Source organism: Dermochelys coriacea, chromosome 6 (genome assembly GCF_009764565.3).
Source record: "Dermochelys coriacea isolate rDerCor1 chromosome 6, rDerCor1.pri.v4, whole genome shotgun sequence".
NCBI classification, from domain to species: domain Eukaryota; kingdom Metazoa; phylum Chordata; order Testudines; family Dermochelyidae; genus Dermochelys; species Dermochelys coriacea.
Window position 1 is genome coordinate 2,602,037 of NC_050073.1, and position 72,089 is coordinate 2,674,125.

At 44.1% G+C, this 72,089-nt stretch overlaps 4 protein-coding genes, 1 long non-coding RNA gene and 2 pseudogenes across 5 annotated transcripts; 5 read left to right on the forward strand and 2 right to left on the reverse strand.

Annotated features, from left to right (window-relative positions):
- Nucleotides 1-7,117: 7,117 nt before the first annotated feature.
- On the forward strand, nt 7,118-8,036 carry LOC119856844 (olfactory receptor-like protein OLF1). Its single transcript, XM_038404878.2, has 2 exons — nt 7,118-7,169; nt 7,288-8,036. The coding sequence occupies exons 1-2, from the start codon at nt 7,118-7,120 to the stop codon at nt 8,034-8,036; spliced, it is 801 nt and encodes a 266-aa protein (XP_038260806.2).
- A 14,502-nt stretch (nt 8,037-22,538) lies between these two features.
- On the reverse strand, nt 22,539-40,045 carry LOC122460766. The gene is made up of 2 exons (XR_006282258.1): nt 39,716-40,045; nt 22,539-22,593 (listed from the first exon to the last, which is right to left on the reverse strand). It is a non-coding gene; the product is annotated as an uncharacterized LOC122460766 (long non-coding RNA).
- LOC119857175 (olfactory receptor 5W2-like) lies at nt 23,682-25,194 on the forward strand. The gene has a single exon (XM_038405717.2). It carries the CDS (start codon nt 23,870-23,872, stop codon nt 24,806-24,808), a length of 939 nt encoding a protein of 312 aa, XP_038261645.1. The 5' UTR covers nt 23,682-23,869; the 3' UTR covers nt 24,809-25,194.
- Nucleotides 40,046-40,352: 307 nt separating the features above from the next.
- Nucleotides 40,353-42,192, forward strand: LOC119856845 (annotated as a pseudogene).
- Nucleotides 42,193-54,659: 12,467 nt separating this feature from the next.
- LOC119857101 (olfactory receptor 5W2-like) lies at nt 54,660-55,622 on the reverse strand. The gene has a single exon (XM_038405515.1). The coding sequence runs from the start codon at nt 55,596-55,598 to the stop codon at nt 54,660-54,662; it is 939 nt and encodes a 312-aa protein (XP_038261443.1). The 5' UTR covers nt 55,599-55,622.
- Nucleotides 55,623-64,135: 8,513 nt separating this feature from the next.
- On the forward strand, nt 64,136-65,270 carry LOC119857134 (olfactory receptor 1009-like). Its single transcript, XM_043517185.1, is given in 3 exon segments — nt 64,136-64,244; nt 64,247-64,724; nt 64,955-65,270. Coding segments are annotated over 3 exon segments (903 nt in total).
- Nucleotides 65,271-70,683: 5,413 nt separating this feature from the next.
- LOC119856846 lies at nt 70,684-71,592 on the forward strand (annotated as a pseudogene).
- The last annotated feature ends 497 nt before the right edge of the window (nt 71,593-72,089 follow it).

The window sequence follows — 72,089 nt, forward strand, 5'->3', positions numbered from 1 at the left end:
GGTCCTTCTCCTCTTCTGTTACTTCTAATTGATGCGTCCCCAGTTTATAACTAAATATCTTGTTATTAATCCCTAAATGCATAACCTTATATTTCTCACTATAAAATTTCATCCTATTACTATTATTCCAGTTTACAAAGTCATCCAAATCTTCCTGTATGATATTCCAGTCTCTCTCTTAATTAGCAATACCTCCCAGCTTTGTATCATCCACAAACTGTATTAGCACACTCCCACCTTTTTGCCGAGATCAGTAATAAAAAGATTAAATAAGATTTGTCCCAAATCTGAGCCCTGAGGAACTCCACTGGTATCCTCCGTCCAGCCTGACAGTTCACCTTTCAGTAGAACCATTTCCTTTTCCACCTTTCAATTTTCATATTGATCCCCATCTTTTCCAATTTAACTAATAATTCCCCTGTGTTGCACCGTATCAAACGCCTTACTGAAATCTAGGTAAATTTGATCCACTGTGTTTCCTTTGCCTAAAAAATCTGTTACTTTCTCAAAGAAGGAGATCAGGTTGGTTTGGCACGATCTACCTTTTGTAAAACCATGTTGTATTTTGTCCAATTTACCATTGACCTCAATGTCCTTAACTACTTTCTCCTTCAAAATTTTTTCCAAGACCTTGCATACTACAGATGTCAAACTAACAGGCCTGTAGTTACCCGGCTCACTTTTTTTTCCTTTCTTAAAAATAGGAACTATGTTAGCAATTCTCCAATCATAGGGTACAAACCCTGAGTTTACAGATTCATTAAAAATTCTTGCTAATGGGCTTGCAATTTCATGTGCCAATTCCGTTAATATTCTTGGATGAAGATTATCTGGGCCCCCTGATTCAGTCCCATTAAACTGTTCAAGTTTCAGCCGGTTGCAACGCAGCCACTGCAGGAGGCAGTGATGGTCCTTCCCTTTGTAATTTTTAGCCCAAGAGTTGAGGTATTCACCCGTGAAGTGGGAGATCTGGGTTCAATTCCCCATTCTGTCCAGTGCTGGGCAAACCTCTGTGTGACATTGCACTCCATATGCTTTATGAAAATATGCTTCTGAATAAGAAATAACTGGAATATGCTTTAGGCTAAGTGCCTCATGTAACATGTCATTATAAAGCTTATAATCCACTAAATGTGTTCATCCTATTTGTTTACATGGATTATTTTTATGTCTGGAATTAGGAGAATAAGATATTAACTTGTATTTCTGATATAGACATATTAAGTGGAGTCCATTAAAGGTGCTTCAGAATCAATGAATTGTGAATGGCTTTGTTTAGCTGCAAGCCTTCCTGTGTACAAGTGGGGCAAACCAGAAAGAATGGAGATTGGAGTTTTATAGTGACATGTGACCATGTCACCAGATACTGAGCTCTATTTTGAAGCTGGTACTTTTCCTAAGGGAGGTGGAATTCCAAACAAAGGTTTACTACCTTGGGGAAGTTCTATATAAAGTGGGATAGCAAACAATGAGGAAATTCAGCTGGCTTAAGAGATGGCCTCCCCACCCCTCAGAGATACCTGCAAGCACCTAGAAACATAAGGACTGTAACCACAGGGGTGGGTGAGAACAGGCTGGACCCAGGTCAGAAGAGGCATCTGGTCTGAAAAGGATTTTATCTGAAATAACAACTGGGTTGAGAAGTTAACTGATTTCTGAGTGTATTAAGCTTCACCTTGCACGTTTTACTTTGTGATTTACTTTGTTCTATCTGTTATGACTTAAAATCACTTAAATCCTACTTTTTATACTTAATAAAATCACTTCTGTTTATTTATAAACTCAGTATGAGTAATTGTTACCTTGGGGCGAAACAGCTGTGCATATATTTTTTGCAGAGATCCAGGGAGTGAACATGTCTTATTTTACCCTTTATACGCTTTATAGAGAGTAAAATGGATTTATTTGGGGTTTAGATCCCTTTCGGAGCTGGGTGTCTGCATGCTGGAGACAGGTATCCTCCTGAGATGGTTTCAGTCTAGATCTGCAGTTTTGGGGGTGTGATCCAGACCCTTGGTCTGTGTTGCAGCAGACTGGCGTGTCTGACTCAACAAGGCAGGGTTCTGGAGGCCCAGGCTGGCAGAGAAAAAAGCACATCAGATGACAGGAGGGAGGGAGGGGGTGGCATGATTGGAGATACTTTGTTGCAACATTTGCAGAGCTGCTGCAGAGATCTTCATTGTTAACCACCAGTGACAAACACATGAAGAGGAACACAGTCATCTTCCTCTCCAAATGCAAACAGTTGGACATCATACCGAAAGGACTGAAGGTAAAAAATCCATTACAATCTACATACCACACAGACTATGCTGACAGCTTGTGCCACACACTCTCAAAGAAACTGCGGAACCACCTGATCAACATCCTCTACAGCAAACAGGGAAAGATTAAGAATGAGCTCTCAAAACTGGATACTCTCATAAAGAACCAACCTTCCACACAAACTTCCTCGTGGCTGGACTTTACAAAAACTAGACAAGCCATTTACAAAACACACTTTGCTTCTCTACAAAAGAAAAAGGACACTAAGCTATCTAAACTACTATATGCCACAAGGGGCCACAACAATGGTTCCCGTAACCCACCCAGCAATATTGTTAATCTATCCAACTATACTCTTAGCCCAGCAGAAGAATCTGTCCTATCTCGGGGCCTCTCCTTTTGCCCCTCCACCCCCACGAACATGATACAGTTCTGTGGTGACCTAGAATCCTATTTTCGACGTCTCAGACTCAAGGAATATTTCCAACACACCTCTGACCAACATATTAACCCACAGAGACCTTCCTGCCAACACTACAAAAAGAAGGATTCTGGGTGGACTCCTCCTGAAGGTCGAAACAGCAGCCTGGATTTCTACATAGAGTGCTTCCGCCGACGTGCACGAGCTGAAATTGTGGAAAAGCAGCATCGCTTACCCCATAACCTCAGCCATGCAGAACATAGTGCCATCCACAGCCTCAGAAACAACTCTGACATCATAATCAAAAAGGCTGACAAAGGAGGTGCTGTCGTCATCATGAATAGGTCGGAGTATGAACAAGAGGCTACTAGGCAGCTCTCCAACACCACTTTCTACAAGCCATTACCCTCTGATCCCACTGAGAGTTACCAAAAGAAACTACAGCATTTGCTCAAGAAACTCCCTGAAAAAGCACAAGAACAAATCCGCACAGACACACCCCTGGAGCCCCGACTTGGGATATTCTATCTGCTATCCAAGATCCATAAACCTGGAAATCCTGGACGCCCCATCATCTCAGGCATTGGCACCCTGACAGCAGGATTGTCTGGCTATGTAGACTCCCTCCTCAGGCCCTTCGTTACCAGCACTCCCAGCTATCTTCGAGACACCACTGACTTCCTGAGGAAACTACAATCCATCGGTGATCTTCCTAAAAACACCATCCTAGCCACTATGGATGTAGAAGCCCTCTACACCAACACTCCACACAAAGATGGACTACAAGCCGTCAGGAACAGTATCCCCGATACTGTCACGGCAAACCTGATGGCTGAACTTTGTGACTTTGTCCTGACCCATAACTATTTCACATTTGGTGACAATGTATACCTTCAAATCAGCGGCACTGCGACGGGTACCCGCATGGCCCCACAGTATGCCAACATTTTTATGGCTGACTTAGAACAACGCTTCCTCAGCTCTCGTCCCCTAATGCCCCTACTCTACTTGCGCTACATTGATGACATCTTCATCATCTGGACCCATGGAAAAGAAGCTCTTGAGGAATTCCACCATGATTTCAACAATTTCCATCCCACCATCAACCTCAGCCTGGACCAGTCCACACAAGAGATCCACTTCCTGGACACTATGGTGCTAATAAGCGATGGTCACATAAACACCACCCTATATCGGAAACCTACTGACCGCTATTCCTACCTACATGCCTCTAGCTTTCATCCAGATCATACCACTCGATCCATTGTCTACAGCCAAGCACTACGATATAACCGCATTTGCTCCAACCCCTCAGACAGAGACAAACACCTACAAGATCTCTATCATGCATTCCTACAACTACAATACCCACCTGCTGAAGTGAAGAAACAGATTGACAGAGCCAGAAGAGTACCCAGAAGTCACCTACTACAGAACAGGCCCAACAAAGAAAATAACAGAACGCCACTAGCCATCACCTTCAGCCCCCAACTAAAACCTCTCCAACGCATCATCAAGGATCTACAACCTATCCTGAAGGACGACCCATCACTCTCACAGATCTTGGGAGACAGGTCAGTCCTTGCTTACAGACAGCCCCCAAATCTGAAGCAAATACTCACCAGCAACCACACACCACACAACAGAACCACTAACCCAGGAACCTATCCTTGCAACAAAGCCCGTTGCCAACTCTGTCCACATATCTATTCAGGGGATACCATCATAGGGCCTAATCACATCAGCCACACTATCAGAGGCTCGTTCACCTGCGCATCTACCAATGTGATATATGCCATCATGTGCCAGCAATGCCCCTCTGCCATGTACATTGGCCAAACTGGACAGTCTCTACGTAAAAGAATGAATGGACACAAATCAGACGTCAAGAATTATAACATTCAAAAACCAGTTGGAGAACACTTCAATCTCTCTGGTCACTCGATCACAGACCTAAGAGTGGCTATACATCAACAAAAAAGCTTCAAAAACAGACTCCAACGAGCGACTGCTGAATTGGAATTAATTTGCAAACTGGATACAATTAACTTAGGCTTGAATAGAGACTGGGAATGGATGAGTCATTACACAAAGTAAAACTATTTCCCCATGGTATTTCTCCCTCCCACCCCACCCCCCACTGTTCCTCTGATATTCTTCTTAACTGCTGGAATTAGCCTACCTGCTTGTCACCATGAAAGGTTTTCCTCCTTCCCCCCCCCTGCTGCTGGTGATGGCTTATCTTAAGTGATCCCTCTTACAGTGTGTATGATAAACCCATTGTTTCATGTTCTCTGTGTGTGTGTATATAAATCTCTCCTCTGTTTTTTCCACCAAATGCATCCGATGAAGTGAGCTGTAGCTCACGAAAGCTTATGCTCTAATAAATTTGTTAGTCTCTAAGGTGCCACAAGTACTCCTTTTCTTTTTGTGAATACAGACTAACACGGCTGCTACTCTGAAAACAGTCACCTCAGTTTTGTATTATATTCAAAAGGCCTCACAGGAGAGACAGCGATTGAGACCAGCTGATTCTCTGGCCCTCTGTGTTCTATTTCCACAGGAATGACACGACAACAACATTAATTGCATGTGCTGTGCACATCTGTTGTCCTGGGAGCAAAGGTAATCCAGGGAGCAAATCTCAAAGTCATCCCAGGAAGCAGCTCCAGAGGTATTAAGGGTAACGTCGATGTGGTTAGCAAACAGGGAAAGATTCAACTCTGATTCTACGGTTCTGATTTTACGGTTCTGAGCAGGTACTGCTTCCGTCCTCAACTGATTGTAAGTGAAGGGAGGAAAAACAAAGAGATACCATGAAATCATGGACAAACAAGTCAGTTTCAGTCAGCAGAGAAAGAGAGAGAGAGAGAGAGAGAGAGAGAGAGAGAGAGTGCGAGCGGTGTCTTGGGATATCTGCCCCTTCTTTTTATAGTCCTATCCCCACTTTGAGAAACATTTCCACCTGTTTACCAGAAGAGAAAATCTCTGTGTAGAAGGATGTTCCCTGCTGCTTTTTCCTCACCTTTTGGGGCTACCTTTGTTTCTCTTCCTGCTTAATGACTCTGGTTACTGCTTAGGTACTAAATTAAGCAGAGCACACATTTCTTCATTTAAGAGAGACTAGTTTGCCAGCCTCAGTTTGGAACATGTATGAATAACATGATGCAGTGTAATCTTATATATTAACATACATTATAAAAATGTATTAATATTTGTGATGAGAGCATGACTATTTCTAGTTGACTCATAGATTTATTTATCATCTTGAACTGAGCTCCGTGTGCAGATAATATGCATGCAAGAGGGATAGTTTTGTGAACTGCAGAGGTCCATAGCATGCTGTGGCTTCCCCTGAGCTCCTCTGGTCCTCATGTCGTCTCCATCAAGCAAAATGAGTGAACCTATCTTTCCTACTTTGGGGAGTAATCTACCAAGGGAAGGACATAGGACACCATGGTGATTGGCATGCTATAAATATCTAGATAATCTGGAGTACTCTTACAGCTTTCACATTCCACTTATTGCCTGGTATTATCAGTGCTCCAGCGCATATTGGTGCCCCCTTCTCCTAAGTGGTGCCAACCTGTGAGGCATTGCAGCATTGATTGTATTAGGAGGACAAATTGATGATCCTAGTCAGCTATATTTTTTGTTATAATCCTTGGAGGAGGGGTTACAAAGAATGGACGCAAAATCCTTCTTCCCTGAACACCAGTAGAAACAACCAACAACCAGCAATCTCTGTATTCAGAAACTCCAAAGTCTGTCATTCCAGGTATGTGCCCAGAAAACACTATGCCCCGACTTCCTCTAAGAGTCATGTTCATAATTCCTCCTCCTGGCTTTCCGCCTTTTGTGACCCAGAGGTGCCTGGAGCAGTCCTCACTGAAAATGCCAAGGTAAAGGCAGGCTGCAAAAAGAGGATACTCCCCAAACTGATGGTTAACACTGAAGATCTCTGCAGCATCTCTGCAGAAGATGCTGCAAAATATCTCCGAGCATGCCAGCTCTGTCCCGATTATTCTGTTCTTAATTTTATTTATTTCCTATAATTTAGAGTTAGTGAAACAGAGTTTAGGAACAAAACTGCAAAGCAACATGTCTGTGGGGGACAGGATATGACAAGAACGGATGGACTTCAATTACAGAAAGGGCGGTTTAAGTTGGACATTAGGAAAAAAGTTCCAACAGTGAGAGTGGCTATGCACTAGAATAACTTGCCTAGGAAGATCATGGAATCTCCATCATTGGAGATTTTTAAGAGCAGGTCAGACAAACCCCTGTCAGGGATGGTCTAGATAATACTTAGCACTGCCATGAGTGCAAAGGAGTGGACTAGATGACCTCTGGTGGTTCCTTCCAGTCCTATGATTCTATGATCTTACAAGGAGCCCTGCACTGGGAGGAGGGGGGACACCAGCCTGAGCCATGGGCAGGGCAAGGGATACGCACCTGCCTCCACTTGACATTCAGCTCCACTGTAACCATCAACATACTCACACACATACTTCCCACTGCACGCCAAGCACACATACACACATAATGTCCACTAAACACACACACACACACACACACAGTGCCAACTGCACACCAAACAGTCCCCCTGTTTGGGCTGTTCCTACTGCTTTATGGTATCACCCTGGTGGGGAATGGGGGGATGATCTTGTTAATCACAATTGACCCCCGACTCCACACGCCCTTGTACTTTTTCCTCAGGAATTTGTCTTTCTCTGACCTCTGCCTTTCCTCGACAATTTCCCCTCAGACGCTGCTCAATTTCTTAGCCGAGAGGAAAAACATTTCTTTCACTGCCTGTGCTGTTCAAATGTCTCTCTCTAACGCTTTTGCAGATTCTCAGGGCTTCTTGCTGACTGTGGTGGCGTATGACTGTTATGTGGCCATCTGTAACCTGCTGCTCTGTACGGTCACCATGTCCAGGCAGCTTTGTAAACAACTGGTGGCTGGGGTGTACGTTCTGGGTGTTTTGGATTCAATGATATTTACGTGTTTTACATTTTGGCTGTCATTCTGCAGCTCCGACCTCATCAATCATTTCTCCTGTGAATTCCCCCCACTGCTAGCGCTCTCCTGTTCTGACACCTGCTTCATTAAGATTATGATGTTTGTTTTCACGTTGTGCGTTACAGTCAGCATCTTGTGGCCATCCTCCTCTCCTATGTCTATATCACTCTCCACCATTCTGCAGATCTGCTACACTGAGTGCCGGCGCAAAGCCTTCTCCACCTGCATTTTCCACTTGACAACTGTGGCCCTGTATTTTGTTACCCTCCTCTTCATGTATTTACGTCCAACCTCCAGCAATTCCATGGACAGAGACATAGGTTAATTCAATTCTTAGCCAATTGAAATATAATTTTGCAGAGCGCGTGGTAGTATTGTTGTCAAGGTTCCTTCCCCACTCTGAACTCTAGGGTACAGATGTGGGGACTTGCATGAAAACCTCCTAAGCTTACTTTTACCAGCTTAGGTTAAAACGTCCCCAAAGTACAAACTATTTTACCCTTTGCCCTTGGACTTGGACTTCCACTGTCACCACCAAACGTTTGACCGGATTTACTGGGAAAGCGTTGTTTGGAAACGTCTTTCCCCCAAAATCCTCACCAAAACCTTGTACCCCCCTGCCTGGGGAAGGCTTGATAAAAATCCTCACCAATTTGCATAGGTCACCACAGACCCAAACCCTTGGATCTTAAGAACAACGAAAAAAGCATTCAGTTTCTTACAAGAAGAATTTTAATATAAGAAAAGGTAAAAAGAATCACCTCTGTAAAATCAGGATGGTAAATACCTTACAGGGTAGTTAGATTCAAAATATAGAGACTCCCTCTAGGCAAAACCTTAAGTTACAAGAAAGTCACAAAGACAGGAATATCCATTCTATTCAGCACAGCCTATTTCCTCAGCCATTTACAGAAATCATAATCTAACACATCTCTAGCTAGATTACTTATGAAGTTCTAAGACCCCATTCCTGTTCTGTCCCCGGCAAAAGCATCACACAGACCAACAAACCCTTTGTTTTTCCCTCCCTCCAGCTTTGAAAGTATTTTGTCTCCTCATTGGGCATTGTGGTCAGGTGCCAGCGAGGTTATCCTAGCTTCTTAACCCTTTACAGGTGAAAGGATTTTTCCTCTGGCCAGGAGGGATTTTAAAGGTGTTTACCCTTCCCTTTATATTTATGACATGCCCCCCAAATCACAGCTAGGGTGAAACCCTGGCTGGGATTTCTTCCTGGAGCTCTAGGAAAAAACAGAATTAAAAAGACACATACATCTCTAAATATACTACCAAGTATATAAAGACTAATAATATTTTCCAGATCTCAAGGATGATTTTAACCAGTTGATTCTGGGAAACTTTCACAGGAGAGTGCATCAGCCACTTTCTTAGAAGCTCCTGAGATGTGTTGGATGTCAAAATCAAAATCTTGGAGAGCGAAACTCCACCAAATAAGTTTTTTGTTATTTCCTGTGGCGGTATGAAGCCACTGTAGCGCAGCATGGTTGGTTTGCAGGTGGAAATGCTGTCCCCAAACATATGCATGTAGCTTTTCCAGAGCGTAGACAATGGCATAACATTCTTTTTCACTGACTGACCAGTTGCTTTCCTTCTCAGACAGTTTTTTGCTCAGAAACACACTACCAGGTGGAATTCTTGATCTGGTCCTTCCTGCATTAAAACTGCTCCCACACCATGCTCGGATGCATCTGTGGTTACTAGGAACGGTTTGTCAAAGTCTGGGGCCCTTAGTACAGGGTCAGACATGAGTGTCACTTTAAGTTGGTTGAAGGCCTTCTGACACTCTTCGGCCCACTGAATGACATTTGGCTGTTTCTTTTTGGTTAGGTCTGTCAGTGGGGCAGTGATTTGGCTGTATTGCGGTACAAATCGTCTGTAATAACCGGCCAAGTCTAAGAAGGACTGGACCTGTTTCTTTGACTTTGGGACAGGCCACTTTTGGATAGCATCCACTTTGGCCTGTAGGGGGTTGATAATTCCTTGACCCACCTGGTGTCCAAGGCAAGTCACTCTGTTTAGGCCTGTTTGACACTTCTTAGCCTTAACAGTTAGTCCTGCCTCCCTTATGCGCTCAAAGACTTTTTGTAGATGTTCCAGGTGTTCTGCCCAGGAATCTGAAAGTATGGCCACATCATCATGGTAGGCGACTGCATCTTCTCCTAATCATGCTAGGAGACCATCTACAAGTCTTTGGAAGGTGGCGGGTGCATTCCGTAGCCTGAAAGGGAGTACATTAAATTCATACAGCCCGAGATGTGTGGTGAAGGCTGACCTTTCCTTGGCAGATTCATTTAGTGGTACCTGCCAGTACCCCTTGGTTAAGTCCAAGATAGAGATGAACTGGGCCCATCCTAGTTTCTCTAATAGTTCATCTGTGTGTGGCACTGGATAGTTGTCTGGGTGAGTGACAGCGTTTAGCTTACGGTAGTCCACGCAGAAACGTATCTCCCCATCTGGTTTGGGAATTAGAACTACTGGAGATGCCCATGCACTGCCAGAGGGCGGATTACCCCCATCTGTAGCATATCCTGGATCTCTCGTTCTATAGCAGTTTTAGCTTGAGGAGACACCCAGTAAGGTTGGACTTTAATTGGGTTACCATTACCTTTGTCAATGGAGTGATATACCCGTTCAGTCAGACCTGGGGTGGCTGAGAACGTAGGCGCGTAGCTAGTGCACAGCTCCTTAATCTGCGGTCACTGCATATACCCAAGGGTCATGGAGAGGTTCACCTCTTCCACGCTACCAGTACTTTTCCCTTCGTAGTAGACACCTTGAGGCCACTCAGCGTCATCTCCTCCCTGGGCTGTAAACTGACAAATCTTTAATTCTCTGGAATAAAAGGGCTTTAGAGAATTAATATGGTACACCTTAGGCTTTCGGTTGGAGGTGGGGAATGCTAGGAGATAATTAACAGCTCCCAGGTGCTCCTGGACTGTGAATGGCCCTTTCCATGATGCTTCCATTTTATGGGCCTGGAGCGCCCTTAAGACCATGACCTGGTCCCCTACTTTGAAGGAACGCTCTCTGGCATGTTTATCATACCAGGCTTTTTGCTCTTTTTCAGCATCCTGTAGGTTTTCTTTAGCAAGGGCTAGAGAGGTTCGGAGGGTGTTTTGTAGGTTGGTTACAAAGTCCAGAATGTTAGTTCCTGGAGAAGGTGTAAATCCCTCCCATTGCTGCTTCACCAACTGTAATGGCCCCTTAACCTCATGGCCATATACAAGTTCAAATGGTGAAAACCGTAAACTGGGATATGGTACAGCTCTGTAGGCAAAGAGCAACTTCTGCAACACTAGGTCCCAATCATTGGAGTGCTCATTTAAGAATTTATATAGCATGGCCCCCAAAGTCCCATTAAATTTCTCCATCAGGACATTTGTTTGATGATGGTAAGGGGTGGCAACCAAGTGATTCACCCCATGAGCTTCCCAAAGGCTTTCTATAGTTCCTGCCAGGAAATTAGTTCCTGCATTTGTGAGGATGTCGGAGGGCCAACCTACCATTGAAAAAATGTCTGCTAGTGCCTGGCACACACTTTTAGCCCTGGTGTTGCTTAGAGCTACTGCTTCCAGCCATCGAGTGGCAAAATCCATGAAAGTCAGTATGTACTGCTTTCCTCTGGGTGGAGGAAAAGGATCCAGAATATCCACAGCTACTCGCTGAAATTGAACTTCAATAATGGGGAGTGGCTGGAGAGGGGTTTTGACCTGGTCTTGGGGTTTTCCCACTTTTTGGCATACCTCACAAGACCGGACATAGGTAGAAACTTCCTTGCCCATTCCCTCCCATTGGAATGACCTCCCCAACCAGTCTTTGGTCCAGTTCTCTCCAGCATGGCCACTAGGATGATCATGGGCTAAGCTCAAGAGCTTGACCCAGTATTTAGTTGGAACTACCAACTGTTTCTGAAGATGCCAGTCTTCCTGGTGTCCACCAGAAAGAGTTTCCTTGTATAAAAATACTCTTTCTACAACAAACCTGGATCGATTCAAAGAGCTGAGAGGCGGTGGGTTGCTCCGTGCCGCCGTCCAAGCTCTCTGGAGGCATTCATCTGCTTCCTGTTTGGTCTGGAACTGTTCCCTTGATGCTGGAGACATCAGTTCCTCATTAGATTGTGGACCTAGGCTTGGTCCCTCTGGAAGCAATGTAGGGGATGGGGCTGTTTCCGTTGACTGTGAACCGCTCTGTGCTGGTGCACTATGTTGTGTTTCAGGTTCTGGCTGTAGGGTTATCGGTTATCTGGCCTCTTATGTAGGGTTATCGGCTGCTGCTGGTTCCGGTTCTGGGACGGGCTCTGTCTGGGTCTTTCAGACTGGATCCATTACTGCTGTTGCAGACATTGGCCTGGTGTCCAGGTCCATCACCTCTGACCGGGTCCTGGTAGAAGTTTCTGGAACAGAGCTAGGTGTGACGGCTTGTTTAGCCTGGCTGCGGGTGACCATTCCCACCCTCTTGGCTAGCTTCACATGATTGGCCAAGTCTTTCTCCAACAGCATGGGGATGGGATAATCATCATAGACTGCAAAAGTCCATGTTCCTGACCAGCCCTTTTACTGGACAGGTAACTTGGCTGTAGGCAAATTGAAAGAGTTGGACTTGAAGGGTTGAATCGTCACTTGGATCTCTGGGTCGATTAAATTGGGGTCTACTAAGGAAGCATGGATAGCCGACTCTTGTGCTCCGGTGTCCCTCCACGCAATAACCTTCTTCCTGTCCACTCTCACAATTTCCCTTCACTTGGAGGGTATCTGGGAGGTATCTGGGCCTGAGGACCTCTGGTGTGATTCCGGTGCAATGAACTGTAATCTGTTGGGGTTCTTGGGGCAGTTGGTCTTTACATGCCCCGGCTCATTACGTTTAAAACATTGTCCAGCTGACGGGTCACTGGGGCGAGGTGGGTTGCTGGAGAACAGTGTGGCAGGATGATAAGGTGTCTGGAGTATTCCTTGGTGTGTAGTTGGGGCCTTGGGTTGCCCCCAGGTGTAGGGTATGGTCTGAGCGTGTCCCTTCTCGTATCCGCTCCAACTGTGACCAGGGTTGTTCCTCTCTCCTTCCTCCACCCATTTTGTTCTGGCTAGCCCCGCCTCTCTGGCGTCTGGGACTGCTTGTATCGATCAGCATAAGAAGCAAGACTTTCTGCTGAGTCCATTTCCTTATCCCATAAACACTGTTTTATTTCCTCCTTGGACATATTCAGAAATTGCTCCTGAGCTATCAAATCACACATTCCATCAAAGCTAGTGACACTCCTTCCTTGGACCCATTTACCTAACAGATCCTTCATCTGGTTTAGATAAGCCACATTACTTAGTCCAGGCCCTCTCTTAAGTGTTCCAAATTTTACTCTGTACATTTTAGATGTAATTTGAAATTGCTTTAAAACCAAATCCTTGAACTTATTATAGTCAGAAGCCTCATCAATAGGCATCTTATTGAATATGTCCAGAGTTGTTCCAATTAATTTTGCGACCAATGTGGTCAACTTGTGAGCTTCAGGAAGTTTATGGAGAGTGCACAGTCTCTCAAAGGTGCGAAAATATTCAGCAATATCACTGGATTCATCATACTGTGGACATAGTCGCTCCCATGTGTGGATTGTGGGGGAAGGATGGTTAGGGTTATCCAGTAGATTCCGCTCAGCCCTTACCTTCTCCGTCTCATGCTTTCTCTCTTTTTCCTTCTCCTCCCCAGCATACTTCCTCTCTTTTTCCTTTTCCTCTATTTCTTTTTCCTTTGCCTCCATAGCTCTCCTGTGGGCAGCCCCTTTGGCTGTTTCTGCCTTGGACTCTGTCATGTTTGCCTCTCTGTTTTTAACTAACTTTACACCCGAGAGTTAGAAATAAAACAAACAAACAAACAAACAATCAAAACTTGGCTTGTCAAAAAAAAAAGTTGTGCTGTAACTGGATACCTATGTTCTCTGATCATGATTGTCAGCCTACAGAAAAATACTTTAAAAAAAAAAACTAACACCTTTGTCTCCAGACAAATAGACAGAAAAAACCTCTAGTTGCTCTTAGCTAAAAAAAACCTCTTCAGGTCTGTGAATACTTGTGAATTTCCCTGCAGGAGGTTAACTACCCTGCCTTTAGGTAGAGAAAACTCCAGCTCACAAAATACAATTCCCTTTTGTCTCTGCTCTGGCTTCCAAGCAGAGACAAAAAAACCCCAAACCTCTAACTGCTTTCAACTGAAAACCTGCTTTCCAGCAGCCCAAAGGAAAAAAAATATTTCCTTTTAAAATCTGTGCTTCTGGTTCAAAAAATCTCAAAATGATTTCAAGTTAATCCCACCGCTCTGCCACCATGTCAAGGTTCCTTCCCCACTCTGAACTCTAGGGTACGGATGTGGGGACCTGTATGAAACCCCCCCAAGCTTATTTCTACCAGCTTAGGTTAAAACTTCCCCAAGGTACAAACTATTTTACCTTTTGTCCCTGGACTTTATTGCTGCCACCACCAAGCATCTAACAAATATAACAGGGAAAGAGCCCGCTTGGAAACGTCTTTCTCCCCCAAAATCCTCCCAAACCTTACACCCTCTTTCCTAGGGAAGGCTCGATAAAAATCCTCACCAATTTGCATAGGTGAACACAGACCCAAACCCTTGGATCTTAAGAACAATGAAAAAGCAATCAACTTCTTAACAGAAGAATTTTAATAGAAGAAAAAGTAAAAGAATCACCTCTGTAAAATCAGGATGGTAAATACCTTACAGCGTAATCAGATTCAAAACATAGAGAATCGCTCTAGGCTAAACCTTAAGTTACAAAAAGACACAAAAATAGAAATATACATTCCATTCAGCACAGTTTATTTTATCAGCCATATAAACAAAACAGAATCTAACACATATCTAACTAGATTGCTTATTACCCTTTACAGGAGTTCTGACCTGCGTTCCTGCTCTGGTCCCGGCAAAAGCAATACACAGACAGAGAGAACCCTTTGTTCCCTGCCCTCTCCAGCTTTGAAAGTATCTTGTCTTCTCAGTGGTCATTTTGGTCAGGTGCCAGCGAGGTAGTCTAAGCTTCTTAACCCTTTACAGGTAAAAGGATTTTTCCTCTGTCCAGAGGGATTGAACGGTGGTTACCCTTCCATTTATATTTATGACAGCATATCTAGCATAACCCACATTCCAGTTTTGTCATATTTACACTCATAAGCATATTTCTAGAAAGCATTATGGGGTGCATCATCATACCCTCCTCCTGAATTTACTGCCAGAGACTTTGACACTGTCCATGGTGGAGGCAGGACATGTAAAATCCCTGTTTGTTTCTGGTCACACCCTCTTGCAGAACCTTTAAACCATATGATGTCATTCATAGGTGTTCTAGCAAGGTTTGGGGTTCTTGGTCCACAGATGTCTCAAAAGAGGTTGGGGTGTAGTCTTGCTAATTGAAGGCAGACAGCAATATCTGTTAAAGTGTAGGTGTCTTGGCATTTAGCCACCAATGCCATGAGGTGGTGTGCCTCAGTTTCCCCTTCCACACAGCAGCGTAGGCCTGTTATGCTTTTGCTGGTATGCCACGCTTCCAGCCTGTTTACAGGTATAAGCCAAAAAGCAACATGCTTTTGGGACTGTCTTGTCATCATTCCTAGCATGAACAAAAGTTGTTTCCACAAAGCAGGTGTGTCCCACATCTTTGAAGGGTTTACCATGAGTATTAACACCTTTGTCTTGACCCATAGATGAAGTAGCAAAAGACACAAGATTAACAGCAAATCTTCTGTGGACAGGCTTTGTACACACAATTTAGCTTGTTTAGTGTCTATTGAATTTCCCATTTCCTTTGTGTACCCTAGTAGGGGCTCTGATGCAGATTCGTCTGCCTCTTTGGAGAAGACTTTTAATTCAGGCCTGTGGTTGAGGCTTTGGCAAGGAAAGGGGGAACTGCAACCATGCCTGCCCTCAGCAGCTCCCTCTTGTGAAACTTCCCAAGTGCAGAGATTTTCTCCCACCAGCCTTGAAGAGAGAGTGATATTTATAATGGTATCAGGAATAGCATTCTTGAATGGATTGCTTTGGATCAGTAAGATCCCCTCGGTTACCAACAGGTTAGCTACGTAGACTCTCCCCTCCAGGAGATCTGACCCCCAGTCTTCCCTTAAAACCTGATTCACAGGAGAGGAGTCTGGCATTTTAAATGCAGATTTTTCATCCTCTTCCTGGGAAAAAGCCTCCCTAGTAAAGGTGGGAAGCCTCTCCGATCCCCCCCTCAACTTCTGTCAGGACTTCCCTCTCTGGGCTCCCCTCTGGGTCAGACACTCCTGTGTCCCCCAAAAGGGAAGGTGATTCTGGTCCGGCTGTGGACTCACAGCTATCAGCTAGGACAGATCATTACCTGACCAGCAAAATCCCCCTCTTTCCCTCAGGTTGGGGTTGCTTCTAGCTACAGAGTCCCTGGGGTCTGTTCCCACTACAGCGGTTACCAGGAGCCCAACCTTCCACCTTTGGGGTACATGTTTCTGTGCACCACAGAGCGGGGCCTGTCCCCTGCCGACCTGGAACTTCCTGGCAGTCAGCAGCTGGGACGGCCTCCCTGTTACAAGGTGGAAATTTCCCCTGCCCCAGGCAGATGATCACAGGACAGGAGCTGGCTTTGTCTTGCCTTGAGCCCTGGAGCTACAGGAACTGGTTACAGTCATTCCTGCCCCAAAGCTGCATGCTTCAGTGCTACAGAGGCATTTAAGAGACTCTCTCCTATTCCCCCACTAGCCCATGTGATTTCACACACACACCCCACCCTGGTGCTTTGAGCACAAGATTCCTTCTCACTGTTAACCAAGCCTGGGTCAGATTCTGCCACATCGAAGAAATCATTCCCCAGTCGAAATGCTGCAGAATTGTTTGCCACTGTGGCAACAGTCAGCTCAGCCTGAAAATCACCAGTTTCCATGTGTACCTTCGCTAAAGGGAAAAGGACTTTCTAACCTCCCATCAGTTCTAATTCTGCCATTTCCCTGGCAACAAATCCTTCTCCTGGACCAGGTCCCTCCTGACCACATTAATCTCTGCACCCATGTCCCTCAATCCCAGGAGAACTTTCCCATTCAGTTTAACAGCATGCATGTGCTCACTTGATTTGTTGGTAGAAACCCCCTTTACAAATCCTGTATGGAAAGAGGCAGCAGCCTGGCTCTGAGAAGCAGCAGCTTCATGTGTTACCTGCTGCCTGTTCCCACTCAGCAAAGGACATTTGTTCCTCAGGTGCTCAGTGGACTCACAATCCGAGCACCTCTTGGGCTCCTCTGTGTGTACAGGAGATTTGGGACGAGTCACAGGGGAATGGGGAGGTGGACGCCCAGTCTCCTTTTTCCCTGGGCTGAAACGGTGATTCTGCTTTCCCCCAACCCTGTACCCCTCTGCCACTGTTTTTTGTTTAATTGCCGCTTGGGACGGCTCAAAAGAGTCTGTAAACTCAGCCAATCCACCCACTGCATCCACCTTTTTGTCCCACAAATACTGTTTTACATCATCACTGCACATATTCAAGAATTGTTTCTGAGTAACCCAATCACACATTTCTTCCAAGCTTGCAATGCCTTTTCCCCTCATTCACTTATCTAACAAATCTTTCATTTCATTTACATAAGCCACATTACTAAATCCAGATCCCTGCTTAAGACTCCTGAATTTAACCCTGTAGGTTTCAGGTGTAATATGAAAGTGTTTTAAAACCAGTTTCTTAAATTTACTATAGTTTGAAGCATCATCAATACGCATCTGATTGAATACGTCCAGAGCTCTTCCAGAAAATGTTGTGACCAATGTGGTCATTTTTTGATTGTCAGGAATTGTATGGAGGGTGCACAAACATGATGAAATATTCAGCAATATGAGTAGACTCATCATACCGGGGACATTGTTGCTCCCATTTGTGTATTTTTGGGAAGTGGGGCCAGATGCTGGTAGGTTTTGTCTTTTCCACTCCGTAACAGCCATTTCATGCTTCGGGGCCTCAATCTGGGCCTGTATTTCTCGGTCTCTTAACTCCAGGGCTCATTTGTCCCTGGTTGCCTCTGCTTCCATAGCCCTTTTGTGGACAGCTTCTTCCCTGGCTGCCTCTGCCTCTTTGAGCTTCAATTGAAACTCCAGGTCCTTTGCCTTCTCTTCTGCTTCCACTCTGGCCAGCTCTACCTTAGAAGCTGCCTCACTGGTAGTCATTTTCCTGCTTTCTTGTGTGGGGCCACACCCCCTCGGCAGTTCACTGAAACTGAGATGCACTCAGCTCAGGGGCTACTTAGTTAACAGAGACTTTCCCAGTACCCAGTGTTCAGCCTTTCTGGGCAGTCTACAACTTTGGCAGTTCTAGCTTCTTATGATCTTCACTCTTACTTATTTTGCTTATTTTTCTGTCCCTATTTCCCTTACCCAAAATAAGCATTTAACAAATAACAAATCAGTAACCACTTGGCCTGTTTTCCACCCACCAGACCCAAAACTCACTTAAAATGACTACCAGTGTCTCAAAGCAATCAGCTGTGCACAGACCTGCTCGACTATGGCACTGTGAAATGTTGGGTCACAAAAACCCAATGTGCTGAGTCTCCCTCTGAGCCTGTTCTCCCTGCCAGCTTGGGACTTCAGTACCTTACCTTGTTTGAGCTAGACTCACTTGCCTGCTGCAAACCCAGATCCAAGTCTCAACCATGTCCCCCACAAGCTGCAGGCTTCACTGAAAATAGCTTAAGAAGTGCTCCTGTCTCTAACACTCAGATATCCAGCTCCCAAATGGGTTCCAAACCCCAAATAAATTAGTTTTACTCTTTATAAAGCTTATACAGGGTAAACTCATAAACTGTTTGCTCTTTATAACACTGATAGAGAGATATTCACAGCTGTTTGCCTGCTCCTACCCCCCGGTATTAATACATTCTCTTGATTAATTAATAAGTAAAACATAATTTTCTTAAATACAAAAAGTTGGATTTAAGTGGTTCCAAGTAATAACAGACAGAAAAATGAATCACCAAACAAAATAAAATAAAAAACGTGAGTCTCAACCCAATAAAGTAAAAAACTAAATGCAGGTAAATCTCACCCTCAAAGATGTTGCAATAAGCCTCTTTTACAGATGAGACTTCCTCCTAGTGTGGGTCCAGCAATCACTCACACCCCTGTAGTTACTGTCCTTTGTTCCACTTTCTTTCCGTCATCTCCTTGGGGTAGAAAGACTACCTTTTGTGAAAGCTGAAGACAAAATGGAGGAGTTTCCCCAAGGGGCTGATATAGTCTCTCTCGTGGGTGGAAACCCCTTCCCCTCTCCTGTGCAGAATCCAGCTCCAAGATGGAGTTTTGGAGTCACATAGGCAAGTCACATGTCCATGCCTGACTCAGTTCCTTACAGGACAACGCCACATTCCCAGGAAAGCTCAGATGTGGATTGGCGTCTCTCAAAGTTCATTTTTAGCTTAAGTGTTTCTTGATTGGGCACTTACAGAAAATAGTCTTTTCTCAAGAAGCTGACCAACTGCTTCACTGAGGCTACTTAAAACAAACAAGTACACAGCCAATATTCATAAGTTCGAATACAAAAATGTTACATGCATGCAAACAGGATGAATATATCCAGTAGATCATAACCTTTGCAGAGATATGTTACATGGCCTATCTACCATAAAACATATTCCAGTTATGTCATATTTACAGCCATGAGCATATTTCTATAAAGAATTATGGGGTGCAATGCCACACTCTGTTTCACGGACTATAAGTTATAGGAAATAAATGAAATTAACAAAAGAATCAGAAGGGAGCTGGCATGCTCAGAGATATTTTGTGGCAGCATCTTCAGAGATGCTGCAGAGATCTTGAGTGTTAACCACCAGTTTGGGGAATATCCTCCTTTTTGCAGCCTGCCCTGACTTTGGCATTTTCAGTGAGGACTGCCCCAGGCACCTCGGGGTCACAGGAGACACAGAAACCAGGAGGAGGAGTTATGAGCATGACTCTTAGAGGAAGTAGGGGCATAGTGTTTCCTGGGCACAGACCTGGGGTGACAGACTTTGGATACAGAGATTGCTGGTTGTTTGTTGTTTCTAGTGGTGTTCAGAAAAGCTGGCCTTTGTGTACATTCTTTGTAACCCCTCGCTCACAGATTATATTAAAGAATATAGCTGACTTGGATCATCAAGTTTTCCTCCTAATACAATCGATCCTGCAAAGCCTCACAGGTTGGCACCACTTTGGAGAATGGGGCACCAACAATCCATGGAGCACTGATAATACCAGGAAAGCCTGAACACCCATGGGGGATAATTTCTGCTACAATAGTGAAGAAGGGAAAAGTCATCACTGGAAATGTCAGGGATCTCCTTGGTGGGAGGTGATGACCACAATGTCCTTGTGCATCTGCAGCCATGGATCAGTGCATGGGCCCAACCCTGCGGTGACCTCACCCTTTCATGTCCATCAAACACTGCTGTCAGTCAGCACCACATCTTTGGTGTTACTGGGATATTTTCTAGGTTGGTGGCTGTGACATACCAGGGTCCAACCCAGACTAATCAGCAGCTATGGCACACCTTCAGGTAATGCCTTGCTGAAGTCGCTTCCACCTGGGCCACTCACAAACAACCGTCAAGCATGCAAATCACACCCTGAGCATGTGTGTGTAACTGCAGCCTAGCCAGGAATAGTTGGGTTACACTCAGGCTCTCACCACTCTTGGTTATACTAAAGGTGACCCCAACACACTCCCCAGTCTTCGATTTCCCTCTTGAAATATACGTCCTGTGCTGTCCAGTCCGCTTCTGGACAATACAAGCTACAAGCTAATACGCATGCAACTCTCAGGCACTTCTATTTAAACTGGATTAGATAAAACAATAAAATAAAGTTTATTGAATACAAAGATAGATTTTCAGTGAGTGCAAATGAGAAGGCATAGAAGTCAGACATGGTTACAAGAAAAATAAAGCTAGAATGCAACTTTTGCCTAAGTTAATAAATGATGTGAAATTCAAAGCAAAAGTTTCCTCACCACATGCTTTCTGAAGACTTACTTACCAATTTTCTTAGGTCAGGACCCCTCTCCCTGTCAAATGGCTGCTTCGTTTCTCCCTTCAGATGCAGTGAATCAATGGACAGAGAGAGAGGGTGGAGGGAGGGAGAGAGAGACCGGTGCCTTGGGATGTCTGCCCCTTCTTTTTATAGTCCTATCCCCCTTTGAGAAACGTTTCCACCTGGTTACTGGAAGAGAAAAACTTTTGTAGAAAGATGTTCCCTGCTGCTTTTTCCTCACCTTTTTGGGCTATCTTTGTTTCCCTTCCTGCTTAATGACTCTGGTTGCTGTTTAGATACAAAATTAACCAGCGCACACATTTCTTTGTTGAAGTGAGACAAGTTTGCCAGCCTCAGTTTGGAACATGTATGAATAACATGATACAGTGTAATCTTATAACTTCACATACATTATCAAAATGTATTAATATTTGCAATGAGAGCATGACTATATCTATTTGACTCATAGATCTATTTCGCATCTTAAACTGAGCTCTGTGTGCAGATAATATGCATACAAGAGGGATAGTTTTGTGAACTGCAGAAGTCCGTAGCATGCTGTGGTCTCCTCCTGAGCTCCTCTAGTCATCATGTGATCTCCATCAAGCAAAATGAGTGAACCTATCTTTTCAATTCTGAAGCACTTAGAGGAGAGGAAAGTGATCAGGAACAGTTAGCATGGATTCACCAAGGGCAAGTCATGCCTGACTAATCTAATTGCCTTCTACGACGAGATAACTGGCTCTGTGGATGAGGGGAAAGCAGTGGACATGTTGTTCCTTGACTTTGGCAGGGCTTTTGACACGGTCTCCCATAGTATTCTTGCCAGCAAGTTAAGGAAGTATGGGCTGGATGAATGGACTACATGGTGGATAGAAAGTTGGCTAGATCGTCGGGCTCAACGGGTAGTGATCAATGGCTCCATGTCTAGCTGGCAGCCAGTATCAAGTGGCGTGCCCCAAGGGTCAGTCCTCGGGCCGGTTTTGTTATGTATCTTCATAAATGATCTGGAGGATGGTGTGGATTGCACCCTCTGCAAGTTTGCGGATGACACTAAACTGGGAGGAGAGGTAGAGACGCTGGAGGGTAGGGATAGGATACAGAGGGACCTAGACAAATTAGAGGATTGGGCCAAAAGAAATCTGATGAGGTTCAACAAGGACAAGTGCAGAGTCCTGCACTTAGGACGGAAGAATCCCATGCACCGCTACAGACTAGTGACCGAATGGCTAGGCAGCAGTTCTGCAGAAAAGGACCTAGGGGTTACAGTGGACAAGAAGCTGGATATGAGTCAATAGTGTGCCTTTGTTGCCAAGAAGGCCAGTGGCATTTTGGGATGTATAAGTAGGGGCACTCCTTCCTTAGAAGTTTTTAAGGTCAGGCTTGAGAAAGCCCTGGCTGGGATGATTTAGTTGGGGATTGGTCCTGCTTTGAGCAGGGGGTTGGACTAGATGACCTCCTGAGGTCCCTTCCAACCATGATATTTTATGATTCTATGATTCTACTTTGGGGAGTAACCTAACAATTGAAGGACATAAGATACCATGGTGATTGTCATGCCATAAATAGCTAGATAATCTGGAGTACTCTTACATGTTTTACAGATTTTACATTCCACCTACTGGGGCCAGGACAATGAGGTTAGTCTGAAACCAGGAATAACTGAGAAGATATGAGCTACAGTGGCAAACAATTAGTAAATTTTACCTGTATCTAACTTTCTGATCCTTTGATTCCAAATTTCTTGCTAAGGCTGGTTGAAAATTTTTCTTGAGAAGTTTTTTTAAAAGGAAATTGGATTTTCCATTTAACTATTTTTTCCAAGAAATTATCTTTTCCCTGGAAATTATAAGCTTTCCATCAAAATACCAAACTCCCCTCCTCCCTTAACCATGGCTGTGAGACTCTGGTGGTGTTCCAGGGCAGTTCAGCAAGAGGAGAGACCATCATGCATCATGGGGCATGCAGTCTAGCCTGGGAGCCTGGCCCATGGAAGAGATTGGTGGTGCATAGTATCTGAGACACTCCCATGGTATTTCTGAGCTGAAATGTTAAGTTTTTATCCAAAAGCTTTTGGTCTCGACAAAAAAAAAAACCCATTATGTGTGGATCAGCTGTACACAGTAACCAGCTTGCACTGAAAAAAGCAGGATGAAATATACCCCTAACCTCATACTCTGTACCTCTGGTAGAAATTGCATCATTTAATAACACAGTAAAAAAGAGTAGGTCAAATTAATCCCCAGGGCACCAATTAAATGAGGGTAGATTTGGTTCACTGAATGCATTAATTAGGTGTTATATCTCTCTGACCTCAGGTATTTCCAGTTCCTTCAGGAATCATGTGCCATAGATCACACATCTTAGTATAAAACTTCCCAAATGTCCCAAAGAGGCAGTTTCTGTTGATGAGGAAACATGAAACATCTCTCTCTCTCTTCTCAGCAGGTACGTGCTATTGTCCTGAATTACAGTCACACACACAGACACAGACACCATGGGGATCAGCAGGTATTGAAATCCAGACCTCTAGCACTAAAAGCCTCAACCCCAACTCCTACTCCTTCAGCTAAAGGAGCGACCTGCTGGGTAGGAAAAAAGTAGGCAATTACCTAGTCAGTGAAGCCAGGGCTTCCCAAGATGTCTCTGGGTTTTCATACAGGCTCTAGGAAATGCCAAAAAGCTAAATTAGCACAGTGAGCAACTTTACTCCAAACGGACATGCCAAGCCACAGAGCTCCCCTGCCCAAAGAGGGTGGAAAGATTGACACTCCTTTACTCTCACCCCTTCTTTAGCTAAAGAATAATCCTTTCATACTGATTCTCTCCCAGCAGAGTCACAAGTCACTGTTTTCTGTTTGGAGTAGTGAACAGGAGTGTTTGTGTGGGGGGCATGAAAACCAGCCTGTCATTGTATTTGCACAGCGTGTACATTTTATCGAACACCTGGAATGACCAGCTGTGAACATCTAGCTCTGTGGACTAAGCCCTTCCCTGAATGGGTACTGATGTCCATTGAGAAACTGATCTCCATTTATCTTCACTTACTTCATTACAGAGAAGGGGCAGGTTTTCTGCACCATCCACCTACCCACATCTCTGTAGCTGCCTGATCACTGTTCAGAGGAGATGGAAGAGGGAAATCACTCGGAGGTGACTGAGTTCATTCTCTCAGGACTGACAGATCATCCGGAGCTGCAGGTCCCCCTGTTTGGGGTGTTCCTACTGATTTATGGTGTTACTCTGGTGGGTAATGGGGGGATGATCTTGTTAATCACAATTGATCCCCGACTCCAAACCCCCATGTACTTTTTCCTCAGGAATTTGTCTTTCTGTGACCTCTGCATTTCCTTGATAATTTCCCCTCCGATGCTGCTGAATTTCTACGCTGAGAGGAAAAGCATTTCTTTCACTGCCTGCGCTGTGCAAATGCATCTCTCTTTCTTTTTCGAAGATGTTGAGTGCCTCTTGCTGGTTGTGATGGCGTATGACCGTTATGTGGCCATCTGTAACCCGCTGCTCTATACGGTCACCATGTCCAGGCAGCTTTGTAAACAGCTGGTGGCTGGTGTGTACGCTCTAGGGGTGGTGGATTCAATCATATACATGTGTTGTACATTTCGGCTGTCATTCTGCAGCTCCAACATCATCAATCATTTCTTCTGTGACTTCCTCCCACTGTTGGCAATCTCCTGTTCTGACACCCACATGAATGAGATTGTGATGTTTGCTTTCATGAGCTGCATTAGAGTGAGCAGCTTTGTGACTATCCTCCTCTCCTATGTCTATATTATCTTCACCATCCTGCAGATCCACTCTGCCGAGGGCTGGTACAAAGCCTTCTCCACCTGCAGTTTCCACTTGACCTCAGTCGTCCTGTATTTTGGCATCCTCTTCTTCATGTATTTATGTCCCACCTCCAGCTATTCCATGGACAGGTTCAAAGTGGCCTCAGTGTTTTACACGCTGGTGATCCCCATGTTGAACCCCCTCACCTACAGCCTGAGGAACACGGAGGTGAAGGATGCCCTGAGGAAAGCAATGAATAAACTTCTAACCAGTTCTTGAATCTATTTAACTCTTTATCGGTTGAGTGGTGGGGAGTGGAAACAGGTGAATTCAATTCCCAGCCCATTACAAAGTAATTTTTCAGAGCCCGTGGGAGTATTGTTCTTTACTGTATTGTTATTATGATTAAGTTTTTTTGTATTCCTACAAGATCTTCAGGCCCCAGCTGAGATCAGTGGACAAAACATGGGAAGCATCACAGGGCCAGAGAGAGAGAATGATTTTATAAGCTGGTGGCTAGGGGCATCCACCTTGAGGGTGAAATGTTCAATTTCATGTCTCAGGACATCGGGTGGCAGTTCCAAAGTGGTTTCTGTGACCCAAGCTGTTACACAGAATTTAGGAATAAAATTAGGAATAAAACTGCAAAAGAGTGTGTGTGTGTGTGTGTGTGTGTGTGTGTGTGTGTGGGCAGAGGGCGGGGGGGGGGGAGGATAGCACAAGAACCCATGGAAGGATGGTTTAGGTTGGACATTAGGAAAAGCATCCCAACAGTGAGGGTGGCTATGCACTGGAATAATTTGCATAGGAAGTTTGTGGATCTCCACTATTGGAGATTTTTAAGAGCAGGCCCGAGAAACACCTGTCAGGGATGGTCTAGATAATATTCAGTTGTGCTGTGAGTGCAGGGGAGTGAATAGATGACCTCTCGAGGTCCCTTCCAGTCCTATGATTCTATGAAACCACTAGAAGCCCTGTATTTGGAGAAGGGGGGACGCCAGCCAGAGTACTGCGCAGGGCAAGGGACACACATCTGCCAACACTTGATATTCAGCTTTACTGTAACCCCCGCTACACACAACACACACAGTGCCAACTGCATACCAAACACACACACACACACACACACACACACACACAGCCTGACATTGGGCTCAATCAGCTGGGAGAGCTGGAATATTTTCAACTTGCCTGAACAAAAAGTACAGAAGGTGATTCTGCTGCCCTCGCAGGGAGATAGGACTAGATTTCCCAACTGGTCTTTTCCATCAGCTGCTTTTTGAAGGCCTGGTTAGGCCTAAAAAAATAGATCGACAGAGCTCTGTCGCACAGGGCGTGGAAATTTTTCATACCCTGTGCAAGGCAGTTAGTTTGTGCTGACCCTAAGTGTCATTTTTCCATTGACCTAGCTATTGCTTCTCAGAGACATGGATTAACTACATCGAAGGAAAAACCCTTCCATCAACGTGGAAAGCATCTACACTATGCCGTATCTGCACATGGTAGCTGAGTCAATGTAATGGCTTTAGTATAGACATTCCCTGACTTGATGGGGGGTTTTTCCCTCTTCCCATTAAAGCGATTTTCTCTCTTTTCCATCATTCTTCTCCCTCCCTTGTAAAGCTCTTTCCTTCTTTTGATGGGTAAATATATTCAAAATTTTCTCTCAATCTCTCCTTTCAAAGTTGTTCTACTGTGGATAACTAAATAAATAACCATTAAACAGCTTTATACAGAGTAACATGGATTTATTTGGGGTTTAGATCCCTTTGGGAGCTGGGTGTCTGCGTGCTGGAGACAGGTATTCTGCTAAGCTGGTTTCAGCCTAGATCTGCAGTTTTGGGGTTTAACCCGGACCCATGGTCTGTCTTGCAGCTGGCTAGCATGTCTGTCTCATCAAGGCAGGGTTCTGGAGGCCCAGGCTGGCAGGGAAAACAGCACATCTGATTACAGGAGGGAGGGAGCGGGTGGCATACTTGGAGATCCGATGTTGCAGCAGCTGCAGAGCTGCTGCAGAGATCTTCAGTGGTAACCACCAGTGACCAACACATGACGTCAAATACAGTCACCTCAGTTTCGTATTATATTCAAAAGGCCTCACTGGAGAGTCAGCTTCAGAGACCAGGTGATTCTCTGGCCCTCTGTGTTCCATTTGCACAAGGAAAGACACAACAACAATATGAATTGCATGTGCTGTGCACACCTCTTTTCCTGGGAGCAAAGATGCTCCAGGGAGCAAACCTCAAAGTCATCCCAGGAAGCAGCTCCAGAGTATTAAGGGTTAAAGTTGGTGTGTTTAGCAAACAGGGAAAGATTCAACCTCTTGATATTACGTTCTGATTTTAGGGTTCTGAGCAGGTACTGCTTCCATCCTCACTCATTGTAAGTGAAGGGAGGGAAAACAAAGAGGCACCACCACATGATGGGCAAACAAGTCAGTTTCAGAGCATTTTGGCCTTTAATTGAAATGACATTCATGGGAGGGGAAGGAAGGAGACTATCCTGAGAGGAGTAATTTCAACTTTTCTGAACATATTTACCTTTCAAAAGAAGGAAAGAGCTTTACCAAGGGAGGAAAAAGAATGATGGAAAAGGAGAGAAAAATCGCTTGAATAGGAAGGGGGAAACTCCCTCATCAATTCAGGGAATGTCTATACTAAGACCAATACATTGACTCAGCTATAGTGTGCAGCATCGCCATAGTGCAGATGCTTTCCACATTGTTGGAAGGGTTTTTCCATCATTGTAGTTAATCCATGTGTCCGAGAGGCAGTAGCTCAGTCAATGGAAGAATGACACTGAGGATCAGTACAAGCTAACTGCCTCGCACAGGGTGTGAAAAATTTCCCCGCCCTGTGCGACGGGTCTCGGTTAATCTAATTTTTAAGCATAAACCAGGCCTCAGAGAAGCTGCCGATCAAAGAGAACAGTTGGGAAATCTAGTCCTATCTCCCTGACAGGTGGTCTTAGAAAATCTCCAATGGTTTAGATTCCACAATCTTCCCTGGCAAGTTATTCCAGTGCTTAGCCACCCTCACTGTTGGGATGTTTTTCCTAATGTCCAAACTAAACCGTCCTTGCTGCAATTGAAGTCCATCGGTTCTTGTCCTATCCTTCCCCTACTCCCACTACATTGTTTTGCAATTTTATTCTTAAACTCTGTGTGGCAGGTTGCACCTTTGGGACTGCCACCTGATGTGTCTAGACTACCTCTGAGCCTGTTTCCCCTGCCAGCTTGGGACTTCAGTACTTTAACTTGTTTGAGCCAGGCACAATTGCCTGCTGCAAACACAGATCCAAGTCTCAACCACGTCCCACACAAGCTGCAGGCTTAACTGAAAGCAGCTTAAGAAGTGCTCCTGTGTCCAGCACTCAGATGTCCAGCTCCAATGGGGTCCAAACACCAATAAATCCATTTCACTCTCTATAACGTTTATACAGGGTAAACTCATAAATTGTTCACCCTCTATAACACTGATACAGAGATATGTACAGCTGTTTGTCCTCTCCCCTCCCCCATGGGTATTAATACATACTCTGGTTTACTTAATTAGTAAAAAGTGATTTTATTAAATACAAAAGTAGGATTTAGTGGTTCCAAGTAATAACAGATAGAACAAAGTAAATTACCATGCAAAATAAAACAAAATACACAAGTCTAAGCCTAATACAGTAAAAACTAAATGCAGGTAAATCTCACCCTCTGAGATGTTCCAATAAGTCTATTTTACAGACTAGACTTCCTCCTAGTCTGGGTCCAGCAATCACTCACACCCTTGTAGTTACTGTCCTTTGTTCCAGTTTCTTTCAGACATCTCCTCGGGGTGGAGGGCCTATCTTTGTGCCAGCTGAAGACAAAGGAGGGGTTTCCTCAGGGGCTTATATAGTTTCTCTCTTGTGGGTGGAAAACCCCTTCCCCTCTCCTATGGAGAATCCAGCTCCAAAATGGAGTTTTGGAGTAACATAGGCAATCACATGTCCATGCGTGACTCAGTTTCTTACAGGACAATGCCACATTCCAGGATAGCTCAGATGTGGATTGGCATCTCTCAAAGTTCATTGTTAGCTTAAGTATTTCTTGACTGGGCACTTATGGAGAATAGTCTTTTCTCAAGAAGCTGACCAACCGCTTCATTGAGGCTACCTAAAATCAAACAAGTATTAATATTCATAACTTCGAATAGAAAACTGATACATGCATACAAATACTATGAATATATCCAGTAGATCATAACCTTTGCAGAGATATGTTACATGGCATATCTGCATAAAACATATTCCAGTTATGTCATATTTACAACTCATAAACTAGAAAGCATATGGGGTGTGTCATAAATATAAAGGGAAGGGTAAACACCTTTAAAATCCCTCCTGGCCAGAGAAGAAATCCTTTCACCTGTAAGGGTTAAGAAGCTAGGATAACCTCGCTGACACCTGACCACAATGACCAATGAGGAGACAAGATACTTTCAAAGCTGGAGGGAGGGAGAAACAAAGGGTCTGTCTGTCTGTGTGATGCTTTTGCCGGGGACAGAACAGGAATGGAGTCTTAGAACTTAGTAAGTATCTAGCTAGAGATGCGTTAGATTATGATTTCTTTAATGGCTGAGAAATTAGACTTTGCTGAATAGAATGAATATTCTTGTCTTGTGTCTTTCTTGTAACTTAAGGTTTTGCCTAGAGGGATTCTCTAGTTTTGAATTTAATTACCCTATAAGGTATTTACCATCCTGATTTTACAGAGGTGATTCTTTTTACCTTTTCTTATATTAAAATTCTTCTTGTAAGAAATTGAATGTTTTTTTCATTGTTCTTAGATCCAAGGGTTTGGGTCTGTGGTGACCTATGCAAATTGGTGAGGATTTTTATTAAGCCTTCCCCAGGCAGGGGATGCAAGGTTTTGATGAGGATTTTGGGGGAAAGAGCGTTTCCAAATAACTCTTCTCAAAAATAAACCCAGATGTTTGGTGGTGGCAGTGGAAGTGCAAGGTCAAAAGGTATAATAGTTTGTACCCTGGGAAGTTTTAACCCTAAGCTGGTAAAAGTAAGCTTAGGAGGTTTTCATGCAGGTCCCCACATCTGTACCCTAGAGTTCAGAGTGGGGAAGGAACCTTGACAGGGTGCAACATCACACTCTGTTGCATGGACTATAACTTACAGGAAATATTAAACTAACAACAGAATTGGGAAGAAGCTGGCCTGCTCGGAGATATTTTGTAGTACCATCTGTAGAGATGCTGCAGAGATCTTGAGTGTTAACCACCAGTTTGGGGAATGTTCTCCTTTTTGCAGCCTGCCCTGACCTTTGCATTTTCAGTGAGGACTTCCCCAGGCACCTCCAGGTCACAGGAGGCACAGGAAGGTAGGAGGAGTAGTTGTAGTTCCTAGAGGAGTAGGGACATAGTGTTTCCTCGGCACAGCCCTGGAGTGACATACTTGGGAGTTTCTGAATACAGAGATTGCTGGCTGATGGATGTTTCTACTGGTGTTCAGGGAACCAGGATTTCGCGTCCATTCTTTTTAACCCCTCTCCCACAGATTATACAAAAGAATGTAGCTGACTTGGATCATCAATTTTTCCTCCTAATACAATCAACCCTGCAATGCCTCACAGGTTGGCACCACTTTGGAGAAGCAGGCGCCAACATGCCCTGGAGCACTGATAATACCAGCCAAGCCTGCACACCCATGCAGGATAATTTCTGCTACCATAGTGAAGAAGGGAAGAGTCATCACTGCACCTGCTATGTGTCTCTTTGGGGGTAGGTGATGACCACAATGGCCTTGTACATCTGCAGCCATGGATCAGTGTATGGGCCCATCCCTGTGGTGACCTCACCCTTTCATGTCAATCAAACTACTGTCAGTCAGCACCACATCTTTGGTGTTACTGGAATTTCCAAGGTTGTGACATACCAGGGTCAAACCCAGACTAATCAGCAGCTGTGGCACACCTGCCTGCAACCTTGCAATGCCTTGCTGAAGTGGCTTTCACCGGGGCCACTCACAAACAATCGTCTAGCATGCAAATCGCACCCTGAGCATGTGTGTGCAACTGCAGCCTGGGCAGGAATAGTTGGATGACACTCAGGCTCTCACCTCCATTGGTTATACTGCAGATTGACCCCAACACACCCCCCCTCTTCTATTTCCCTCCAGAAATGTATGTCCTGTGCTGCCCAATCCTCTCCTGGAAAATACAAGTTATATTGTCAATTATTTCTTTAATATCACAAACATGCATGCAACTTAACTTCTCAGACACTTCTATTTAAACACACTGGATTAGATAAAACAATAAAATAAATTATGTTGACTACAAAAATAAATTTAAGTGAGTGCAAAGAAGGTGGCATAGAAGTCAGACATCGTTACAAGAAAAATAAAGCTAGAATGCAACTTCTGCCTATGTTAACAAATGATGTGAAATTCAATGCTAAACTTTCCTCACCACATGCTTTCAGCAGTCTTATTGACCTAACATCTTCAGTCATGATCCATCCCCCAGTCCAGTGGCTGCTTCCTTTAGCCCTTCAGATGCAGTGAATCAATGGGCAGAGACACAGAGAGAGAGAGTGCACAGCACCTTGGGATGTCTCCACCTTCTTTTTAGAATCCTATTCCTCCTTTGAGAAAGATTTCCACCTGGTTACCAGAAGACAAAATGTGTATGTAGAAGGATGTTCCCTGCTGCTTTTTCCTCACCTTTTTTGGGCTTCCTTTGTTTCCCTTCCTGCTTGGTGACTCTGGTTACTGTTGTGAAGGACAATCTAGGAGTCCTAAACTAAGAGGCCTAAACCTTTGGTCAAATTAACTGTGTATATGAAGCATAAAAAGAGAGTGAGGAAAATTCCAAAATTGCAACAGAACAGCTTAAGAAATGTAACCATAACCACTAAAAGTTAAAAAAAATAAGTTAACCGCAAAGAAAACACATGTCAATAACAGGAAAAGCTTGTTTCGCTAAACTCCAAGTAAGGCAAAGCTACAGTTAAAGCTTGCATTATATGCCAAATAAGGAAAATTCTGTTGAAGTAAGTGGGTTTGACAAATTGTGGTTTTCAGCAATATAAGCTCCTGTATTTCTGTTTATGCCAGAGCAGCTCTGGCTGACTCTCCCTCTATGTGCATGCTTGAATAAAGGAGCCTCAGATTTGTTCTGGTCCAAACACTGTGCATGGTTAATTTTCCACCACGATCTTGGTGCCGTGACTCGGATAGACAGCTGACCCCCAAAACCAGAGGGCCGCGAGCAGTTCCACGCCAGATCCAGGGCCTATCTGAAAGGTAAGAGACCTTTTGAAATCTCTATTGTGGGTTTCTGGTGGAGGACTGCCCGTAGGCTCTCGGTTGGGGTGAGTTGCATGCTCTATTTGGATTTTTGCTGCCAGACATGCCTGACGCCCTTGGGATGGGTTAGAGTCCCATCTAGGTTTGATTTCCCCGGGAAGAGCCACTGAGTTTGGCTGGGCTGGTCATGGATAGACTTGGGCAGGTCATGAAGAGACTTGGTTTCATGTGCCAATGTGAAAGTGAAGATCAGTAGACAGGTGTGAGTGTGAGTCACAGGAAGACGCCCAGAGCACTCTACGAAGCCATGGGCTCATGACTGGCAAGGGGCCTATCTGGGTCTAGGAGTGTGTGATCCCATCCCTTCCATCCTCTGATGGTCTGTTTCCGTAGCTTCTTTCCTCCCCTGTCTCTGGTTCCCGCCTGAAGGCGGTTTGAAAAGCCACTGACTGGTCTGATCACCTCGCCCAAAGAGACAGAGTATGCGGCACTGGCCGACGCTCTTTGCTGAAGGGGGGCTGTAAGACAGTCGTGGAGGCCCGAAACAAACCTTCCCTGTGTGAGTGGGATGAGTGAAGGATCTGTAGGGATTCTGGGAGCCAGGGAGTCCAAGAGGGATTCCTGCACTCATCAGCTAAAATGGGGGCCAGTGAGTCAAAATGGATCAACATCCTGCCAAAAGGAACACACTAGTTCACTTGCAAGTTTCTGGAAAAATTGGAATTGGTATACCAGCATAGGGATAATTTAAAGTTAGAGGGAGTGTTTTGACCTTGACAAGGTTGTGCACCTCAGAAGTGCACTTCTGGCCAATGTCAGTGTGAGGCATATTTCTATTGGCATGAAGAAACAGAAGAAAAAAAACCAAACAAAAACTCCGCCGTGAATCACAAATGAGGAGTCACAAGGACTCCCAGGAATAATTTACAACACAATTAAAAGAGATAAAAAGAAAATTGGCAAGGAATTTAAATCCAACTAAGCCCACAAGAAATATTAAGTAACACAAGCTCCTTATTTTCACCCCTCAGACAGTGTCTCCCTGTACCAAGGAAATGTTCTCCTTGCACCAATTCCCGGGCTTTGGTGTTTCAGGTCATGAGATCTCGGTGTCTGCACATGCACCTTGGTCTCCTATGGAACTGTATAATTTACTTAAAAAATTTCCAAAAATAAGAGAGGACCCTGTTCAATTCAAAGAGGAATTGCAAATTGTTATAAACTGTTATAACCCTACATGGGCAAATTTAAAGCAGCTACGAGGCATCATGCCTAGGGAAACACTGAGTCACCTTTGTGAAGAAGCTCATTGGCCCAAGCAAAATCCAGGCCATGACCAGGAAAAGTTAATAAAATCCAGTAGAAGCTGTTAGATAAAATTCTCACAGTCTGCCCAAAGAAAGCCGACTGGAGAAAAAAATAGCATCTGTAAACTAAGTAAAAGTAAGAATTTGAATAAAACCCAACTACTCTCACCGCCACATTAAAACTATGTTAATGACCTTCCCTCTCCAGAACATACAGGGACCCCATAATAGCTGCCCATTGCGGGGGGAGAAGAGGAAGGCCAAACCAAGTCCCCACCATCCACCTCCCCTAGGGACCCAGTGATGGCGCATGTTACTGTTGCAAGCAAATGGGCCACTGGATACAGTAAATGTTCCTACTGCCCTGGTTGATCCAGAAGTGGTAGGGGTGGACAATACTCTTATTCCCCACTCCTTCTCTTCACCTCTGTCCGTTTCTATCGGTCCTTTGTTTGACTGTCATGCTTTCCTCCTAAGCCCTTGTTCACCTGCTAACCTTTTGGGAAAAGACTTGCTGTGTAAATTAAATTGTATAATCTGCTGTACCCCAAATGGTGTGTATCTGGACGTGCCTGATCCCGCTCACAATGAGGTCCTGGCAGTTTACAGGAGAAGACCGATCCCAACCCTTCCTCGTTGCAACAGAAACTGCTGGCTAAGGTCTCTCCCTCCTTGTAAGCCTTGTGAGCCAATCATGCCAATCAGGTTGGGTGCACTTGGTCTGCCCAACTCGTTAAGATTTGCCTAAACCCAGCAAGACCCTTTCCCAAGGTGCAGCAGTACCCTCTATCAAAACAGTCCAAGGAAAAATCCAACCTGTTCTTACCTCCTGCATTCAGCAAGGAGTCATTATTCCTATGGTCAGTGAGTGTAACTCCCCCATTTTACCATGCTGTTAATACTGCTGTACTCCCTAACTTTCCCGTTGACCTTAGCCCTCCTACTATCCTTTCCTACAAAGCACCGGTGCTGAGGGGTTGTTACCACCTCAAATGAGGGGAAGGTTGTATTAAGTCCGGACATAAAGAATTAAGGTTATTGTTAAATAAGATGCATATAGATATGAGAAATAAATGTGTGTATAAATAAATAAAAGGGGGGTTAGTCAAAAAGCCCACCATCCTTGCTAAATTGGTAGTGAAACAATGCCTGTGTCCATGGAAAGAAATAATGCAACAAGAAAAAAAAGAAAAAGGATCAGGCCCAGACAAGCAGGCAACCACAGTAGAGGAAGTTAAAAGAAAGAAAGTGAGAGCTTAACCTATAGTTACAGGAGGAAATTAAGTAGTGAAACTTTGTACGAATGTTAAAAGAAGGTGTTATAAAAAGAAAATTCCTGGTTTCTTTGCAGCCATTCCTTTGAACAAAGGGCACATTTCTCTTGAAGAACTTCTGTAAATAATCCAAGCAAAAGGTTATTTAAGTGAAATCATTTAACTATGAACAAGTTAGGCAAATTAGCTAAAAACCACTCCTGGTGTGTACAATCTTTGTTTTATAAGTTTAAGATATCTTGGTGTTGTTTTAAAATTGTAAAACCAAAAATACTTTTGCCAGACTAGAGAAACTAGTGTTGTTTAATTTTAGTATTTAGCATTTAATCCTTAAGGTGACTTAATGTTTTACAAGATTTAAAATGTTTTTAAATAAAGACCAAAGTTGTGGTTGCAGCAGACAGTCAAAGCCAGAAACATGGAAAAAGATTTTAAATCTGTTTTGGTAGCCTGCCTATAAAACAAATACAGGAAAATATGGGGAGTAATTCCTCAGTTTTGCCTGCAATCAGCAAGGGTATTTGTAAAAAAAGAATATTTTAAGCAATACTGCCCACAGTGTGTAATCTGCTGGCAACATAGTGTTGGTAAAGCTGTCAAGGTTAGGCAGGCAGCACATCCCCCTTCCTGGGGACCTTTTGTAAATATTCAAATTGATTTTATTTAAATGTCTATATGTTGTAATTATGTTAGTTTTAGTTCATGTATTTTCCAACTGGGTTGAGGCCTTTCCCTGTAAAAAGGCAGAGTCTAAAACTGTTGTAAAACTTTATTTAACAATTTTGTACCACAATTTGGCATACCTGTGAGTAGCAACAGTGATAGTGGACCTAATGTTATTGAACGAATTATAACAAGTTATGTGTAGCTTTACACATCCAACACAATCTCCACTGCCCCCACCACCCGCAGTCTGCTGGGACAGTAAAACGTCAAAATGGGATTCTGAAAAAAAACTGTTCAAGATCTGTTGTTAAAACAAATTTAAAGTGGCCAAATGCCCTTTAGCATTAATGAATATGAGGGCCACTCCCAATCGAAAGACTGGACTCAGCCCTCATGAAATTCTAACAGGGGATTCGATGTGACTACTGGCTGTGCCCCCACTGGCTCTGGCTCAGATGGACAGTCATTTAATGGATGACATAATGCTTAATTATTGTCAGGCACTAACAAAATGTGTTAGGTCTGTTTATATAAGCAGCCTTGCCACTCACTGAAACCAGGAGTTTCCAGGATCTATGTAGAGGTCCATCAGCAAGGAACTGCCCTGGCCCCATGCTGAAAGACCCTTATCAAGTCCTGTTAATAATCAACACCTCTGTGAAGTGCCAAGAATTGACTACCTGCCCACATTTCTCACTGTAATGGCTCTCCAACTGATGATCAGTCTATCTTTTCTTCTGGCGTTGTTGCTCCTTCTGGACAGCAGGAGTGAAGGACAAGGTGAAAAGCTGGTCACTTCTCCCTTATCCACTGACAAAACTACTGTGCCTTTGGACTTTGCTCGAGAACCAAACCATCACAGGGTGATGTGCTAGTAACCTCTCCCCTGCATAATGCTAAAGCACGGCTGTTCCAAGAAAGAAGAAGGAACACTCGCTCTGCTGAAACCACCAAAGTCCAGGGATTCCTGACTACAAAGACATTGAGAATTGGCCCTGGTGGAAAAGACAAAGTATTGTTTACTGGCAAGGAGGGAGTTGTGGACACTTTGCTTGGGAATGTGGCACTACTTGGTATTTGTGGTTTCTCCTGGGGGCTTGCAACGTTGGGCAAGTACCCTGGGGATGTACTGTCCTCCCTAATTGGCTCCCAGACAATGGATATCCAAACACCTTGTTACCACAACCATTAACCCCACCACCCCTTCCTCCATTAACCTCACCACCTCCCCCACAACCTACCCAAATATAGGCGATACCCTATATTCAAATAAAACCCAATGGACAAAACCTTTGCATTTCAATGATTTATGGAAATTTTTCTCAGAGAAATTTTTTTAAGATTCAGGACCGTTCATATGAGTGAATGATTGAGTGGAGAACCGATGGGATGGTGTAAATAGAAATATATGATATCACTGCAACTGAGCCCCAAAACTCAGAAATTAAAATAAAGGGGGCCCATAGTGGGACAAAGATGATGGCCATTCCTGGAGTTTGTAGCATAATAGATAAAAAACGGCCCTTACTGTTATTTAATCACCCAACTGGTAAATAATCAAACAAATACCCAAAAAGTTTGTTCTGCTGCTGAAAAAATTACCGGTACTGAAAATGTCCAAGTAACTGACCATTGGCCTGTGCCCTATTGTAATATACCCCTTCCTAGGCCATTGATGTGATGTCTCTCAGCCTTTTTGGGAAGGTGTTTAGCCAACAGATGTGGTCTAATACTTCACAAGGGAGAGATGTGTCAGTGTGTTGGGATACCGATGGACTGTAATACATGCTATACTAGGGACTATAAAATTTACACCACCCTTATCTACTTTTCAGATTACCTCTATATATCCTAATGGTTTAAAAGGAGGTGCCATTCGGTTGGTACAGCAACACACCTGGATTTCCGCTAGAAAGAAAAGGGACTTGGTTGAACACCTATGGGATGGTGCAAATCGTGTAGCTGCAATCTGGAATATCCATAAAGATCAGCAACATGAGGAAAAACTGGGACAGCTGGAAAAAGCCAGGGGCCTTATTACTGGAGCACAGCTAGCCCAGGTTCAGGCTGGTGTTAGTGAATTATACGTTATATCCACCCTTAGTTCAATGACCCAAAAGCTGTTAACAGAAATGGTACTAGGTATCACCATTCTGAAAAGCCATTGCAGTGGGATCTGGCTTGTTCGGAGGTTCAGAATTTTCTGAATGACCAGTTTAAGGCCATTCAAAAGGATCTTGAACATCCGGCATGGCCTACTGCCCTTACAAATACCCCAGGATTCCATGTAATCTGTGGCTGTGGAGACACACTTGGAAATTTTCTGAATGGAGATGCAGATGTTCACAGTGCTCCTTCCAAGCGTATGGGCTGATCAGAGGGTTATAGGCTCCCACCCACTGAATCCTGCTGGGTCCGTGGGGAGGATGCATGTGGGATTGGATAATTCACCGAGACATCTGGGAACTTAAACTACCTGGTATGCCCAACCAATTCATAGTCAGTGCTCCTGGAGTAATGCCCGACATTTGGGTAGGGATTGGAAGCCAATGGACACTCTGGCCGTTAGAGCTCCCTCAACTTCAGTGTGTATGTAAACTAAAACCAGGAGAGGTTGTCACTGTTCGTGACATTTGTTGGGAGGGTATGGGACATGAGATTACCCTGACAAGATGCCTACTTTTCCAAGCTAATAATAGCTGTGTGCATCTTGAAACCACCACCTTGAATGATGTACATTTTAATCTCACCACAGCTGCAGGCAATCATATCATTCATTGGCCTGCGGCTAAAACTCTACAATTAACCCTTAGGTTCCAGATACCCTTTAACTTGACTGCTTTAGTACCTGACCCATTCCAAAATTTGCTTTCAATACTACCAGAGGTTCAGAAAATTTCCAAATTACAGGGACAAATTCACATGCTCCAAAATATATATCAAGCCGAAAAGAATGCCTTTAATACTGCGTATACAATGTCTACTTTGTGTACCCAGACTAATGTATTGTGTTTCATGGCTAAAGCTATACAACAATCCCAACCACATGATATTTCACCATGGAAATGCTGTTGCTTTTACCACTGTTTAGCATAGGGTTATGTTCTTGTTGCTGTAAGAAATGTATTTATCATTGCCTATCCAGCCCTAGACCTGCCAACCTCAGCGCAAGGAAGCAGGTGGCACTAATGATTGTAAATGAAATGTGTGACACAGTTTGGGCAGAAGAACAGGAGGACAAAAGGAGAAAATTAACAGGCTCATGGATATAGAAGTAAGGGACTAATTAGTGGTGCCAAAAAGGCACAAAAGGGGGGAATGTGAAGGAAACTCTAGTAGGCCTAAACTAATAGGCCTAAAACTTTGGTGAAGCTAACTGTGTATATGAAGCATAGAAAAGAGTGAGGAAAATTCCATTAAGGGGCAATTGCCACAGCACAGCTTAAGAAATGTAACCATAACCGCTAAAAGTTAAAAAAAAAAAAAACCCATTAACTGCAAAGGAAACACCAGTCAATAACAGGAAAAGCTTGTTTGCTGAACTCCAAGTCAGGCAAAGCTACTGTTAAGCTTCCACTCTGCCAAATAAGGAAAATGCTGTTGAAGGTAGTGGTTTAACAAATTGGGTTTTCAGCAATTAAGCTCCTGTATTTCTGTTTACGCCAGGGCAGCTCCAGCTGACTCTACCTGTATGTGGATGCTTGAAAAAAGGAGCCTCAGGTTTTTTCTGGTCCAAACACAATGCGTGGTTAATTTCCCACCACACTGTTAGAAACAAAATTAAGTAGAAACACATTTCTTTGTTTACAACAGAGCAGTTTGCCGATCGTTTGGAACGGGAAAATGTATAACTTGACACAGTGAAATTATAACGCCATCCTTATCAAAAATTAACATCTTTGATGACAAAAGGATATTTGAGTTAACTGTAGATGTATTTGCAGTTTACAGCTGAGCTCTGTGTGCAGATAATATCATCAAGAGGGATAGTTTTGTGAACTGCAGAATCTGTAGCATGCTGTGGTCTCCTCCTGAGCTCCTCTGGTCATCATGTGGTCTCCATCAAGCAATACCTTTCCTACTTTGGGGAGTAACCTATCAACAGAAGGACATAAGCTACTCTGGTGATTGGCATTCTATAAATAGCTAGATAATCTGGAGTGTTCTTACATGACTTACAGGTTTTACATTCCACCTACTGGGGCCAGGACAATGAGGTTACTCTGAAATCAGGAATGACTGAGAAGATATCGTCTTTACCTGCAAACAATTAAAACGTTTCACCTGTATCTAACTTTCTGTTCCTTTGATTGCAAATTTCTTGCTAAGGCTGGTTGAATATTTTACTTGAGAAGTTTTTTTTTATTTGAAATTGGATTCTCCATTTAACTATTTTTTCCAAGAAATTGTCTTTTCACTGGTTTCAGAGTAGCAGCCATGTCAGTCTGTATCCGTAAAAAGAAAAGGAGTACTTATGGCACCTTAGAGACTAACAAATTTATTGGAGGATAAGCTTTCGTGAGCTACAGCTCACTTCATTGGATGCATCGAATGAAGTGAGCTGTAGCTCAGGAAAGCTTATGCTCTAATAATTTGTTAGTCTGTAAGGTGCCTCAAGTACTCCTTGTCTTTTCACTGGAAATTATAACCTTTCCATCAAAATACCAAACTCCCCTCCTCCCTAAACCATGGCTGTGGGACTCTGGTGATCTTCCAGAGAATTTCAGCAAGAGGAGAGACCATCATGCATAATGGGGGATGTAGTCCAGCCTGGGAGACTGGCCCATGGAAGAGATTGGTGGTGTGTGGTATCAGAGGCACATCCGTGGTATTTCTGAGTCAAAATATTAAGATTTTAGCAAAAAGATTTTGGTCTCCAGAAAAAAAAACCCTTTGTGGATCAGCTCTACACAGAACCCAGCTTGCACTGAAAACAGCAGGATGAAATACCCCAAACCTCATATTCTGTAACTCTGCTAGAAATTGCATCAGTAATAATACAGTTAGAAAGAGTGGTCTAATTAATCCCAAGGGCACCAATTACACCGAGGGTTGCTTTGGTTAACTGACTGCATTAATTAGGTGTTTAGCTCTCTAAGCTCAGGTATTCCCAGTTGCTTCTGGAATCATGTCCCACAGATCACATATCTTTGTATAAAGCTTTCCGAATGCTCCAAACGTACAGTTTTTGTCTATGAGGAAACACCAACACATCTCTCTCTCTCTTCTCAGCAGGTATGTGCTATTGTCCCAAATTATAGTCACACACACAAACACGCAGACACCATGGGGATCAGCAGGTATTGAATTCCAGACCTCCGGCACCAAAAGCCTCAGCCCCAATTCCTACCCCTTCAGCAAAAGGAGCAACCACTTTTGGTTGGAAAAAAATAGGCAATTATACAGTCACTGAAGCCAGGGCTTTTCCAAAAAGCTTTATTAGCACAGGAAGCAAATTTACCCCAAACGGACATGCCAAGCCACAGAGCTCCCCTTGCCCAAAGAGGGTAAAAAGATTAACACTCCTTTACTCTCACCCCTTCTTTAGCTAAGGAATAATCCCTTCAGACTGATTCTCTCACAGCAAGTCACAAGTCACCGCTTTCTGTTCGGATTAGTGAACAGGAGTATTTGTGTGGGCCATGATTAACCTGCCTGTCATTGTATTTGCACAGCCTGTGCATTTTATCAAACACCTGGAATGACCAGCTGTGAAGATCTGGCTCTGTGGATGAAGCCCTTCCCGGAACGGGTACTAATGTCCATTGAGAAACTGATCTCCATTTATCATAACTTACTTCATTAAAGAGAAGGGACAGGTTTTCTGCACCATCCACCTGTCCACATCTCTGTAATAGCCTGATCTCTGTTCAGAGGAGAAGAGGGAAATCACTCGGAGGCGACGGAGTTCATTCTCTCAGGACTGACAGATCGTCCGGAGCTGCAGGTTCCCCTCTTTATGGTGTTCCTACTGATTTTGGCATCACCCTGGTGGGGAATGCGGGCATGATCTTGTAATCACGATTGATCCCCGACTCCACACCCCCATGTACTTTTTCCTCAGGAATTTGTCTTTCTGTGACCTCTGCTATTCCTCAACAATTTCCCCTAAGATGCTGCTGAATTTCTTAGCCGAGAGGAAAAGCATTTCTTACATGGCCTGTGCTGTGCAAATGTATCTCTTTGTCTCTTTTGCAGATATTGAGTGTCTCTTGCTGGCTGTGATGGCATACGACCGTTAGATGGCCATCTGTAACCCGCTGCTCTATACAGTCACTATGTCCAGGCAGCTTTGTAAACAGCAGGTGGTTGGGGTGTACGCTGTGGGGTTTGTGGGTTCAATGATACACACATTTTGTACATTTCGGCTGTCGTTCTGCAACTCCAACATCAGTCATTTCTTCTGTGACATTCCCCACTGCTCGCTCTCCTGCTCTGACACCCACATCAATGATTGTGATGTTTGCCTTCATTGGCTGTATTGTAGTGAGCAGCCTTGTGACTGTTCTCCTCTCCTATTTCTATATCATCTCCCCCTGCAGATCCATTCTGCTGAGGGCCAGCGCAAAGCCTTCTCCACCTGTGCTTTCCACTTGACTGCAGTGGTAATATTTTATGGCATCCAACTCTTCATTTATTTACGTCCCACCTCCAGCTATTCCATGGATACGGACAAAATCCTCAGTGTTTTACACGCTGGTGATCCCCATGTTGAACCCCCTCCTTCTACAGCCTGAGGAACACGGAAGTGAAGGATGCCCTGAGGAAAGCAATGAATAAACTCCTAACTAATTCTTTAATCTGTTAACTGAGTACAGTAATAGTGATGGGGAGTGGAAACAGGTGAATTCAATTCCCAGCCCATTCTAATATAATTTCACAGATCCCATGATAGTATTATTCATTACTGTTATTGTTGTTCATTTGTTTGTATTCCAACAAGGCCTGTAGGCTCCAACTAAGATCAGGGCTTTATTAAGCTATTCTCTCAGCAAAATTCCAGGGGGCACCTGTTTCACATGTGTGAATATATGTGATGTGCTTTGAAAGCATAGATCTATTTGTATTGGGAAAGAAGAGGGGGGCATCTAATCTATCTCTCCCTCTGCTTTGTAGTGGGTTTGGTTTCGATATGCAGTTGCAAGTATGAAGTGTGTGGTTTCTGTGGCTGAACCAAAGGGAGTTTTGTACACACTCCTGATCCTCTGCAGCCTTTTATGTCCTCTGTGGGGTTGTTGTAGAGATTGTTACTTGGTTTGTATCCATTCATGTGGAGGAGAAAGGTGATTTCCATCACAATGGCCTTTACTTAAAGTTAAGGGAGCAACAAAACAAATAAGAACAAGGGTAACATATCCAAAAGAGAACATGGTGTGTATGTGCGTCCACTGTGAGAATCTGCACTGAACTGAATACAAAATAATATGGAAAGGATGAATTTTCTGTAGCACATAAATTAAACAGAAAGAAAAAGTCATATCAGACACTAGATGTTTATACCACATCAGCAGGTTAGCTATGAAGTCTTACTTTTAGTTCTGCGGGTATGGACTGTGAAGAATAGGGATTCTGAGAATTGTACAGCTCGGGATACAGAGAGTGAGAAATGAATAGAGTTGGGACAATAGCTGACTTTTGGTTTCATGGGTGGTTATAAAACATTCAAAAACAAATTCAGTTCAATCTGACCCAAATCTGAAAATTCCTTAAATGTTTGGCAAATTGAAAACATTGACAGAAATGTCCTGTGGGGTTGAAGGAACTATTTAGCATGACCAGAAATGGAAAATTTCCTTTCCTTCCTGGATACTTTTCGATATCAAAGCAAAGACAATGTAGGGCCACACTGACAAAATGGATGGGAATGGAAGAGGCGGTATTGGTTCTATTGCCCTTGTAGACTTTAACCCAGTGATTACCCCATGGGAAGTGGGAGATTCTGGTCAATCCCCGCTCTGTCTGATGGGGAGAAACAATTTGAAAGTGGGTCTCCCACATTGCCGGACAGTATCCTGGTGACTGGGCTATGTTCTTTCCTGCATCGTTCTCAGGATTGGTCTACGCTACTGCTGTAAATTGATCTAAGGTACGCTACTTCAAGTTGACTACGTTAGTCTGACTTACAGCAGTGTCCACACCGTGCTGAGTCAACCGGAGAGTTATGTAACTGAAGTAGTGTAACACAGATCATCCGACAGCATTAGTGTAGACCAGCCCTGAGAAAGATCCATGATGGAACATAGTGTTGGAGGGAGGTGGAGTACAGGCTTCAATAGGTGAGAGCTCTCCCATCAATTTAGCATGTCTTCCCTAGACAGAGGTTCAAGGTTTGCTACAGGAGTGGGTGGCTGAGATTCTGTGGCCTGTGTTGCAGAGGGGGCAAACTAGACAATCATAATGGTCCCTTCTGACCTTAAAGTCTATGATTCTATGATTAGTCCAGAAGAAATTCACCCATTTCTAGATACTTTTGAGTCCCAATGCTGGGAAATTACTTGAGGAGACTTTTGGAGAGGTGACCAACACGTGAAGTGGAATACAATCACCTCAGTTACAGAGCAGGCAGGATGCTGTTTTCAAACTCATGGAGAGCAAACTGACATGCTCCGCTGTATGGTGGATCTAATGGGAAAGGCATCAAGATCACAAACTGCCGCTGCAGCCCTGGAATAACCACCTCCCTCCTCCCCAAGTTCCATAGCCTTCTCACCCAGATGCCCAAGAACATGGTGGGGGGGATGCTACGGAGACCCATACAGTCACCCCAGAGGATTGCACAAGCAGCAGAAAGCTGAATATCCTATATTTTGATTTGGTTTCTGGACTTGTCCTTCCCTCTTCCTCCACCCCCCAACCCAATATCCCCCTCCCCATCTAGCTTCTGATTTTTCTCAATGTTTTGTCAACAATAATAAAGAACGGTTTTTAAACAATTGTGACTTTATTTCCTTTCATATATATAGAGAGAGGGTGGGTAACTTTAAGAGAAACAAACACAACTCTCACACCTTACCCTGGCCAGTCATGAAATTGGTTTTCACTAGAATCATAGAATATCAGGGTTGGAAGGGACCTCAGGAGATCATCTAGTCCAACCCCCTGCTCAAAGCAGGACCAATCCCCAATTTTTGCCCCAGATCCCTAAATGGCCCCCTCAAGGATTGAACTCACAACCGTGGGTTTAGCAAGCCAATGCTCAAACCACTGAGCTATCCCTCCCCTCTGATGTGCAGCGCACCCTGCTGTGCTCTTCTAATCGCCCTGTTGTCTGACTGTGCAAAACTGGCCACCAGACGAGTTGCCTCAACCTCCCACCCGGCCATAAACATCACCCCCTACTTTCACAGATATTGTGGAGCACTCAACAAGCAGCAATTACAATTGTTATATTGGTTGTGCTGAGATCTAACTGAGTCAGTAAACTGCGCCAGCATGCTTTCAAACATCCAAACGCACATTCTACAACCATTCTGCACTTGCTCAGCCTATAGTTGAACTGCTCCTTACTACTGTCCTGGGTGCCTGTGTACAGCTTCGTGAGCCATGGCATTAAGGCATTAGGCTGGGTTCCCGAGGATAACTATAGGGATTTCAACATCCCCTACAGTAATTTTCTGGTCTGGGAAGTAAGTGACTTCCTGCAGCTGTTCAAACAGATCAGAGTTCCTGAAGATGTGAGCGTCATGAACCTTTCCCGGCCATCCCACACTGATGTCTGTGAAACATCCCTTGTGATCCACAATTGGTTGAAGCACCATGGAAAAGTATCCTTGTGGTTTATGTACTGGCCACCCTGGTGTTCCAGGGCGAAGATAGGAGTATACATTCCGTCAATCGCCCCACTGCAGTTAGGGAACCCCAGCGCATTAAAGCCATCCACAATGATCTGCACATTTCCCAAGTCACTACCCTTGATAGCAGCTGGTCAATGATTGTGTTGGCTACTTGCAGCACAGCAGCCTTCACAGTGGACTTCCCCACTCCAAACTGATTCCTGCCTGAGCGGTAGCTGTCGGGCATTGCAAGCTTCCACAAGGCTATGGCCACTCGCTTCTCAACTGTGAGGGCTGCTCTCATTTTGGTGTCTTTGCACTCAGGGCAGTGGACAGGAAGTCACAATGTTCCATGAAAGTGGCCCTACACATATGAAAGTTTCTCAGCCACTGGGAATCATCCCATACCTGCAACACTATGCGGTCCCACCAGTCTGTGCTTGTTTCCCGGGCTCAGAATTGGTGTTCCACAGCATGAACCTGGCCCAATAGCACCATGATCTCCCATTTGCCACATTCCGTGCCATCTGTGTCCATGTCTCATCAGTATAATCGTCGCTTTCTTGCCCAGTTTTGCAGGTACTGCACATCCTGCTGGATAATGCGCGAGGTATTTACAATGGTCAAAACTGCAGCGGAGATCTGATCAGGCTCCATGGGTATGGCGCCTGCATGGATAATCCTGGAAAAATGACAAGAAACTTAGGAGAGCAGAGTGGCAGCGGAAGCTGTGCTGTTCGGTTCACAGTAGCCAAAGAATGGGGGAAAATGTTTGTCTTCTGTAGCTTTCACAGAGGTGGGAGCCGAGGACAGACAACATGGAGAAGCTCGGAAGCATGGCAATAGCGGGAGAGCAGAGTTGGAAATTGTGCTGCTCGGTTCACGATGGCTGAGCAGAGTTGGCAGTGGAAGTCGGATGAGGAAGAAAGAGTAGATAGTAAAGATTACATTGGAAGATGAGAGAGAAAATGAGAGATGGATTCACAGTAGCAGGAGAGCAGCGGTGCACTGTCTGCTGAAAGTAATATGGTGTCTGCATGCCAAAAGGCACAAAACAATTTTCTGCTGTAGCTTTCTGACGACACACACCCAGAATCACCCGCGAGAATGTTTGCCCCATCATGCAGTGAGAGCTTAACCCGGAATTCCAATGGGAGGTGGAGACTGTGGGAACTGTGGGATAGTTACCCACAGTGCACCGCTCCGACATTCGATGCTAGACTTGGTACTGTGGATGCAATCTGCTGAATACATGCTCTTTAGTGGGGACACAGAAGACTGAATGTATAAAATAGCTTCTGAAAATTCAAATAGAATAATTTAGAAATAATTTCGTACTGTAGATGTACCCTTAGTTAACAGAGACTTGCAAAGTGTCCAGTGTTCAGCCTTTCGGGATTTTGCAACTTGTGCATTCTAGCTTCTTCTGATCTTCACTCTTACTTATTTTTCTTATTTTCCATCCCTATTTCCCTTACCTGAAATAAGGAAACAGAAAATAACAATTGAGTAACCACTTTGTCTGTTCTGCACTCATCACATCCAAAGTCACTTAAAATCACTATCTCACTGTTTCAAAGCAATCAACTGTGCACAGATCTTGCTCCACAGGAGCTTATATACTCTCTCTCTTCTGGTGGAAACCCCTTCCCACAGAAGATAGATGGGGTGCAACATCACACTCTATTTCGCGGACTATAAATGATAGGAAATAAATAAAATTAACAGAAGAATCGGGGGGAGCTGGCCTGCTTGGAGATATTTTGTAGCAACATCTGCAGAGATGCTGCAGAGATCTGTTTTAATCACCAGTTTGGGGAATATCCTCCTTTTTGCAGCCTGTCCTGACCTTGGAATTTTCACTGAGAACTGCCCAAGGTACCTCCGGGTCACAGAGGCAGAGAAGCCAGGAGGAGGCATTACGAGCATGACTCTACAGAAAGTAGGGGCATAGTGTCTCCTGGGAACAGACCTGGAGTGATAGACTTCAGAGTTTCCCCCTCCTCGAAGGTTCTACCAAAAGATATAGCTGACTTTCATCATCAATTTTTCCTCTTAATACAACCAATCCTGCAATGCCTGACAGGTTGGCATCACTTAGGAGAAGGGGGTACCAATATACGCTGGAGCACTGATAATACCAGGCAAGGCTGAACACCTGTGGCGGATAATTTCTGCTACCATAGTGAAGAAGGGAAGCGTCATCACTGGGCCTGCCATGGATCTCCTTGTGGGGAGGAGATGGCCACAATATCCTTGTGCATCTGCAGCCATGAATCAGTGCATGGGTCCATCCCTTTGGTGACCTCACCCTTTTATGTCAACCGAACACTACTGTCAGTCAGCACCACACTTTTATTGTTACTGGGATATTTTCTAGGTTGGTGGCTGTGACATACAAGGATCCAACACAGACTAATCAGCAGCTGTGTCACAACCTTGCAATGCCTTGCTGAAGTGGCTTCCACCTGGCCCACTCACAAACAACCGTCTAGCATGCAAATTGCACCCTGAGCCTGTGCGTGTGTAACTGCAGCCTTGCCAGGAATAGTTGGGTTACACTCAGGCTCTCACCACCCTTGGTTGTACTGCAGGGTGACCCCAACACACTCCCCAGTCTTCGATTTCCTCCAGAAATGTCGTCCTGTACTGCCCAGTCCTCTCTTGGACAATATAAGCTACATTATCCATTATTTCTTTAATAGTACTAACATGCCTGCAACTTAGCTTCTCAGACACTTCGATTTAAACACAGTGGATTAGATCAAATGAAAAAACAAAGTTTATTGACCACAAAGATAGATTTCAAGTGAGTGCAAATAAGGAGGCACAGAAGTCAGACATGGTTTCAAGAAAAATAAAGCTAGAATACAACTTCTTCCTAAATTAACAGATGATGTGAAATTCAAAACAAAAGTTTCCTCATCACATGCTTTCAGCAGTCTTCCCCCCGTCTTCCCTTAAAAGCTGATTCACAGGAGAGGGGTGTGGCCTTTTAAATGCAGATTTTTCACCCTCCTCCTGGGAAAAAGCCTCACTACAAAATGTGGGCAGCCTCTCCGATCCCCCCGTCACCTTCAATCTGGACTTCCCTCTCTGGGCTCCCCTCTGGGTCAGACACTCCTGTATCCCCCAGAAGGGAAGGTGACCCTAGTCCAGCTGTAGGGCCACAGCTATCAGCTATGACAGACCCTTCCCTGGCCAGCAAAATCCCCCTCTTTTCCTCAGGTTGGGCTTGCTTCCAGCTACAGAGTCCCTGGGGTCTGTTCCCAACACAGAGGTTACCAGGACCCCAACTTCCTCCCTTTGGGGTGCATGTTTCTGTGCACCCCAGAGCAGGGCCTGTCCCATGCCGACCTGCAACTTCCTGACAGTCAGCATCTGGGATGGCCTCCTTGTGACAGGTGGAATAATCCCCTCCATCAGGCAGATGATCACAGGACAGGAGCTGGCTTTGTCCACTCCCTCCCGCAGGGACTTGCCTTGAACCCCGGAGCTACACAAACTGGTTACAGCTATTCCTGTCCCCAAAGCTGCATGCTTCACTGCTACAGAGGAATTTAAGAGACTCTCCCCTATTTCCCCAGTAGCCCATGTGAATTCACACACGCACCTCACCCCAAGGCTTTGAGCACAAGCTTCCTTCTCGCTGTTAACCAAGCCTGGGACAGATACTGCCACATCAAAGAAATTGTTCCCCAGTCAAAATGGTGCAAAATTGTGTGCCACTGTGGCAACAGTCAGCTCAGACTGCAAATCACCAGTTTCCATGTATACCTTAGCTAAAGGTGCAAGGACTTTGTAACCTTCCACCAGTTCTAATTCTACCATTTTCTCTGGCAACAAATTCTTCTCCTGGATCAGATGGATCCTGGATCCATCACATCCCTCTTGACCACAGAAAACTCTGCACCCATATCCCTCAATCCCAGGGGTACTTTCCCATTCAGTTTAACAACATGCATATGCTCACTGCTTGGTTGGGTAGAAGCCCCCTTAACAATTCCTGTGTGGAAAGAGGCAGCAGCCTGGCTCTGAGAAGCAGCAGCTCCATGTGTTACCTGCTGCCTATTCCCACTCAGCAAAGGACATTTATTCCTCAGGTGCTCAGTGGACTCACAATCCGAGCAGCTCTTGGGCACCTCTGCGTGTACAGGAGATTTGGGACAAATCAAAGGGGAATGACAGGGGAATGGGGAGGTGAACTCCCAGCCTCCTTTTCCCCTGGGGTAAAACAATGATTCTGCTTTCCCCCAAACCTGTACCGCTCTGCCACTGGTTTCTGTTTAATTGCAGCTTGTGATGGCTCAAAAGAGTCTGCAAACTCAGCCAATCCACTCATTGCGTTCACCTTTTTGTCTCACAAATACTGTTTTACATCATCACTGCACATATTCAGGAATTGTTCCTGAGTAACCAAATCACACATTTCTTCCAAGCTTCTAAGGTCTTTTCCCCCTAACCCACTTATCTAACAAATCTCTCATTTCATTTTACATAGCCAAATTACTCAATCCAGATCCCTGCTTAAGACTCCAGAATTTAACCCTGTAGGTTTCAGGTGTAATCTGAAACTGTCTCAAAACCAATATCTTAAATTTACCATAGTTTGAAGCATCATCAATACGTATCTTATTGAATATGTCCAGAGCTCTTCAAGTCAATTTTGCTACAAATGTGGTTATTTTTTGATTGTCAGGAATTGTATGGAGGGTGCACAAAGGTGATGAAATATTCAGCGATATAAAGGGACTAATAATTCCTCGGACATATATGCTCCCATTTGTGTATTTTTGGGGAAGTGGGACCAGCTGTTGTGGGTTTTTTCTCTTCGACTCCATAACAGCCAGTACATGCTTCGGGGCCTCAAACTGGGCCTGTATTTCTCGGTCTCTTAACTCCACAGCCCCTTTGTCCCTGGCTGCCTCTCCTTCCCTAGCCCTTTTGTGGGAAGCTTCTTCCCTGGCTGCTTCTGCCTCTTTGAGCTTCAATTGAAACTCCTGGTGCTTTGCCTTATCTTCGGCTTCCAGTCTGGCCAGCTCTACCTTAGCAGCTGCCTCACTGGTAGTCATTTTCACGCTTTCTTGTGCTGGGTCACACCCCCTCTGCAGTTCACTGAAACTGAGATTCACTCAGTTCAGGGGCTTCTTAGTTAACAGAGACTTTCCCAGTACCCAGTTTTCAGCCTTTCTGGGCAGTCTGCAACTTCTGTAGTTCAGCTTCTTTTAATATTCACTCTTACTTATTTTGCTTATTTTTCTGTCCCTATTTCCCTTACCTGAAATAAGCAGATAGCAATAACAAACCAGTAATCACTTTGTCTATTCTCCACCCACCAGAGCCAAAACTCACTGAAATCACTACCAGAATCTCAAAGCAATCAGCTGTGCACAGATCCTGCTCAGCTATTCCACTGTGATGGGTTGTTTCACAGAAACCCATTTGGGACTGCCACCCGATGTGCTGACTCTCCCTCTGAGCCTGTTTCCCTACCAGCTTGGCACTTCAATACCTTACCGTGTTTGATTCAGACACACTTGCCTGCTGCAAACCCAGATCCAAGTCTCAACCACGTCCCCCACAAGCTGCAGGCTTCATTGAAAACAGCTAAAGAAGTGCTCCTGTGTCTAACACTCAGATACCCAGCTCCCAATGGGGTCCAAACCCCAAATAAATCAGTTTTACTCTGTACAAAACTTATACAGGGTAAACTCATAAACCGTTTGCCCATTATAACACTGATAGAGAGATACGCACAGCTGTTTGCCCCCCCCCACCATTAATACATACTCTGGGTTAATTAATATGTAAAACGTGATTTTATTATATCCAAAAAGTAGAATTTAAGTGGTTCAAGTAATAACAGACAGAACAAAATGAATTTAAAATAAATAAAACACGTAAGTCTAAACCAATTACAGTAAAATCTCATCCTCAGCGATGTTGCAATAAGCCTTTTACAAACTAGACTTCTTCCTAGTGTGGGTCCTGCAATGACTCACACTCCTGTAGTTACTGTCCTTTGTTCCAGTTTTTTTCAGGCATCTCCTTGGGTGGAGGGGCTATCTTTTGTGCCCGCTGAAGACAAAATGGAGCTGTATGGGCATACAGCTGTGCATATCTCTCTATCAGTGTTATCAAGGGTGAACAAATTATGAGTTTAACCTGTATAAGCTTTATACAGAGTAAAATGGATTTAATTTGGGTTTGGACCCCATTTGGAGCTGGGCATCTGAGTGGTAGAGTCAGGAACCCTTCTTAAGCTCAGTCGTGGGCAGGGTAAGGGACACCACCTTCCTACACATGACATTCAGCTCCACTGTACCCCCCACCACATGCACACACCTAGTGCCTGATGCACACCAAACACACACACAGAGACAGAGTGCCCACTACACACACACAGCCTGACACTGAGCTCAATCAGAATGCAGAATAATCTCTACTGGGAGGCTGGGACAGCTGCAATATTTCCAACTAACCTGAAGAAAAAGAACCGAAGGGGATTCTGCTGCCTTGGCAGGGAGATAGGACTAGATTTCCAACTGGTCTATTCATCGGCAGCTTCTCTGAGGCCTGGTTTATGCTTAAAAATTAGATCAACAGAGCTCAGTCACACAGGGCAGGGAAACTTTTTACACCCTGTGCTAGGCAGTTAGCTTGTACTGACCCTAAGTGTCACTTTTCCATTGACCTACCTATGCCCCTTGGGGACGCGGAATAACTACATTGAAGGAAAATCCCTTCCATCAATGTGGAAAGATGGTATGATGGGATAATGGGATTTTGGTAAGTAATTGATCTTTAAATATTCAGGGTAAATAGGCCAAATCCCCTGAGATGGGATATTAGATGGATGGGAGCTGAGTTACTATAGAAAATTCATTCCTGGGTATCTGGCTGGTGAATCTTGCCCATATGCTAAGGTTTAGCTGATTGCCATATTTGGGGTCGGGAAGGAATTTTCCTCCAGGGCAGATTGGAGAGGCCCTGGAGGTGTTTCGCCTCCCTCTGTAGCATGGGGCATGGTTGATTTGAGGGAGGCTTCTCTGCTCCTTGAAGTCTTTGAACCATGATTTGAGGACTTCAATAGCTCAGACATGGGTGAGGTTTTTCATAGGAGTGGGTGGGTGAGATTCTGTGGCCTGCGCTGTGCAGGAGGTCGGACTAGATGATCAGAATGGTCCCTTCTGACCTTAGTAACTATGAATCTATGAAAGCATCTACGCTATGGCGCTGCTGCACAGCATAGCTCAGTTAATGTAATGGCTTTAGTATAGACATTCCCCTAATTGAAGGGGGACTTTCCCCCTTCCTTAAAGCTTTGTTTCTATCCTTTTCCAATCACTCTTCTCCCTCCCTTAGTAAAGCTCTTTCCTCCTTTTGTTAAGTAAATATGTTCAGAAACCTTGAAATTTCTTCTCTAAGGATAATTCCTCCCTTCCCCTCCCATGGATGGCTCACTCTCATTTCAATTAAAGGCTGAAATGCTCTGAAACTGACTTGTTTGCCTATCACTTGGTGGTATCTCTTTGTTATTCCTCCCTTCACTTAAAGTCAGTTGAGGACAGAAGCAGTACCTGCTCAGAACCCTAAAATCATACTAACAGCAGAATCTTTCCCTGTTTGCTAACCACACCAACATTACCCTTAATACCTCTGGAGCTGCTTTCTTCGGTGGCAGAGGTTAAATTTGGCTGTGATGACTTTGAGATTTACTCCCTGGAGCATCTTTGCTCCCAGGACAACAGGTCTACACAGCACATGCAATTAATATTATTGCCGTGTCTTTCCTTGTGGTAATGGAAAACAGAGAGCCGGAGCATCAGCTGGCCTGGATTACTGTCTCTCCCATGCGGCCTTTTTAATATGATACAAAACTGAGATGATTGTATTCCCCTTTATTTGTTGGTCACATCTCCAAATGTCTCTTAAGTAATTTCCCAGCGTTGGGACACAAAGGTGTCTAGAAATGGGTGAATTTTTCCTAGACTAATAATTTATTGTCAAAAACAATACAGTTTGGATTGACCTGAAACTATTAAGAAATGTGTTATAAATACTCCTAATAGCTTTGTCCCAGAACAGTGAGTGTGTGCGGGGGGAGGATTTAGGTGCCGGTCACAACGCAGCCACCGTAGGAAGTGGTGGTGGTCCTTCCTGTTGTAATCTTTAGCCCCATAGTTGGAGTGGTCACCTGTGAGGTGGGAGATCCAGGTTCAATTCCCCTTTCTTTCCAGTGCTGGGCAAATCTATGTGTGACATTGCACTCCATATGCTTTATGAAAATATGCTTATGAAGATGACATAATTGAATATGCTTTATACTAAGTGCCACATGTAACATATCATTATAAAGATTATAATGTACTAAGTGTGTTCATCCTATTTGTTTACATTGATTAATTCTATGTCTGGAGTTAGGAGAATAAGGTATAAACTTGTATTACTGATGTATACATTTTTAAATGGAGTCCATTAAACGTGCTTCAAAATCAATGAACTGTGAATGGCTTTGTTTAGCTGCAAGCCTTCCTGTGTACCTGTTGGACAAGCCAAGAAGAATGGAGACTGGGGTCTTACAGTGACATGTGACCATGTCACCTGCTACTTAAATCTATCTTGAAGCTGGTACTTTTCCAGAGGCGGGTGGAATTCCAAAAAAGGATTCCTGCCTTTGGGAAATTCTATTGAAGTGGGGAACAAACAAAGAGTGTCTTTAGCTGGCTTAAGTCACGGCCTCCCCAGCCCTCGGAGATACCTGCAAGCATCTGGAAACATAAGGACTGTAACCAGAGGGGTGGGTGAGCACAGGCTTGACCCAGGTTAGAAAAGGCATCTAACCAGAGAAGGATTTTACCTCAAGAAAGAACTGGGATAAGAAGTTAACATTTGTAACTGATTTCTGAGTGTATTAAGCTTAGCCTTGCACGTTTTGTTTTATTTTGCTTTGTGACTTATTTTGTTCTGTCTGTTATTTCTTAAAACCCCTTAAATCCTACTTTTTATACTTAATACTATCACTTTTGTTTATTTATAAATTCAGTGCAAGTAATTGTTAACTGGGGGGCAAACAGCTTTGCATATGTCTCTTGCAGTGACATAGAGGGCAAACATTTATCGTTTTACCCTGTATAATATTTATACAGAGTAAATAGGATTAATTGGGGTTTTAAATTCTACTGGGAGCTAGGTATCTGTGTGCTGGAGACAGGTGCTGAATTGGTTTCAGTCTAGATCTGCAGTTTTGGGGGTGTGGCCCCGACCCTCAGTCTGGGTTGAAGCTGGGTAGCATGTCTGGCTCAACAAGGCAGGGTTCTGGAGGCCCAGGCTGTCAGGGAAAATGGGATAATTTCAGCACATGAGGTGACAGTCCCAATGAGGGTCTCTGTGACCGAAGCTGTCACACTCTGGACTTGGGTTTCCTTCATTTCCAGAAAGCATCCCAACCACTGAGCGATGTGCTATATCAGTCTGGGCTGCACTCACCTTTCCAAGTTGTTCAACTGTGGACAACTAATTAAATAACTCTTGAAACAGACATGTGAAATTGACCATCTCACCTTCTAGGTGGATGCCCCTAGCACCACTCATAAAATCATTCTCTCTTTCTGGCCCCGTGAGTCTCCCTGTGTTTTTTGTCCACTGCTTTCAGTTGGGGTCTGCAGACCTTGTTGGAATATAAACAAATTAATAATAATAACAATACAATAATGAAAAATACTAACATGGGCGATGCAAAATTATATGGAAATTGTCTGAGAACTGAAGTCACCGGTTTCCACTCCCCATCACTAAACCACTACAGAGTTAAACAGATTCAAGAACTGGATAGGAGTTTATTCATTGCTTTCCTCAGGGCCTCCTTCACTTCCATGTTCCTCAGGCTGTAGATGAGGGGGTTCAACATGGGGATCACCAGCATGTAAAACACTGAGGCCATTTTGTCTGTGTCCATCGAATAGCTGGAGGTGGGACGTAAATACATGAAGAGGAGAGTGCCAAAATACAGGGCCACAGCAGTCAAGTGGAAAGTGCAGGTGGAGAAAGCTTTGTGTCGACCCTCAGTGGAGCGGATCTGCAGGATGGTGGAGATGATATAGACATAGGAGAGGAGGACAGTCACAAAGCTGATCAATTGAATGCAGCATGTGAAAGCAAAGATCACAATCTCATTGATGCGGGTGTCAGAACAGGAGAGTGCCAACAGTGGGAGGATGTCACAGAAGAAATGATTGATGATGTTGGAGCTGCAGAATGACAGCCGAAATGTACAAAATGTGTGTATCATTGAATCCACCACCCCCACAGCGTACGCACCAGCCACCAGCTGTTTACAAAGCTGCCTGGACATGTTGAATATATAGAGCAGTGGATTACAGATGGCCACATAACGGTCATACGCCATCACAGCTAGCAAGAGGCACTCAACATCTGCAAAAAAGATAGAGAGATACATTTGCATAGCGCAGGCAGTGTAAGAAATGCTTTTCCTCTCGGCAAAGAAATTCAGCAGCATCTTAGGGGAAATTATCAAGGAAACGCAGAGGTCACAGAAAGACAAATTCCTGAGGAAAAAGTACATGGGGGTGTGGAGTCGAGGGTCAATTGTGATTAACAAAATCATCCCTCCATTCCCCACGAAGGTGATACCATAAATCAGTATGAACACCCCAAATAGGGGGACCTGCAGCTCCAGACGATCTGTCAGTCCTGAGAGAATGAACTCAGTCACCTCCGAGTGATTTCCCACTTCCATCTCCTCTGAACAGAGATCAGGCAGCTACAGAGGTGTGGGCAGATGAATGGTGCGGAAAACCTGTCCCTTCTCTGTAATGAAATAAGTGAAGATAAATGGAGATCAGTTTCTTAATGGACATCAGTGTCCTCTCAGGGAAGGGCTTAATCCACAGAGCCAGATGTTCACAGCTGGTCATTCCAGGTGTTCGATAAAATGCAGACACTGTGCAAATACAATGACACTTCAGGTTAATCATGCCCCACACAAAAACACTCCTCTTCACGAATCTGAACAGAAAACTGTGACTTGTGACTCTGCTGGGAGAGAATCAGTCTGAAGGGATTATTCCATAGCTAAAGAAAGGGTGAGAGGAAAGGAGTGTCAATCTCTCCACCCTCTTTGGGCAAGGGGAGATCCGTCACTTGGCATTTCCATTTGGGGTAAAGTTGCTTACTGTGCTAATTAAGCTTTTGGGGCATTTACTTGAGCCTGTATGAAAACCCAGACATAATGGGAAGCCCTGGCTTCAGTGACCATGTAATTGCCTATTTTTTTCCAACCCAGCAGGTAGCTCCTTTAGCTGAAGGGGTCAGAGTTGGGGCTGAGGCTTTTAGTGCTGGAGGTCTGGAATTCAATACCTGCTGATCCCCATCGTGTCTGTGTGTGTGTGTGACAGGACTATAGCACGTACCTGCTGAGAAGAGAGAGAGAGATGTGGCGTCATTTCCCCATCGATAGAAACTGCCAGTTTGGAGCATTCAGAAAGTTTTATACTGAGGTGTAATCTAATTCCAGAAGGAACTGGGAATACCTGAGTTTAGAGAGCCATAACACCTAACTAATGCATTCAGTGAACCAAAGCCACCGTCTGTGTAATTGGAGCCCTGGGGATTAATTTGAGCTACCTTCTTACTGTGTTATTAAATGATGCAATTTCTACCAGAGTTATAGAGTATGAGGTTAGGGGTATATTTCATCTTGCTGTTTTCAGTGCAAGCTGGGTACTGCGTAGAGCTCTCATCCACAGAGGGCTTTTTTTCTGGAGACCAAAATCTTTTCTCTAAAAACTTAATATTTTTTGACTCGGCTATACCACGGGGTGCCTCAGATACCACTCACCTCCAATCTCGTCCATGTTCCTGGTGCCCAGGCTGGACTATATCCCCCATGATGCATGATGGTCTCTCCTCTTGCTGAACTGCCATGGAACTTCACCAGAGTCCCACAGCCATGGTTTAGGGAGGAGGGCAGTATGGTATTTTGATGGAAAGCTGATCATTTCCAGGGAAAAAAGAATTTCATGGAAAAAAGAATTGAAAGGAAAATCCAATTACCCATAAAAAAACTTCTGAAGAAAAACTTTCAACCAGCCTTATCAACTAATTTGGAATCAAAGGAACAGAAAGTTAGATACAGGTGAAAAGTTTCAGAGTAGCAGCCGTGTTAGTCTGTATTTGCAAAAAGAAAAGGAGTACTTGTGGCACCTTAGAGACTGACAAATTTATTAGAGCATAAGCGAAGTGAGCTGTAGCTCACGAAAGCTTATGCTCTAATAAATTTGTTAGTCTCTAAGGTGAAAAGTTCTAATTCTTTGCAGGTGTAGCTGATATCTTCTCAGACACTCCAGGTTTCAGAATCACCTCATTGTCCTGGCCCCAATAGGTGGAATCTGAAACCTGCAAGACATGTAAGAGTACTCCAGATTATCTAGCTATTTATAGCATGCCAATCGCCCATGGTGTGCTATGTCCTTCCCTTGCTAGGTTACTCTCCAAAATAGGAAATGTAGGTTCACTCATTTTTGCCTGATGGAAACCACATGATGACCAGAGGAGCTGAGGAGGAGACCACAGCATGCTATGGACTTCTGCAATTCACAAATCTATCCCTCTTGCAGGCATTTTATCTGCACACAGAGCTCAGCTTTTATATGCTAAATAAGTCTATGAGTCAACTAGAAATAGTCATGCACTCACCGCAAATATTAATACAAATTTTTGATAATGTATCTAAAGTTATAAGATGACATTGTATCTTGTTATTAATACATGTTCCAAACTGAGGCTAGCAAACTAGTCTGTCTTAAACAAAGAAACGTGTGCTCTGCTTAATTTTGTATCTAAACAGTAACCAGAATCGTCAAGAAAGAACAGAAACAAAGGTAGCGTAAAAAGGGGAGGAAAAGGCAGCAGGGAACATACTTCTACATAGACATTTGTCTTCTGGAAATGGAAATGTTTCTCAAGGAGGGATAGGACTATAAAAAGAAGGGGCAGACTTCCCAAGGCATCACTCTGATTCTCTGCATCTGAAGGGATAAAGGAAGCAGCCATAGGACTGGGGGTGGGGTCCTGACCTAAGAAGTTTGCTCAGTAAGATTGCTGAAAGCATGTGTTGAGGAAACTTTTGCTTAGAATTTCACATCATCCGTTAATTTAGGCACAAGTTGTATTCTAGCTTTATTTTTCTTGAAACCATCTCTGACTTCTGTGCCTCCTTATTTGCACTCACTTAAAATCTATCTCTGTGGTCAATAAACTTTGTTTTTTCCTTTGATCTTATCCACTGTGTTTAAATAGAAGTGTCTGAGAAGTTATGTTGGATGTATGATAGTGCTATTAAAGAAATAATGGACAATATAGCTTGTATTGTCCAGGAGAGGACTGGGCAGCACAGGACGTACATTTCTGGAGGAAATCGAAGACTGGGGAGTGTGTTGGGGTCACCCTGCTGTACAACCAAGGGTGATGAGAGCCTGAGTGTAACCCAACTATTCCTGGCCAGGCTGCAATTACACATCCATGCCTCGGGTGCAATTTTCATGCTTGACAGTTGTTTGTGTGTGGCAAGGTAGGAGCCACTTCAGCAAGGCATTGCAAGGTTGCAGGCAGGTGTGACACAGTTGCTGATTAGTCTGAGTTGGACCCTGGTATGTCACAGCCACCAACCTAGAAATATCCCAGTAACACCAAAGGTGCAGTGCTGATTGATAGCAGTGTTCAATTGACATGAAAGTGTAGGCCCATGCACTGATCCATGGCTGAAGATGCACATGGACATTGTGGTCATCATCTCTCCACAAGGATATCCAAGGCAGGCCCAGTAATGACTCTTCCCTTCTTCACTATGGTAGCAGAAATTATCCCGCAAGGGTGTGCAGGCTTGGCTGGTATTATCTGTGCTCCAGTGAATGTTGGTGCCCCTTCTCCTAAGTGGTGCCAACCTGTGAGGCATTGCAGGGTCGATTGTATGAGGAGGAAAAATTGATGATCCAAGTCAGCTATATTCTTTGGTATAATCTGTGGGGGAGGGGTTACAAAGAAAGGAGGCAAAGTCCTGCTTCCCTGAACACCACTAGAAACAACCAAAACCCAGCAATCTCTGTATCCAAAGTCTGTCACCCCAGGTCTGTACCCAGGAAACACTGTGCCCCTACTACCTCTAAGAGTCATGCTCATAACTCCTCCTTGTTTCTGTGTCTCCTGTGACCCGGAGGTGCATGGGGCAGTTCTCACTGAAAATGCCAAGGTCAGGGCAGGTTGCAAAAAGGAGCATATTCCCCAAACTGTAGGTTAACACTCAAGATTTCTGCAGCATCTCTGAAGATGTTGCAACAAAGTATCTCTGAGCATGCCAGCTCCCGCCTGATCTTTTGTGAATATTACTTATTTCCTGTAATTTATAGTCTGTGACACACAGAGTGATGTTGCACTCCATAATTCTTTATAGAAATATGCTCATGGCTGTAAATATGACATAACTGGAATGTTTAATCCTAGATAGGCCATGTAACATATTTCTGCAAAGTTATGATCTACTGGATATATTCATCCTCTTTGCATGCATGTAACATTTTTGTATTCAAAGTTATGAATAATGGTGTGTTAGTTGATTTTAAGTAGCCTCAGTGAAGCAGATGGACAGCTTCTTGAGAAAAGACTATTCTCTGTAAGTGCCCAATCAAGAAACACTTAGGCTAACAACGAACTTTGAGAGACGCCAATCCATCTGCGCTTTTCTGGGCATGTAGCATTGTCGTTTAAGGAAGTGAGTCATGCATGGACATGTGACTTCCCATGTGACTCCAAAACTCCATCTTGGAGCTGGATTCTGAATAGGAGAGGGGAAGGGGTTTGCATCCACGAGAGAGACTATATAACCCCCTGGGGAAACCCCTCCATTTTGTCTTCAGCTGGCACAAAAGATAGCCCCTCCACCCCAAGGAGATGCCTGAAAAAAACTGGAACAAAGGACAGTAACTACAGGAGTGTGAGTCATTGCTGGACCCACACTAGGAAGAAGTCTAGTCTGTAAAAGAGGCTTATTGCAACATCACTGAGGCTGTGACATACCAGGGTCCAACTCAGACTAATCAGCAACTGTGTCACACCTGCCTGCAACCTTGCAATGCCTTGCTGAAGTGGCTACTACCTTGCCACACACGAACAACTGTCAAGCATGAAAATTGCACCGAGGCATGGATGTGTAATTGCAGCCTGGCCAGGAATAGTTGGGTTACACTCAGGTTCTCACCACCCTTGGTTGTAAAGCAGGGGGACCCCAACATACTCCCCAGTCTTTGATTTCCTCCAGAAATGTACGTCCCATGCTGCTCAGTCCTCTCCTGGACAAGACAAGCTACATTGTCCATTATTTCTTTAATAGCACTAACATGCCTGCAACTTAGCTTCTCAGACACCTCTATTTAAACATAGTGGATTAGATCAAATGAAAAAACAAAGTTTATTGACCACAAAGATAGATTTTAAGTGAGTGCAAATAAGGAGGCACAGAAGTCAGACATGGTTTAAAGAAAAATAAAGCTAGAATGCAACTTCTTCCTAAGTTAACAAATGATGTGAAATTCAAAGCAAAAGTTTCCTCACCACATAGAATCATAGAATCATAGAAATAGAATATCAGGGTTGGAAGGGACCCCAGAAGGTCATCTAGTCCAACCCCCTGCTCAAAGCAGGACCAAGTCCCAGTTAAATCATCCCAGCCAGGGCTTTGTCAAGCCTGACCTTAAAAACCTCTAAGGAAGGAGATTCTACCACCTCCCTAGGTAACGCATTCCAGTGTTTCACCACCCTCTTAGTGAAAAAGTTTTTCCTAATATCCAATCTAAACCTCCCCCATTGCAACTTGAGACCATTACTCCTCGTTCTGTCATCTGCTACCATTGAGAACAGTCTAGAGCCATCCTCTTTGAAACCCCCTTTCAGGTAGTTGAAAGCAGCTATCAAATCCCCCCTCATCTTCTCTTCTGCAGACTAAACAATCCCAGCTCCCTCAGCCTCTCCTCATAAGTCATGTGCTCTAGACCCCTAATCATTTTCGTTGCCCTTCGTTGTACTCTTTCCAATTTATCCACATCCTTCCTGTAGTGTGGGGCCCAAAACTGGACACAGTACTCCAGATGAGGCCTCACCAGTGTCGAATAGAGGGGAACGATCACGTCCCTCGATCTGCTCGCTATGCCCCTACTTATACATCCCAAAATGCCATTGGCCTTCTTGGCAACAAGGGCACACTGCTGACTCATATCCAGCTTCTCGTCCACTGTCACCCCTAGGTCCTTTTCCGCAGAACTGCCGCCGAGCCATTCGGTCCCTAGTCTGTAGCGGTGCATTGGATTCTTCCATCCTAACTGCAGGACCCTGCACTTATCCTTATTGAACCTCATTAGATTTCTTTTGGCCCAATCCTCCAATTTGTCTAGGTCCTTCTGTATCCTATCCCTCCCCTCCAGCGTATCTACCACTCCTCCCAGTTTAGTATCATCCGCAAATTTGCTGAGAGTGCAATCCACACCATCCTCCAGATCATTTATGAAGATATTGAACAAAACGGGCCCCAGGACCGACCCCTGGGGCACTCCACTTGACACCGGCTGCCAACTAGACATGGAGCCATTGATCACTACCCGTTGAGCCCGACAATCTAGCCAGCTTTCTACCCACCTTATAGTGCATTCATCCAGCCCATACTTCCTTAACTTGCTGACAAGAATGCTGTGGGAGACCGTGTCAAAAGCTTTGCTAAAGTCAAGAAACAATACATCCACTGCTTTCCCTTCATCCACAGAACCAGTAATCTCATAAAAGGCGATTAGATTAGTCAGGCATGACCTTCCCTTGGTGAATCCATGCTGACTGTTCCTGATCACTTTCCTCTCCTCTAAGTGCTTCAGGATTGATTCTTTGAGGACCTGCTCCATGATTTTTCCAGGGACTGAGGTGAGGCTGACCGGCCTGTAGTTCCCAGGATCCTCCTTCTTCCCTTTTTTAAAGATGGGCACTACATTAGCCTTTTTCCAGTCATCCGGGACTGCTGTCAGCAGTCTCACTGACCAAACATCTTAGGTCAGGAGCCATCCCCCAGTCCAATGGCTGCTTCCTTTATACCTTCAGATGCAATGAATCAATGTGCAGAGAGAGAGAGAGAGAGAGTGGTGCCTTGGGATGTCTGCACCTTCTTTTTAGAGTCCTATTCCCCCTTTGAGAAACACTTCCATCTGTTTACCAGAAGAAAAAGTGTCTAAGTATAAGGATGTTCCCTGCTGCTTTTCCATCACCTATTTAGATACAAAGTTAAGTAGAACACACATTTGTTTGTTTAAGACAGAGCAGTTTGCCAGCCTCAGTTTTCAACATGTATTAATAACACAATACAGTGTAATCTTATAACTTCACATACATGATAAAAATATTATTAATATTTGTGAGGAGAGCATGACTATTTTTAGTTGACTCAAAGATTTATTTAGCATCTTATAGCTGAGCTCTGTGTGCAGATAATATGCATGCAAGAGGGACAGTTTTGTGAACTGCAGAAGTCCATAGCCTGGTGTGGCCTCCCCCTGAGCTCCTCTGGTCATCATGTGGTCAGCATTAAGGAAAATGAGTGAACCTACCTTTCCTACTTTGGGGAGTAACCTAGCAAGGGAAGAACATAGGATACCATGGTGATTGGCATGCTATAAATAGCTAGAAAATCTGGGGTACTCTTACATGTCTTGAAGGTTTTACATTCCACCTACTGGGGCCAGTACAATGAGGTTACTCTGAAACCAGGAATGACAGAGAAGATATCAGCTACACCTGCAAACAATTAGTACATTTCACCTGTATCTAACTTTCTGTTCCTTTGATTCCAAATTTGTTGCAAAGGCTGGTTGAAAATTTTTCTTGAGAAGTCTTTTTGATAGGAAATTGGTATTTTGGTGGAAAGCTTATAATGTCTGGTGAAAAGATAACCTGTTGGAAAAAATTGTTAAATGGAAAATACAAACACCTCTGCTCCCTAACCACGGCTGTGGGATTCTGGTGATGTTCCAGGAAAGTTCAGCAAGAGGACAGACCATCATGCATCATGGGGGATATAGTCCAGCCTGGGAGTCTGGCCCATGGAAGAGACTGGTGGTGTGTAGTCTCTGAGGCACCCCCATGGTATTTCTGAGTCAAAATATTAAGTTTTTAGTGAAAACATTTTGGTCTTCACAAAAATACCAAAAAACAAACAACCTTTGTGGATTAGCTCTACGCAGTACCCAGCTTGAAGTGAAAACAGCAGGATGAAATATACCCCTAACCTCATACTCTGTAACTCTGGTAGAAATTGCATCATTTAAAAACCAGTAAGAAAGAGTCAGTCAAATTAATCCCCAGGGCACCAATTACACAGAGGAGGGTGGCTTTGGTTTACTGAATTCATTAATTATGAGTTATGGCTCTCTGAGCTCAGGTATTCCCAGTTGCTTCAGGAATCATGTCCCATAGATCACACATCTCAGTGTAAAGATTCCCAAATGGTACAAACTGGCAATTTCTGTCAATGATGAAACACCACCACAGCTCTCTTTCTCTTCTCAGCAGGTTCGTGCTATTGTCCTGATTTACAGATATGCAGAAATGCAGACACCTTAGGGATCAGCAGGTATTGAATTAAAGACCTCCAGCACTGAAAGCCTCAGCCCCAACTCTGACCCCTTCAGCTAAAGGAGCGATCTGCTGGGTTGGAAAAAAATAGGCAATTACCTAGTCACTGAAGCCAGGGCTTCCCATTATGTCTCTGAGTTTTCACACAGGCTGAAATAAATGCCAAAAAGCTTACTAAGCACCGTAAGCAACTTTACCCCAAATGGACATGCCAAGCCACAGAGCTCCCCTTTCCCAAAGAGGGTGGAAAGATTGACACTCCTTTCCTTTCACCCCTTCTTTAGCTAAGGAATAATCCCTTCAGTGTGATTCTCCCACAGCAGAGTCACAACTTACTGTTTTCTTTTTGGATGAGTGAACAGTAATGTTTGTGTGTGGGACATGATTAACCTGTGTGCCATTATGTTTGCACAGAGTGTGCATTTTATCCAACACCTGGAATGACCAGCTGTGAATATCTGGCTCTGTGGACTAAGCCCTTCCCTGAGCGGGTACTGATGCCCATTAAGAAATTGATCTCCATTATGCTCTCTTACCTCATTATAGAGAAGGGAAAGGTTTTCTGCACCCACCCTCCCCATATCTCTGTAGCTGCCTGATCTGTGTTCAGAGGAGATGGGAAAGCACTCGGAGGTGACTGAGTTCATTCTGTCAGGACTGAGGGATCATCCAGAGCTGCAGGTCCCCCTTTTTTTGGTATTCCTACTGGTTTATGGTATCACCCTGCAGGAGAATGGGGAATGATCTTGTTAATCACAATCGATCCCCGACTCCACACCCCCATGTACTTTTTCCTCATTAATTTGTCTTTCTGTGACCTCTGCATTTCCTTGATAATTTCCCCTAAGTTGCTGATGTATTTCTTAGCCAAGAGGAGAAGCATTTCTTTCAATGCCTGCACTGGGCAAATGTATCTCTCTATCATTTTTTCAGAAGTTGAGTGCCTCTTGCTGGCTGTGATGGCGTATGACCGTTATGTGGCCATCTGTAACCCACTGCTCTATACGGTCACCATGTCCAGGCACCTTTGTAAAGAGCTGGTGGCTGGGGTGTACGCTGTGGGGGTGGTGGATTCAATGATACACACATTTTGTACAGTTCGGCTGTCATTCTGTGGCTCCAGTGTCATCAGTCATTTCTTCTGTGACATCCTCCCACTGTTGGTGCTCTCCTGCTCTGACACCCGCATCAATGAGATTTCAGAGTAGCAGCCGTGTTAGTCTGTATTCACAAAAAGAAAAGGAGTACTTCTGGCACCTTAGAGACTAACAAATTTATTTGCGCGTAAGCTTTCGTGAGTAACAGCTCACTTCATCGGCTGTAACTCACGAAAGCTTATGCTCAAATAAATTTGGTAGTCTCTAAGCTGCCACAAGTACTCCTTTTCTTTTATCTATGAGATTGTGATCTTTGCTTTCACATGCTGCATTCAAGTGATCAGCTTGTGACTGTCCTCCTCTCCTACATCTATATCATCTCCACCATCCTGCAGATCAGCTCTGCTGAGGGCAGGCGCAAAGCCTTCTCCACCTGCACTTTCCACTTAACCGCTGTGGCCCTGTCTTTTAGCACCCTCCTCTTCATGTATTTGCGTCCCACCTCCAGCTATTCCATGGACAGAGATTAAGTGGCCTCAGTGTTTTACACGCTGGTGATCCCCATGTTGAACCCCCTCATCTACAGCCTGAGGAACACAGAGCTGAAGGACGCCTTGAGGAGAGCAATGAATAAACTCCTAACCAGTTCTTGAATCTGTTTAACTCTGTATTGATTTAGTTGTTGGGAGTGGAAACAGTTTAATTCAATTCCCAACCCATTACAACGTAATTTTGCAGAGCCCATGGGATTATTGTTCATTATTATTTTGTTCTTAAAATTAATTTGTTTGTATTCCAACAAGGTCTGAAGGCCCCAACTGAGGTCAGTGGACAAAACTTGAGGAAGACTCACAGGTCCAGAAAGAGAGAATGATTTTATAAGCTGGTTGCTAGGGGCATCCACCTAAAGGGTGAGATGTCCAACTTCATATCTCAGGACACCGGGTGGCAGTTCCCACTGTATTTTCCACTGAATGCATCCGAAGAAGTGAACTGTAGCTCCCGAAAGCTTATGCTCAAATTATGTGCCACAAGTCCCCCTTTTCTTTTGCGGATACAGACTAACACGGTTGCTGCTCTGAAACAGTTCCAAAGGGGTTTCTGTGACCCAACCCATCACACAGAGTTTAGGAATAAAATCGCAAAACAATGTGTGTGTGTCTGGGGGAGAGGGCGGGATGGGAGGACAGCACAAGATCCGATGGACTTCAATTGCCGGAAGGGTGGGTTAGCCTGGACATTAGGCAAAACATCCCAACAGTGAGGGTGGCTAAGGACTGGAATAACTTGCCCAGGAAGGTTGTGGAATCTCCACCATTGGAGATTGTTAAGAGCAGGTTAGAGAAACACGTTTCAGGGATGGTGTAGATAATACTCAGTTGTGCTGTGAGTGCAGGGGAATGGAATAGATGATCTCTCGAGGTCCCTTCCAATCCTATGAGTCTATGATATCACAAGGAGCCCTGCACTCGGGAGAGGGGGGACGCCAGCCTGAGCACTGGGCAGGGGAAGGGACACGCAACTTCCTTCACTTCACATTCAGCTCCACTGCACCCCCACCACATGCACACACAGTGTCCACTGCACACCAAACACACACACACACACACACACACAGAGTGCCCACTACACACAACACAGAGTGCCCAATGCACACCAAATGCACACACAAAGAGAAGGCACACTACACACACACCACACACTGAAAACCAAACATATACACACAGAGACAGAGTGTCCACTACACACCACAGCCTGACACTGAGCTCAGTCAGAATGCAGAATAATCTCTATTGGGAAGCTGCAATATTTCCAACGAGCCTGAATAAAAAGAGCCAAAGGGGAATCTGCTGCCCTGGCAGTGAGATAGGATTAGATTTCCCTACTTGTCTTTTCCATTGGCAGCTTCTCTGAGGCCTGGTTTATGCTGAAAAAAAAAGATCAACAGAGCTCGGTCATACAGGGCAGGGAAACGTTTCACACCCTTTGGGTGGCAGTTAGCTTGTACTGACCCTCAGTGTAATTCTTCCATTGACCGAGCTACTGCCTCTCGGGGACGTGGATTAACTACATCGAAGGAAAAACCCTTCCATCAATGTGGAAAGAATCTACACTATGGCACTGCTGCACACCATAGCTGTGTCAATGTATTGGCCTTAGTATAGATATTCCCTGTATCGATCAGTGAGTTTTCCCCCTTCCCATTAAAGCAATTTTTCTCTCCTTTTCCATCATTCTTCTCCCTCCCTTGATAAAGCTCTTTCCTTCTTTTGATGGGTAAAAATGTTCAGAAAAGTTGAAATTTCTCCTCTCAGGATAATTCCTTCCTTCCTTCCCCTCCCATGAATGTTATTTCAATTAAAAGCTGAAATGCTCTGAAACTGACTTGCTTGCCCATGGCTTAGTGGTACCTCTTAGTTTTTCCTCCCTTCACTTACAATGAGTTGAGGATGGAAGCAGTACCAGCTCAAAACCCAAAAAATCAGACTAAGAGTCTAATCTTTCCCTGTTTGCTACCACACCAACGTTACCCTTAATACCTCTGGAGCTGCTAACTTGGGCGGCAGACGTTAAATTTGGCTTTGATGACTTTGAGATTTGGTCCGAAGAACATCTTTGATCCCAGGACAATAGGTGTGCACAACACATGCAATTAATGTTGTTGCCATGTATTTCCTTTTGGAAATGGAACACAGACGGACAGAGAATCAGCTGGCCTGGATCGCTGTCTCTCCTTTGAGGTCATTTAAACATGATACAAAACTGAGGTGACTGTATTCCACTTTATTTGTTAGTCACCTCTTCAAATGCTTCAAGTAATTTCCCAGCGTTGGGATGCAAAGAAATGAGTGAATTTCATCTCGACTAATAATTTATTATCAAAAACAATACTGTTTGGATTGACCTGAAATTTTTCACAAACGTGTTACAAATACGCCTAATAGCTTTGTCCCAAAACAATGTTTGTGTGTGTGTGTGTGGGGGGGAGGATTTCATAGATTCATAGATATTAAGGTCAGAAGGGACCATTATGACCATCTAGTCTGACTGCCTGCACAATGCAGGCCACAGAATCTCACCCACTCACTCCTCTAAGAAACCTCTAACCTATGTCTGAGCTATTGAAGTCCTCAAATCATGTTTTAAAGACTTCAAGGAACAGAGAATTCTCCAGCAAGTGATCCATGCCCCATGCCACAGAGGAAGGAGAAAAACCTCAAGAGCCTCTGACAATCTGCCCTGGAGGAAAATTCCTTCCCGACCCCAAATATGGTGATCAGCTGAACCCTGAGCATATGGGCAAGATTCACCAGCCGGATATCCAGGAAAGATTTCTCTGTAGTAACTCAGCTCCCACCCCATCTAACATCCCATCATAGGCCATTGGGCCTATTTACCATGAATACTTATAGATTAATTTATTGCCAAAATCATGTTATACCATCATACCATCTCCTCCATAAACTTATCAAGTTTAGTCTTAAAGCAAGATAGGTCTTTTGCCCCCACTGCTTCCCTTGGAAGGCTATTCCAAAACTTCACTCCTCTGATGGTTAGAAACCTTTGTCTAATTTCAAGTCTAAACTTCTCAATGACCAGTTTATATCCATTTGTTCTTGTGTCCACATTGGTGCTGAGCTTAAATAATTCCTCTCCCTCTCCGGTATTTCTCCCTCTATATCTTTATAGAGAGCAATCATATCTACCCTGAACCTTCTTTTAGGTAGGCTAAACGAGCCAAGCTCCTTGAGTCTCCTTTCATAAGACAGATTTTCCATTCCTTGGATCATCCTTGTAGCCCTTCGCTGTACCTGTTCCAGTTTGAATTAATCTTTCTTAAACATAGGAGACCAGAACTGCACACAGTATTTCAGGTGAGGTCTCACCAGTGTCTTGGATAATGGTACTAAAACCTCCTTATCTCTTCTGGAAATACCAAGACCGCATTAGCTTTTTTCACGGCCATATCATATTGGCAGCTCATAGTCATCCTATGATCAACAAATACTGCAAGGTCCTTCTCCTCATCCGTTACTTCTAATTGATGTGTCTCCAGCTTATAACTAAAATTCTTATTATTAATCCCTAAATGCATAACCTTACATTTCTCACTATTAAATTTCATCCTATTACTATTACTCCAGATTACAAGGTCATCCAACTCTTCCTGTATGATATTCCGGTCTCTCTCTAAATTAGCAATACCTCCCAGCTTTGTATCATCCACAAACTTTATTAGCACACTCCCACTTTTTGTACCGAGATCAGTAATAAAAAGATTAAATAAGATTGGTCCCAAAACTGAGCCCTGAGGAACTCCACTGGTAACCTCCCTCCAGCCTGACAGTTCAGCTTTCAGTAGGACCCGCTGTAGTCTCCGTTAACCATTTCCTTTTCCACCTTTCAATTTTCATATTGATCCCCATCTTTTCCAATTTAACTAATAATTCCCCGTGTCGCACCGTATCAAATGACTTACTGAAATCTAGGTAAATTTGATCCACTGTGTTTCCTTTGTCTAAAAAATCTGTTACTTTCTCAAAGAAGGTGATCAGGTTGGTTTGGCACGATCTACCTTTTGTAAAACCATGTTGTATTTTGTCCCATTTACCATTGACCTCAATGTCCTTAACTACTTTCTCCTTCAAAATTTTTTCCAAGATCTTCCATACTACAGATGTCAAAATAACAGGCCTGTAGTTACCCGGATCACTTTTTTTTCCTTTCTTAAAAATAGGAAGTTAGCAATTCTCCAATCATACGGTAAAACCCCTGAGTTTACAGTTTCATTAAAAATTCTTGCTAATGGGCTTGCAATTTCATGTGCCAATTCCGTTAATATTCTTGGATGAAGATTATCTGGGCACCCCGATTTAGTCCCATTAAGCTGTTCAAGTTTTAGCCGGTTGCAATGCAGCCACTGCAGGAGGCGGTGATGGTCCTTCCCTTTGTAATTTTTAGCCCAAGAGTTGCGGTATTCACCGGTGAGGTGGTAAATCTGGGTTCTATTCCCCATTCTGTCCATTGCTGGGCAAAGCTCTGTGTGACATTGCTCTCCATATGCTTTATGAAAATATGCTTCTGAATAAGAAACAACTGGAATATGCTTTAGGCTAAGTGCCTCATGTAACATGTCATTATAAAGTTTATAATCCACTAAGTGTGTTCATCCTATTTGTTTACATGGATTATTTTTATGTCTGGAATTAGGAGAATAAGATATTAACCTGTATTTCTGATTTTGACATATTAAATGGAGACCATTAAAGGTGCTTCAGAATCAATGAATTGTGAATGGCTTAGTTTAGCTGCAAGCCTTCCTGTGTACATGTGGGACAAACCAGGAAGAATGGAGATTGGGGTCTTATAGTGACATGTGACCACGTCACCAGATATTGAGCTCCATCTTGAAACTGGTACTTTTCCTGAGGGGGTGGAATTCCAAACAAAGGTTTCCCACCTTGGGGAAGTTCTATATAAAGTGGGATAGCAAACAATAAGGGTATTTAGCTCGCTTAAGAGATGGCCTCTCCACCCACAGAGATACCCGCAAGCACCTAGAAACATAAGGACTGTAACCACAGGGGTGGGTGAGAACAGGCTGGACTCAGGTCAGAAAACGCATCTGGTCTGAAAAGGATTTTACCTGAAATAACAACTGGGTTGAGAAGTTAACTGATTTCTGAGTGTATTAAGCTTCACCTTGCACGTTTTACTTTGTGATTTACTTTGTTCTATCTGTTACGACTTAAAATCACTTAAATCCTACTTTTTATACTTAATAAAATCACTTTTGTTCATTTATAAACTCAGTATGAGTTGGGGGGGCCAAAAAGCTATGCATATCTTTCTTGCAGAAATACAGGGGGTGAACATATCTTATTTTACCATGTATATGCTTTATACAGGGATGGTCTAGATAATACTTAGCACTGCCACGAGTGCAGGGAAGTGGACTAGATGACTTATCGAGGTACCTTCGAGTCCTATGATTCTTTCATCTTACAAGAAGCCCTGCACTGGAGGAGGGGGTACCCATGCTGAGCCGTGGGCAGGAGAAGGGACATGCATCTGCCTCCACTTGACATTAAGCTCCACAGTACCCATCAACACATTCACACACATACTGCCCACTGCACACCAAGCACACATAATGCCCAAGACACACACACAGTGCCAACTTCACACCAAACAGTCCCCCTGTTTCAGCTGTTCTTACTGCTTTATGGTATCACCCTGGTGGGGAATGGGGAATGATCTTATTAATCACCATTGACCCCCGACTCCACACTCCCAAGTACTTTTTCCTCAGGAATTTGTCTTTCTCTGACCTCTGCCTTTCCTCGACAATTTCCCCTAAGATGCTGCTGAATTTCTTAGCCGAGAGGAAAAACATTTCTTACATGGCCTGTTCTCTTCAAAAGTCTCTCTCTATCATTTTTGCAGATTCTCAGGGCTTCTTGCTGACTGTGATGGTGTATGACTGTTATGTGGCCATCTGTAACTCACTGCTCTATAGGGTCACCATGTCCAGGCAGCTTTGTAAACAACATCATCAATCATTTCTCCTGTGAATTCCCCCCACTGCTGGTACCTCCCTGTTCTGACACCTGATTCATTAAGATTATGATGTTTGCTTTCACATTGTGCATCACAGTGAGCATCTTTGTGGCCATCCTCCTCTCCTATATCTATATCACATGCACCATCCTGCAGATCTGCTCCACTGAGTGCTGGCGGAAAGCCTTCTCCAACTGCATTTTCCACTTGACAGCTGTGGCTCTGTATTTTGTTTCCCTCCTCTTTATGTATTTATGTCCCACCTCCATCTATCTTATGGACACAGACAAAATGGCCTCAGTGTTTTACCCTCTGGTGATCCCCCTATTGAACCCCCTCATCTACAGCCTGAGGAACACGGAGCTGAAGGACACCCTGAGGAAAGCAATGAACAAACTCCTAACCAATTCTTGAATCTGTTTAATTCTGTACTGGTTTACTGATGGGGAGTGGAAACAGGTGAATTCAATTCTTAGCCAATTGAAATATAATTTTGCAAGCCCATGGTAGTTGTTCATGGTTGTATTATTATATTATTATTATTAATTTTTATATTTCAACAAGGTCTGCAGACCCCAACTGAAATCAGTGGACAAAACACAGGAAGACTCAGAGGGCAAGAAAGAGAGAATGATTTTATAAGCTGGTGGCTAAGGGCATGGGTTATTTAATTAGTTATCCATAGTTGAACAACGTTGAAAGGTGAGAGCAGCCCAGACTGGAATAGCACATCGCTCAGTGGCTGGGATTCCTTCTGGAAATGAAGGAAACCCAAGTCCAGAGTGTGACAGTTTCGGTCACAGAGACCCTCATTGGGACTGTCACCTAATGTGCTGAAATTACCTCTGAGTCCATTTTCCCTGCCAGACTTGGTCTCCAGATCTCTGCCTTGTTGAGCCAGACATGCTACC

Coding starts and splice junctions, on each gene's coding strand:
- LOC119857175 (XM_038405717.2), top strand. CDS start 23,870: ATGGAAGAGGGAAATCACTCGGAGGTGACTGAGTTCATTCTCTCAGGA.
- LOC119857101 (XM_038405515.1), bottom strand. CDS start 55,598: ATGGAAGTGGGAAATCACTCGGAGGTGACTGAGTTCATTCTCTCAGGA.
- LOC119856844 (XM_038404878.2), top strand. CDS start 7,118: ATGGGCAGGGCAAGGGATACGCACCTGCCTCCACTTGACATTCAGCTC. Junction 7,170..7,287: donor ACTTGACATTCAGCTCCACT/GTAACCATCAAC, acceptor CACACCAAACAG/TCCCCCTGTTTGGGCTGTTC.